Raw genomic sequence first — 70,940 nt, 5'->3', positions numbered from 1 at the left:
TGTGATTTACGTGGCTTGGTGTAATTTGTGTGGGATGGTGATTTATTTTGACTGCTGTAAAATGTTTCTATAAGTATATTTTTGTGAGGATGTTATATTTACAGTTACTTCTTTCTCCAGATTGTACACGAAGGAAATAACAATAATGCAAGAGAAAGGTCAGGAAACCCAGAGATTCGGTCTCAGGGCTCTGTCAAGTTTAGAGTTTATCTCAAATATTTCCTGGCCGGTGGTGGCTGGTGTGTACTTCTTCTGTTGACTCTGGCCAATATACTCGCCCAGGCACTCTTCTCTGGCATAGATTACTGGCTAGCATACTGGTAAGGACATGTGTACCTCTCTGGCTTCTTCCTTACTAACCATAACTAATCGTACCTGTATCGCAAAGATTGGTTTGATTTATAGATATGTGTCCAGAACCCCGAAAGAGTCAGATTTATTCAATATCCAAAATGTAAAGGTCTGAATTATGGAGAGTTTACTGTATATTGGAATATTAACCCTCTCGCGCACGATGACGCGTTTCGTTTCATCAGAGGGTAAAAGGTCCTGGCGCACGATGACGCGAAACGCGTCATAAAAGTTAAAAAAATTGATTAAAAATTAAGTTTTCGGTGAAAGTGCGTCTAATTTGGTAGCGTCATTTGTTGGGATAAGTTTCTTAATGGTAACATATGGCAACCTTTCTAAGGAGCGTAGATGAGGAGCTTTGAGTGATTTTTAGTTGTTAGCCCACTCTGACGGGAGATACAGTTTTCTCAGTGTAACTCAGGAACCAATAGGCTTATGAAGATTTTGAGGATACCAGTACAATACTCTATACTGACACTTGAAACAAGTTTGTATTGTTTATATATAAATTTTCCTCTATTTTTATTTGCGCATGTTCTAGTACAAGTCTTTATGAAGCCATTGATACCAAATTTATTGGTGTACGATATATCTGTGAGGGTAAAATACGTCCGGGAATGTAGAGTATTGCGGCTGCAAAAAAGGCTGGTCAGGCCTGAGAAATGCATGATGAGTGGAACAGAAACTTATCGGAAACTTATGGTGTGCGAGAGGGTTAATTGTTTCATTGTTACTTTCAGGGCAAATGGGGAACAGTTAAAAGCTCAGATTGTGCTGAATATTTCCTCCTGGGAAATAGGAAACTCTACCAACTTCTCCTACAGCGATATACCCGAACCCAGTGGTTATTTGGACACTACAACAAATATTTATATATATTCAGGTAAGAAACTGCAGTATAAATGTCAGTACATTCAATATTATTCACAGGAATCATCACAGTGGCTATTAAGATATTTCATTGATAAATATTAAACATGCCCTTTTAATTTCTTGTTAAATACTTCATTAATATATCATATTTTGATGCTTTAGGTGGTTCTCTATTATCTTTTGTCTCTTTTGTCTTTTCACCTCACATATTCTATAAAAGTGTAATTATTTGATTTATAAATAATTAATTTTCTTCCTCCCTACAGGCATGACAATAGGGCTGTTTGTGTTGGCTTTGGGCAGAACGATACTGTTTTTCATGGTCTGCATGAAGTCTTCCCAGACACTACACAACAACATGTTTGAGGCCATCATCAGGGTTCCCATCAAGTTTTTTGATACTCATCCTGTTGGTATGTAAAAAACTATCTTTCAAACTATTTCAATTTTTAAAAATTATACAGTATATATTTTTTTTACCATTTCAGTTATATAGAAAGAAATATAGATATTCCTGCTACAGTAGACCCTTTAGTTAGCTCTTAAGAAGTATGCTTGGGTATGACTTTTATTATTTTTGAAATTGATATTTTTTTCCTTCATTCATAGTATAGAGAGTAGTGTGAACTATAAAGTGGAGAAGTTTATTTCAGTGAAAAAAAAAAAAATGGTTACAGAAAAATTTCAATCTCCTGCTGTGATCCATCAGTCTCCTTCACCACTCCACATGGAATGGTTGAATGACGGCCAAAGATGGGCATTCCACAATTCAAGTCCACTAATCTGCTAATCGCTAATAGCGGCCTAACAAAAAATATGCGGAACAGCATTAGCATAAAATTTGAAAAATTAGTGGATTTCCAGTTAGCAAAATGCCAAAATTATAGTCCGCTAACACAAACTTTAAAAAAACGCAAACGTCGGTGTCACAGTATGGAAAGGGTTAAGAGGAATTGGAAGACGATTAATCCTCTTCCATTTCCTCTTAAGAGGTTTAGAAGAAGATTAAGAGGAAATGGAAAAGGATTAAGAGGTTTAGAAGAGGATTAACCCTTTCCATACGGTGACGCCGACGTCGGCATCACCGTACTGAAAGGGTTAATAGAATAATGTTAAACTAAGAGTCCACTTTTTTAGTTTTTCGTGAGTGGGTGTTTACTGTCAAAACTGCCACTAATAAAGTTTCTGAATCTATTGACTCCTTGCAGATGGTCAAGTTTACAGTAAAAAAATATTATCTTTATTTTCTATTTTTCTTTTCAGGTCAAATCCTTAACAGATTTACAAAGGACCTTGGTCAAATTGACGAGTTGCTGCCAATCACAATGTTTGATGTCATCACTGTGAGTATTTGGTTTTCAACTTCACCCCAACTTATCAGCTTAGTGTGATTGGATAAGTTTACATTCCACTAACCTGTACATCATCAGTCTGCTTTCTATAGGAAGATGCAGAAGACAAAAGAATGGTATGTTAATTAATTAGATGTTTTAATTTAGGCAAGTTGAAAATAATAAAATAAATATCATCTATTTTCCAGATATTTTGTACCTTTGTGGGGATTATAGCAATAATAGCTATGGTAAATGTATGGTTGCTGCTACCAACTGTATTCCTGGGCATAATCTTTATATACCTACGCCGATTTTACCTCTGCTCAGCGAGGGATGTAAAACGCCTGGAAGGAATTAGTAAGTTTTTGTGCCTTAACTTATTTATATAATTTCACAACATTGTCTTTTAACTGCACATTTCTGACTGGCAGAAACCACTGTATAAACCATTATATTACAAAGCAAACATGATAATTCATGGTATTTCTTCACTAGCTCGGAGTCCTGTGTTCACCCACCTGAGCACTTCTCTGCAAGGCCTGACAACCATCAGAGCATTTGAGATGCAGCAAGAATTTATGGATGAATTTGACAACCATCAGGTTAGACTAATTTAAAATCTGCATGTCTTCCTCTCTGCTTTCCAAAATATGAGGCACCGCGTGCAATATTGGGGTAAGCGCCAGTTTTGAAAAATCTCAGAAATCGCAGTTGAAGTTTTTGCAACTTCAAATTGCAATTTTTTTGTTGGTTTTAAAGCTTGAATCACCAAAATAAAGCTTATGTAAAGACAAAACTGCCGGTGTTATGTACTAAGTGCAAAAAGAAAAAAAGAAACACAAAAGAACGCAACATTAATAGCCTAATAAAGCGACTACCGCCCACTCTTCAGAGCCTACAGACTTAAACTGACGGCAAAACTCCCCTCAAGCAACTGATGGCAAAACTCCCCTCAAGCAGAGATGCCGTGAGTTGGAAGATAATGCAAATTGTTGTAATTAATGTAGCTAGTCATGTTCACTCAGAAAGAATTAGTTAAAAATTGTCACTAGTCAGTTATGAAAAGTACAACAAACAAAAGTTCAGTAAGTCAGCTATTGAATATCAAACAAATTTAGAAATTGTATGAAAAATTAATTAGATCAGCTAGACATGGCAACTGCATCACTTCCTCCCAGAACCCGCTGGGGACTTACACCATTACTCCATGCCAGCATGCCCACCCTACCTCGCACGGACCATACGTTTGAGCGAGATATGTTTTTCCCGAGACTTTTTACCCTATTTCCAGTGTTGATTTGGGGTAAACGACTTGCTCGGATAAAAGAGGAAGGGTCAAAATAGTAGTATATGATCGTAACTCCAAACCCACGTGGTTGGCACTTACCTCAATATTGCACGCGACACCTCATATACACTTATGCATGCACACAGAAGAGGAAGAAAAGGAAGGAGCTGCATAGAGAAGCTAACAAAAAAAATTTTTTGAGAACAGAGTCGTAGAAGACAAGATTCTACAGGAGTTGTATCAGAGGTTAAGGAAGTGGCATTTCAGGAAAAAAAGCTTATTTATCAAGGTAAATGGCTAAGGGAATGAGTTGAAAACAGCATATACAAATATGGATGGAATCCTATCAGTCAAATTGGAGATAATGATTATCTAAATTATTGTATTATGTAAATTGAACAAGGACATGAAATTTTTAGGACGGAAAAAATAAATTTAAAATATGGAGAAGAGGTAGAAATGGAAAGTAGGGAAGAAGAGTGATGATGGTGATAAACAACTTGATGGATGATGAAGTGGAAATAATAATAATAATATAATAATAGTTTTATTTTGTACATCGGCATATATAAAGAACAGGACAAGTAAACGAACGAGAACAAAATCGAGATACATATACACTTAAATAGATGACAGCTTTATAATTATACATATATCCGTGTGCACGGCACACTTATGCATAGCGGTGGCTGAGTGGATAACGTGACGGCGCCACGTTCAGGACGACGCGAGTTCAATCCCCACCCAGTGCCAGCAAGCTGGGATTTTTCAGCCACCGCCGAGTGGCTTAAAACTACCCGGACTCTAGATTCTAGGATTAAAGATGAGCTCCAGGAGGGCAGCATGAGCCAATGCAAGATGGCGCCACTATAAACACTGGCTTGCGCCACAACGGGCTGGGCCATACCATCAGGCCCCTCCAAAAAAACAAGCCTACTGGCGCCTCAGGTGAAGATGTAAAAAAAAAAAGAAAGCCCAGCCACTCCCGCCGCATAGATCCACATACATAGGCCGAGCTCTGTCTGACGGAGGTGATGATGGAGTTCCCAGATTGTTCCACTCTACTCCTCATACTGTACGTGGCGTGGCGACGCAGCACAGCCAGATAGATCATCCCGTGCCTGGTGAAGGCACTTGAGGATGTCGTAATGACAGACCCTAAGATGGTTCATTGAGGCACCCCTATACTGCGACCACAGCGAGTTGCAGTAGAGAGAGTAGCAGTGGCTCCTGAATAACTCTAACTTTACCTCCGTGCTGCAGAAGGAAAATTTCCTCAGCAGCGTGTTGCTGATGACTATGAGCTTGGTGGTCTGCTTCTTGATGTCATCATCATCGGTCCATTCCCTGTCGATGACATGGCCCAGGTATGTGAATCTATCCACAAATGTAACTGCATTCCCACTTAGCCATGCTGATGTCTGGTAGTCCACCCTGGAGTGTGGCAGCAGCACTACCATGCACTCTGTCTTGGTGGTGTTGTAGGCAATATCGTGCGTGGCAGCACATGCCTGACACACTCCAATAAGATCCTGCAGAGCCTCCACTGTGGGCACCATCAGTACCATGTCATCAGCATAACTCAGCGAGTTGATGCACCTATCACAGGGGTGGGCAACCTTTGCAGAGTGAGGGCCAGATGAGACTTTTGGGAGCAGGCCGCAGGCAGGAGTGACAAACGAAATCCCCAAAGTGACTACAGTAAACCCTCAGTTATCCGGGTGCACCGTATCCGACCTCTAAGCTCTGCCCAGGCGGCATACCACACCAACAACAAGTGCCCCGCCCACCATTGTATAATAAAAGCACTCTTCCCTTGCGGTCAGAGACGTGGTGCATGTATTAGCTTTAGAATTACCACAGTTATCCAAGTAAGTGTGGGTACAGATCCAATGAATCATAGCTGAATTAATGAGCCATTCGCGGTCTCCCCTTAAATCGGCTTGTACTTAGACATGCATGGTTTAATCTTTGAGACAAGCATATGACTACTGGCAGGATCAACCAGGTAGCTATGGCGTTAGCTGGGGCCAAGTGGCGAACGAGCACACCAACACCACGACCACCAGGAGGCAGAGGAGGAGGTGTGCCGCATGCTTGCTTGGCCGTAAGGTAGGAGATGGCAGATGCATGGGTTCGAAACTCTGCTGGCCACGTCGCTTGCGTGCACTCCAAACCCTCTTCGTGCACAAGTCAGTAGACTGGTGGGTGGGTTTTCCTCATGAGGCCATGTCAAGGTACGAACGCACCACAGACACCAGCCCCAGCTCACCGTCACCCGTTGTCGCCTGCGAGAGTGGAGTGCTTCATTCCAACCGACCGCTCGATAGAAGCTGTGTCAGTGTGAAGACTAGGGTTCTAACCGACGACATTGCATGCGGCGTCACTCTCGGGATGCGTTATCGCACGGAGAGTGGAGTTACCATCACCTAGAGAGAGAGGGGTCGCTGCATTGAAGGCTGATTGCATTGGCAAACACAGTAAGAATGTGAGCCGCCACGAGGAGCTGCAGCTAATGCCGTGAGGCTTCTCATGAAAGAGAGAGGGTTGTGCGGGCAAGACAAGGGTGTCAACATCAACATCGACCTGAGAATGAGGATTGCTAGGTGGAAGTGAGCGATGCCGAGTCTTAGCCCGCAGGAGGGTGGGCTCGAACTAGGATACAGTTCAACGGCGTGTTTAGGCTGCTGTAGTAGATCAGTGCGCGCAACACAAGAGACTAATCCCACCCAGGTTTGCTGGCCCTGGTCTGAGAGGTTGGCAAACGATTAGTCACTCTGGTGGATGCAGCATGCTCCGGCCCCAAACAGCGGGGAGGCTCAAGCAGTTGTGTATATGCATAGAAATATATATTTATTTATCATTTTTATTAAATGCGGTAGGCGAAAGTTGGGTTTTCGGGTCCGTAAACTTAACCTACTCCATATCTAGGTTTTTCCCATATTCTTTCCTATGGGACACTGGGAATCTAGGCACTGAATGACATCTAGCTCTTTGGTTAGCACTAAGTCTTGTCTTGTTGGGATGCCTGTGCCTCTAACTGGTTTCTTCTTTGACCCTCTGGGCCATCACATTGCTCATTGCTATGTCTAACAGTTAATTACCATACATGTCTTTTGTCCCACTCCTTTGTACACTTCTTTACAATTAGTCGCCCACCAAGATTGTTTTCACTTATTTTTACCACTCTTTTTAGGTGTCTAGTCATGTCTGACAGCATCTGATATTCAGCTTCACTTTGTGCCCATGTCTTTTTTGGGACATGCACTACTGAGATGCCTCTGTTGCTCCTCCTCTTAGTTACTGACTTTGTTTATTGTCTGTTCTGTTTATTGACTGTCTCTTTCTTCCTCATCTGCATCTTTGCCCAAATATTTTTGAACTTTTCTTTGTCAACATTTCTTGCTATCTCTTGTCTTAATGTCTTTATAATTATCCCATTTACTGTGACCTGTGACTGAAGCTTATCTTTTAGTGGTCTTGCCCCTCCTTTCACACACCTTCCTAGCCTAAACACCTCAACTTTATCCTAAGTTCCAGTTTTACATCCCTTTGATTGAAGATTAGTTAAATTAGAGATATAATATTCAGCTAAATTATGCTGCTAAGGATACTTACCAACCACTGCTTAATGCACATGTGTTGCTACAGGACCTTCATTCCTCGGCTTGGTTCCTGTTCCTCTGCACCACACGATGGTTTGGTATCTGTCTTGATTGGCTGTCTTGTATCTACATCTCTGTCGTCACTTACAGCTTTATGGCACTTCCTGGTAAGTCTTAGTATATTCAAAATCAGAAAATTGACAAAGACAACTTTTCCTCATTTTTTGTCCTGTGGATTTGATAATACATAGTCTCAGCAAGATGAATAAAAGTACATAAACTAAGTAAATTATATTCACAGATTCTCTTGGTGGAGACATTGGACTGGCTATCTCGTCAGCTATGCTCCTGTCAGGTATGTTCCAATGGGGGGTGCGGCAGTCGGCTGAGCTGGAGAACCAAATGACATCTGTTGAGCGTGTCTTGGAGTACTCATCTCTGGAACCAGAAGCTCCTTTGGAAACTGAAGGTAACTACTGTGTTATCATTAGAAGGGCTTATCATACATTTACTGTTTATTTATATGAATTATTTTGTTGGTGAAGTTTTAATATGAAGGTATTTTCATTAATTTTATGAGTGAAATAAATTCTGTATGAAGATAATCAGTGAACATATGCAGAATAATGCACAAAAATGATTCACCCATATTCTTTCATCAGATGGGAAAGCTTCAGAAGGCAAGTGGCCTGACCAGGGGGACGTTGTATTTAGGAACGTCTCACTGAAGTACAATGAAGATGAGTCACCAGTGCTGAAGAATCTCAATTTTTGCATTGAAGGAAAGGAAAAGGTAATGATGCTGTGTGCAGAATATCTCTGATCATTTGTGTAAGCCCTACTTTAGTGAGCAATTTATTATTCTTGTATATAGTATTAGCTGTTCTTTCCATATTTCCAGCTGTCACTAATGGGTTTGCTAAAAAAAAAAAAATATATATAAAAAAAAATAAAAAAATAAAAAAAAGCTACATGGATATGAGAGGAGCATACTAATGCACACCTTAGGTTGCTTTGCTACCCTTGTATTCATTCCATATTCAGCTGTTCTCACCCACGCATAGCTTCAAGTTAGCCAAACCAGACGGACTGAGGAGACAAAATTAAAATGGGAAAGATTGATGTGAGAAGGTAGTGGTGAGTTTCCTTGGGTTTCCCATAAAATTTCCCGAATGTCTGTATAAGAAATTTGCAAGTTATGTAATACTATATAGATGTTAACATCCCTGGATCCCTGAATGAATATTGCTTTATTTTATGTATTAATTTTTTTAGTCATATGCAGGCTGTAGTACCTTTTGGTTAATCCAGGTGACTTTATTAGTGATCTTATTGCTTATTTAACTTTTTGCTACTCGCTGATACTTCATATGAATTTCTTATTCGAAGTTACAGTTGTTAGAAAGTGCGTGGGTGATGTTTGCCACTCCCTGACAATTAATTATTGGGACATTGACCTGGGACCCTGCTTGTGCCACTCGTTGAATGGAAATGGAGGTATCTGGAATAGCCTCTTGAATGGGGTGTAGGAGACATGTCAATAAAATCTTATTTATTTTTTCAGAAAACTTTACAGGATCATTTGCTGCCGAGTTGAATGAAAACAGAAATAAAGTTTTTATTTGTTTCCATGGATTTGTTTTATATTTTCAGATTGGTATTGTTGGCAGGACAGGAGCTGGAAAGTCCTCCCTGATCACCTCCCTCTTCAGGCTCACTGAACCATCAGGGGTTATCTACATTGATAACATCAACATCCAGGAGCTTGGTCTTCATAGGGTCCGAGGCAGCATATCTATTATACCTCAGGATCCAACTCTCTTCTCTGGTACTATGAGGAAAAACTTGGATCCTTTCCATCAGTACACAGATGACCACATCTGGAAAGCTCTGGAAGAGGTAGAGTAACAGTTGAAGTACATGTACAATAGTAGTGTTATGGGTGCCTTGAAATTTATGATAACTGGCTACTGAAAAGCAATGTCTACTCAGAAACAAGAAAATAAAAGCAGCTTAGGATTCATTTGCAATGTAGAAATACTAATTTATGTAGTGTACCACTAATATAAACACCCATTTCAGGTCCAACTCAAGAGTGCAGTGTCAGACATGGAAGGTGGCCTAGAAACCTTTATGTCAGAGGGTGGCAACAACTTAAGTGTGGGGCAGCGACAGCTTGTTTGCTTGGCACGAGCTATACTCAGACACAATAAAATTCTTGTCCTAGATGAAGCAACTGCAAATGTTGATCCAAGGTTTGTAAAGATTGTTGACCATTTCGTTACTGACTCTGTGATCCCCTCACTTCCCACCCCCCCTCTCCCACACCGAGTTTTTCGCACGCTTCTCCTAATTTTGTGGGGGTAGTTTATATTTATCCTTACACCCATATCTAGTCATTTATGTATTTTTTATACGTGTTCTGATAGACTTTGTTCACGAGATGTATACTATTTAAATCAAAAGTCCAAAGCACTCATGTCATTCCTTGGTACATCAGGATGAACACCAGAAAAATCCTCAATTAGGGCAGGAACAGTGCCAGGGTGGTGATGATCAGCAAAGGGATCAGCCACGAGTGTAGGGGTGTGTGGAGTATGGGGCTGTGTGGTGTTTCTTCGTCTCCATTCACATCACTCATCACTACTCACCTCACTGTCATTCTCTGGCAAATAGTCTTCATCTGAGTCACTTATGAAGCCTTCTGATTGAGTTTCATTATCATCTGACCCTTGCAAGTCACCTTTAAGTCATATTGCGCTCAGAATCACTATTGGACGGAGAAAAAAACGCCATGATGAGACACGTGTCAATCACACATTGCCCACCACCCCCAGGCTTCACATCGTACCCCCAAAGCCCAGCGTCCCCAACGTCCTTGGAACACAAGGTGCCAACTAGTCAATTTGTCACTATGTCATAAAAACATACAAACCGAAAAAAAATTAAGTCCAGTGTATCGTCAATGAGCGATGACGTACACATGTACTTCATCGGTTCCTTACCCAAAATTTTATATTTAGTACAGAAGCCCGCTGCCGTTCACGGCCTCACTGTTCACGGATTCGCTTATACGCGACATGGGTAGGGTATTTGCGACACCCCCCGACGAATGCAGATGAAAACTTGTGTATACGCGGTCTGAGCCTTACTAAGTGCCGCTTTCACAGTTACTTTTGTTTGTTTTGATCATTACCTATGAGCAGTGATTGCCACTACAGTATTTCCACATGAAAGTGGCCGATGGGGTAGTGGTGGCTGCAGAGGAACCGAGAGGTGTTGAGTGTGTGTGGCAAGGTGCGGGGCGGGGCTATCCCCACAGCTGCCACAACCCCGTCGGCCAGTTTCACATGGAAATACTACAGTGGTGATCGCCGCTCATTGGTAATGATCAAAACAAAGAAAAGTGACCATGAAAACAACCCTAAATCCCAATATTTTACATATAAAATCCTTGATACTTACTGGGACCTGCCAGAACTGGTCCTTCTTAGAGACTTGAGGCTACTGCTTTGAGGAGTAAACAAACATGGCGGAGACTGCAACAGTGGCAGAGGGGTAACGGGTATAAAGTTTGTATGGGCGTACCGCCGGGAACAGCAACAAATGGACTCCAAGGGCCCAGCAAACACTCAAATTAATTAATAATATACTGGATGTATATGGATATACATATGAATATTAACACAAACGGGAGAGACAAGAATTCACTAATACTTGATGGCTAGGAGGAAGACGAGCAATGCGGCGTTCTTACCTTTCAAGGGCCCAGTAAACACTGATGCCATGGGCTGAGCGCAGTGTTGCCAAACCATCGTAATCATCGCATTGCATTTTTTCGTAGTTTCTGACCGATAACTACCACAAAAAAAACACTCACCTGTCAACCACCACTGCCAATGCACTCACACTCACCACAACCAACCACAGAGTGAGTGTTAAGTTATTACAGTCCATATTTAATTTGATTTATGTGTATGTAAAACTATATAACAATGCTTAGAAATCCATTTTTTTATCCGATTGAGATAGTTGAAAGAAACCCTATTTTCCCTATTTGATTATAGTCCCGTCAATCGCGGATCATGGGAATCTCGCGGAACCAAATACCCGTGAATGGCGGGGGGCTTCTTTACTATGTTACGCCATCGGTAATGAAGGGGTTAATCAAAATTGAATGAAAACGGGAAAATTCTTCTAAAAAGCTGACCAGATGTGACTCTTGACTTTCAGGACAGATGAATTAATCCAGCAAACAATCAGAACAAGGTTCAAAGACTGCACGGTGTTCACAATTGCTCACCGCCTGCACACCATCATGGACAGTGATCGTGTCATGGTTCTTCAGGCTGGCCAGCTCATGGTTTGTTTACTCATTTGTCATTATCTACTGTTTAAGTTAATTAACATCTTTGACTTTATAAGAAAATGTGAAGACATAGTTTAGCCATGTTTAGGAAAATGCACGAAAAAGTTATATTAGGTTTAAAACTGGTAAGTTCTTTAAATGGACAGAAAAAATGTGAAAATTCCTCAAACCTTGAAGTTTGTCTGGCATCTTGGAAAATGGCAGAGAGAGAGACTAAAAAATAGCTTACCACGAAATGAACAGACTCGAGTTGTTTTCTGGGTGAGAGAAAACGAGAGAATAGAAAAGAAAATATTACCGATGTAGCTTCATATCTTATGTAATATTTTGAAAATTAGCCGCTGTAGCTCAGTGATATAGTGTGCTCTGCCATGACATATGACTACCTGCTAACCACCTACACTGAACAGAAAGGGATCGAACTACGATCTTCCCAGGCGGAAATGAGCATTATACCAACTGAGCTACCACGGCTATGGGTTCAAGAAAGGTTGCAGTTTCATTAAATCTTACTCTCCTTTCAAATTCTCTCTCTCTCTCTGTCTCTCTCAAACACACACACACACACACACACACACACCTCCGGGAGGACGGCTTTTCAGCCTTTTACTACGTGAAATCTGTGTATATTGCCGGTGAATCAGTGGGATATTTTCCATGAATTTACGTTGTGTCCTTCCCTTCCCCCTCCTTCACTTTCCTCCACAAATCTATTTGTTTATTGCAACTTATATAAGGAAATACAATTCAGTAGATACACGTCATCTACACATAATGCAAATTTCTCTGTATATTTATGCATACATTTCAAAATTATCAATTAATTTATGTTTCTTTATGTGCACCATTTAATTTTGTATATTTTTATATATAATACATGATGATTATGTTGAGTTTATGGCTTAAAACTTATTATATTCAGTAGCGACGTTTGAAATTTGGCGCTCGCGGCCAGACCGGATACGGGGCAGGGCGCTGTTGTCGCCTGGCTGTAGTGAAGGGGTTAATGACAAAGACAGGGGAATACAAGTTACAACATTAAAGAGCATAAAAATCTCAAGTATCTTATCTTTGAAATGTTCACTCTAGGAGAAAAGAATTTGGGAACACTATGTAGAGATTTTTATGCTCTATAATATTGCACTGCACTGTCTTTGTCATCAGGCAAACTGTTCTTGAGTATATTGTGAAAAACAAAATTGACAGCCATTTTCCAGATGGCAGATAAAAAGCTCATGATGGATTGATGACTTTTGACATGTTTCTACAGGTTCAGAGTAAATACCAATTTTAAGCTTACTATAAATTTTTGCATTTTTATCACTACAATATACTAATTTGACTGGACTCTTCTCATCTGTTGTTTAGTGCATGATAAAATATTTGGATGTATGGCAACTTATAAATCCAAACACTAGTTGAAATATTTTCTAATCATGTCTTACTGCCTTTTACAGGAATTTGATGTGCCACATGTTCTACTCAATAATGAAAATTCCATCTTCTATTCTCTTGTTCAACAAACGGGAAAAACTGCTGCAAGGCAATTGCATCAAATTGCAGAAATGGTGAGAATAGCACAAAATATTAATATAGGTATAACACTGATGTACTAGCTCTTTGGGTTCCATAGCCTTGCTCAATTATTTTTCAGATTATTGGATTTTTACTGTAGTGCATATAATACTTTTTAATCACCGAGTTGTTAAATTTCTCTAGCTTATATTTTCCATTTAATTTTTTAATTAAATTATTAATAGGTCTGCAGAAACTAGGAAAAATGGCACCTTAGAATACATCTTCTCACGCAACTAATTCACTTTATCTCAAAACTTCTAGGCTCACTTAAGACGGCGAGGGACTGATGAGGAGTCATCAAGCAGCAACAAGTGAAACATTGGGAAATATAATTCATCTCCTAATTTGTCATGGTACATGTAGTTGAAGGTGAAAGGATTTTCTAATTAACCAAGCTACACCAAGTAGCCTTTGGCATTGTATCTTTGTATATGTCACTAGCATTGAGGATTAATGACTGTGATAAACTAAGTTAAAGCAAGAAGTATTCTGCATGCTTTGTCTTAGTTTAATAAGACATCTCAGAATTTTCACTACTTCCTGTGATATCTTTAGCAGGTTGGTTAAAGTGTTCAGCTACAAAAATTGCTAGAAATGTAAAAATAAGGGATTTTGGAATATTTGGGAACAAACAGTAGGCTAGAATAATGGCTGAATACAAGCAGGATCTCAAAAAAAAAAAGTAAATAAATACCTCGCCAAACCATTCATAAGCCACAGCTTTGTATCCAAGACTCTGGCATGATGAAATACTATTACTCAATCTCCTTCACAGTATTAAGAGCATCAGCACTCCATGAATGTGACCATGGCATAGGTACCAGGATACTAAAAACATGAATAATGGGAGTTTTGGTGCAAGAAACCATAGTTAAATGTCTTCGTTTGGTTTCCAGAAGAGCCATATTGTGAGAATGGCATATAATTTTAAGTATAGGGTAAATTCATTGAAATACACAAAAGACAAATTCTGGTCTTCTAATTCAAGGCATCATCACTTCTTTGCATTAGTTGGAACACTAATCTGAGCTCCATCTAACTTCATGGCACAACACCGTGCAGTAACATTACAGGACCATATATGATAGAACACATTAGCAAACCAGTACAGCTACAATAGAGCACCTAAGAAATGGGCAACCAGTAAGTAAAAAAGGTAAATGATTGTAGACTTATGAATAAAAGTAGCTGGAGATAACCTGTATGTCTAGCCAATTCTTGCACTTTCCATACACTATAGGCTGTGGGCCATTTGCCAAGGCTGGGATTTGAACCCAGGCCCTGCATTATAAGGAAAGACTAAACCTACAGCTACCATACCTACCTAAGAAATAAGAAGCAAACAAAAAAACATGACAAAGAGAATGAGGAATCAAGGTACACTAAATGGAGGATGAATCGGTTGCCCCTTTTAAAGCTCAATATCTTAAATAATTGTTTAATTAAGAACAAAGTAACAAAACAAAAGATAATAGCATCATACCTAATATACCATGTCCTCGAGCCTCTTTTTCAACACCTGGTGCACAACATAGATTGCCTCATTATCAGAGCCAGCAATCAGTGTTGTCCCTTCCACATCCACAGAGTTAATTGGAAGAGGTGATTGAAGGATGCAGGCAGTATCTGTCGCTCCACGTGACACTTCACTACTTAGCCAGACTGTCACACTTCCACCTGTCAAAATCAATAGATTGTCATGTCATGGAAAAAGGGAAGTGAATGGTGGGCAAATTATATAGAGGATGGTGTGGAGGATATAAGAACATTATACAAGAAACTGATTCAGGGAAAAGTCTCGGAGGAATCATAATTATCATCTTCAGTCACTACTAATCAACTACAGGGAAAGCTTTCCCAATATTCTCCACCTCTCTGTCTGATGGTAAATACTCAAGCTTTACATCTTCATCTGGTCCTATCTGTCCTGACTTACAATTTCTGGGTTCCCACTCCACTATCATGAAAGAACCTTATAAAATCAGCTACATACCTGGCAGCTCTTGGGCTCCCTTATAGGAAGTATGTGAGGCCCTCGCTGAGGCTGAGGCATCCCAGTGCAGGAGCTGACCATCCAGACCACAGGTAAAAAGGTGTTCAGGTGACACTGGGTGAAACTGGACCTTACAGACTGCAAGGAAAAGACTTTTGAACTTCAACAAATACATTTTTGCTAGGAATAATATACAGCAAAACTATTAGAGAAATCTCCAAATTGTATCTTTATATCATTATGTATACTTAATTGATACAGTTCTTACTTGGACCACTGTGGGCAGCAATGATGGTGAAAGGGTGGCCAGTGTTGCGCATATCCCAGAGGGCCAGTGTTCCATCCTCACCACCAGCTGCCACCAAGTGCTGTTGTGTAGGGTGGCCTGCCAAATGGCACACAGCCACCTGGCAAAAATTATGGATTTATACCTTTGTGTGGCTTCCAAATTATTTGCTGTATCTCATCTCTTGAAAATGAACTATTTCAAACCCTTCAGGAGGGTACTTTGAAAGCACAAGTAAATGATAGATTACCTGGTCTGGGCTGAAAAGAAGACCCTTGGCTGGCTGGGAGGCCCTCAGATCCCAAAGTTTGAGATGACCCTGCATACTGGACATCAAGACTTCATGAGTGCGAACAAACAACACTGCATAGAGGCTGCAACCACCCACTCCCTCTGACAAGAATGAGTTGTAATATAATAAAGGACTGACCTTATTAATGAACCTACTATTTTCAACATCTAGAAACCTAGAAACTGTAAATCTAAGTATACTGTCCACTCACCTTGTCTATGGCCTCTCTTACATCTGTATAACATAATATTCATTCCTCACACCCTGCTTTAGTCACTCAACACTACCTCTTTTTCTTAATTTATTTGCCAGTGTTCCTCTTCAATCTGAGTGCTTCCTCAAGTTTCTTATGTAATTAGTCTTTATCAGCTTAACTCTGTCCATAAAACTGGGGTCACAAGTCAGATCTGTAGACTGGTGGCAGCCTACTAAAAATAAAAATTCACCAATACTTATTCTGTCATTCATTACTCAAGTTGCTAATTACTTTATTAAAGCTAACAGTACCCTGGATTTTCATAAGTGAAAAATAAAGGCAAATCTTGTGCATTACACTGGTTTCGAAGTGGTGGAATTTACTATATATATTTTGTGCAGTACTGCACCACTTACCCAACACCCTGACTGGTTTCCTCTGGTTTGGATTGAGGATGACCAGCTTCCCATCCTCTCCAACTGAGGCAATCTGGTCACCACTGCATGCCAGGGATGTGCATCTAGCTCGGCCTATGGGAAAGAAAAGAAAACGTATCTTATAATTATGTACATGAAAACACTGATAAACATGGACAGGGTAATGAATTTGTTTATTTTAGAAAGCTATATATGTGCTTGCATGTATCAGCCTTATTCACATAATGGTGGCCCTCCATGATGCTCAATCTCAGGCAATCTCGATCAAAGCCAAGGTCTCATGGGTCATTCATCATAACCTCGTCCCATGCCTTTTTTGGTATATCCCGGGGCGATGGGCTCCTTCCTACCACAGGCTCAAGGGCCAATGCGACAGAGATGAGCACCGACGCCACACGTAGCTAAAGTGTATGCCCCCATCTTACTTTTACCTTATTGTACACACCAGACACCACAGGATAGTAAACAGTAAAGATCAGAATATTTAAATTTTGTGATGACGTTCAACAAAATAATACTTCTCCAAGACCAAGTTACTGCTAATGCCATTACGAATCTAAATACATCTATGTGTAAAGGATATGTTTAAATATGAACACAGCCTTTCAACTCCCATTCATCACCACAAGGCATGGGTTAGTAGAAAGTCTTACCTGTTGTGAAGAAGTGAACTCGGTCCCAGGAGCTTGCTACCTCCAGCTGACCCTCTGTTGTGTGTCTGTATAGGCTCACCGCCCCTAAGCTGCTGCCCACCATAAAAGAGTCTCGCGTCACGTACTGAAATAACTCGTGCAAATCATTCTCGGACAGATTATAGAGTAAAAAGATCAACACAGCTAATCCTTTTAGCTCTTAGTATCCATCATTTTGAAACTACAGTAAAATCTACTTAAACCAGTAGGATTGGGGAATCAGAAGTGCCAACTTACCCAAATTTCCAACCAATAAAAGTGGTCTCCCACCACCTTACTCCCCCCAAAAGAAGACACAAACCTTGTTTGTATACAAGAATAAGGTGTAATAAGAAGGATCTTTTGGTTGGATATAGATGTGCAAAGGAAGAACACCTCCCTACATAAATGAATGAGTTTTCAAGTCTACAGTCACTCAAAGGAATCACACTACTGTAAACTACTTACTAATGCATGCCTTCCTTTACAAAATCTGGATTATGAAAATTTCAAGTAGGTAATAAACACTATTACAAGCAGCTAATCTGCTGGTATATGTAAAGAGGATATGGAACATCGTTGTTGTTCTCTAGCTTTCAACGCCAGGCACTCAAACACAGAAAATGGTAAGGCATGGTGAGTGTAAGCTCTTCTCTTCTTTACCACTGCAATATTGCCCCCCTCTCAGATTCTGATATATGGCTCTATAACAGTAAACAAATGTGACCATATGAAAACACCACGTAGCTGGCATGAGCTACAACACACTCATAGCCCGAGGTGCATGAGCATCCAGCATGCTCACCTGTATGTCAGTGACGTCCCCCTGATGTGGCAGGTTGGACACAGGTGTTGGATCATCTTCAGAATCTGGGATGTGCCACACCCCAACAGAATTTTCCTGAAATAATAAGATATATTGGATGATACTGAAGAAAGGGTAGCCACCTCTTGCGAAGTTAATACTTACAAAATGGACAATAATATTCCATGCTGCAATGAAGAACAAAACTGTATACTATTTTGGCCTGTAGACAATTTGACCATTTGCAAGTTTGGACATTACAACCTAAATGGCTCACGGCCAAAACAACCAGGATCCTGCAACATGACTAACATTCAGGGTGGGTTGGATTCAAACCAAGTGATTTACATCGATTTAACTGAGTAAAAAAAATCATGATTTAAATCAAAATTAAATATATTCTATATTTAAAATAAAATAAAAAAAAGCACGCTACTCGCCGCTCCCATAATAGATAACAGTAAAGAGTAGCCAAAAGAGAGGTCAATTTCGGGTGGAGAGGTGTCTTGATACACTCTTCTTGAAAGAGGTTAAGTCATAGGCAGGAGGAAATACAGATGAAGGAAGGCCGTTCCAGAGTTTACCAGTGAAGGGGATGAAAGAATGGAGATGCTGGTTAACTCTTGCATAAGGGGTTTGGACAGTATAGGGATGAGCATGAGTAGAAAGTCGTGTGGAGTGGGGGAAGCATGCAGTTAGCAAGTTCAGAAGAGCAGTTAGCATGAAAATATTGATAGAAGACAGAAAGCGATGCAACATGGCAGCAGAATTTAAGAGGCAGAAGACTATCAGTAAGAGGAAGAGAGCTGATGAGACGAAGAGCCTTATGGCCGTAGTATTAATCTTCCCCGTTCCCTTTCCATCCCCATCCCCATACGCGGGTCTGGGGTATGTGTAAACCGCCCTATCCCCTTCCCGTTCCCGGCGGGCCAGACAAGACCAACCCGCAGGTCATAATAATGTTAGCAGCACCTTCAAACCAATAATTACAGAATACGAGATAAATAATGCATTTTTCACACACCATTGTATTCATATACATTATATATCATAAAACAGAACAATAGGGTAATTGATCTACATGTAAATAACAGGTAACACGGGTAAGTTAATTTATGAGACAGGTTGGTATCCACACACACCCGGGCAGCCACATAGGGGTTGCCAGGTCGTGTCATTGGTGGCATTTTTGTCTTAATTCAAGGGGTCACCAAGAAATGCCCTTTTTTATGGTATATGTTAAGTATTACTATAATAATGCCATATTTAGTCATCTATCTGCCATCTTTTGCAATTTTGGGGGCAATTATAAAGGAATCTTCAGGAATAACTGTATGTTTACAATCAAATGGAAACAAGAGTCTTTACAAACTAAAGGAAATATATTAACTTCAGCAAAGTTTGTGATACACTATCAGTCATAGAAATATTCTGATACTTTTCAATATATTTTCTTCTATAATAACAAATAGAGCACTATTTGTTCATGAAATATACGAAGGGGAACCTAAAGATGTCCTGCCTCGCACCCCGCGGAGTCAACACCTTTTCGACCCCATCTGGTCTCTCTCCAGGTAGGGTCAATCAACCCCAACCCCCTGGGGATGCTTAAAACTGCGGGTCACAGCCAAGGGAAAGAGAAGGGAAGGGAACAGGAATGGGGGAGATTAATACTACGGCCATTAGACTCCACTCTGTCCAGGAGAGCTGTGTGAGTGGAGCCCCCCCACACGTGAGATGCATACTCCATATGAGGGCGGACAAGGCCCCTATATTAAATGGAAAGGATCTGTGCAGGGGAGAAGAACTGGCGGAGATGATACAGAACGCCCAACCTCGAGGAAGCTGATTAGAAAGGAGATGTGAAGTTTCCAGTTGATATTTTGAGCTAAGGATAGACCGAGGATATTTAGTGTTGAAGAAGGTGACAGCTGAGTGTTATCGAAGAATAGGGGATAGGTGTTTGGAAGATTGTCGAGTTGATAGGTGGAGAAATTTGGTTTTTGAGGCATTAAAGGACACAAGGTTCCTTTTACCCAAATCGGAAATGACTGCAAGGTCTGAGGTTAAACGTTCTGCAGCCTCCAGTCTGGAGTCTTGTCATTTCTGTTGAGAAGGTCTTCTGTTGAGAGTAGTTGAATAGTGCAGAGTGGAGTCGTCAGCATTTGAATGGATAGGACAGTTTGTTATGGAAAGAAGATCGTTGATGAATAACAGAAAGAGAGTGGGTGATAGGACAGAGCCCTGTGGAACACCACTGTTGACAGGTTTTGGGGAAGAACAGTGACTGTCTACCACAGCGGAGATAGAATGGCCGGAAAGAAAGCTGGAGATAAAGGAACAGAGAGAAGGATAGAAACCGTAAGAGGGCAGTTTAGAGAGCAAAGACTTGTGCCAGACTCTATTGAAAGCATTTGATATGTCTAGTGCAACTACGAAAGTTTCACTGAAATGGCTGAGAGAATGACCAAGAGTCAGTTGAGAAGCAAGAAGATCACCAGTAGAACACCCCTTGCAGAACCCATACTGGTGATGAGATAGAAGGTCAGAAGTGGAAAGCTGCATTTGAATCTTCTGGTTAAGGACTGATTCAAAAGCTTTAGATAGACAGGAAATTAAAGCTATATGGCGGTAGTTTGAAGGATTGGAGCGGTCACCCTTCTTAAGCACAGGCTGTATGAAGGTGTACTTCCAGCAGGAAGGAAAAGTAGATGTTGATAGGCAGAGATGAAAGAATTTGACCAGGCAGGGTGTCAGCACAAAGGCACAGTTTTTAAGAACAATAGGAGGCACTCCATCAGGTCCATAAGCCTTCTGAGAGTTGAGGCCAGAGAGGGCATAGAAAACATCATTCTTAAGAATCTTAATAACAGGCATATAGGAGTCAGAGGGGAGTTGAGTAGGAGGAATATGCCCAGAATCGTCCAGAGTAGAGTTTTTACAGAAAGTTTGAGAGAAGAGTTCAGCCTTAGAGATAGATGAGTCGGCAGTGCTGCTGTCAGGGTTAAGGAGAGGAGGGAAAGAGGAAGAAGTGACCATCCAATGACACGCCCGACACTCGTCAACAGACCAGTTGCAGCGGCTGCTAGGTAATGTTATAATAGATTACAAGAGTATATGTTAGGAACTTTCCTTACTTTCAAGACCAGGGAATTTTCACTATTGTAGGGATTTTTTTCAGGGAAATTTTTGAAGCCCATTTTTCAGTGATTTTGCCTTTCCCCCCAAAACCCCAGTTCCCCAGGCTTGTTTTGGGGGGTAGGGGTGGTGGAGTGGTGGAGGAGTATCACAACTGGTTATCACAGTGTCTTCTAAATTAAGATTAAAGACTAGGGTTACATGATCACTTGCTGCAATTGGAGCTTTGTACTGTATATCTTCAATTTCTAATATTTTTTTTGTTATAATGAGATCCAATAGTTAGGGATGGTCAATGCCTCGAAGACGCGTAAATTCCTGTACATATTGGTAAAGTATGCATCTTGGCATGTCATAGAATCTAGCTTGGTCGCTCTCATTGCCTCCAATATCACAGTGATTCATCCAATTTATTTCCTTATAATTAAAGTCTTAACAAATCAAAAGTTGGTCATATGAAAGGTTTGCCATCCTAGATATTGTTTGTCTGATATTGTTGTTATACTCTGGGGTAGCTGCTGGTGGTCGATATGTACATCCTAGCAGAATTTTGTTATTGCCCAGTTTGAGTGTAGTGGCTACTGCTTTAACATGCTCCCAGGCTCCATCTTTCAGAGATGCTGACTCCATTTCTTTGCGCCCCAAAATGGCAACTCCTCCGCCAGGTGCTCCCCTGTCCCTTCTGTGCACTGTACAAGTGCTGGAGTCAAAAAATGGGTAAAACTAGAGAACAACTACTTCTCCCTCTCCACCACCCCAGTCCCCCCTACCCCCCAAGACAAGCCTGGGAAACTGTGGGGAACCGGGGTTTGGGGGGGGGGAAGCCAAAATCACTGAAAAATGGGCTTTCAAAATATCCCTAGAAAAATCCCTAAATTAGGGAAAATTCCCTGTTCTCGAAAGTAAGGAAAATCCCTACCGTATACTCACATGCGTGGGCTAATCGCTAACCAAGCATACCATCGCTAACCATCCCAAAACAGCCCTGAGCCATGACTCAAGGTCTTCCGGGACTCGGCCTGAACAGGCCCGGGCTATACCCGGCTCTCAGCATGGCAACCGTTGGGCTTCGTGTTCTAAAAAAAAAAAATAACCACGTGTGGTGGACCTGGTCTCACATGCATGGGCTAATCACTAACCAAGCATACTATCGCTAACCAAGAGTACCATCGCTAACCAAGCGTACCATCGCTAACCAAGCGTACCATCGCTAACCAAGCGTACCATCGCCAACTGTTGCACTCGCTAACCGTTGCACCATCGCTAACCAAGCATACCATCGCTAACCAAGCGTACCATCGCTAACCAAGCGTACCGTCGCTAACCAAACGTTTGTAGAAAAAATATATGAAGACCTAGTGATGTTTCATAAGGTAGGTAATGAATGCGAGTTATTTTGCAGCGGCGCCAGCGCCATGGCGGCAGCGTTAGCTCGATTTATCCCTTTAGGGAACTGTGGTTTTGGTGGTCGCTACAAAAATCCCCAAAATCGGGAAAAATCCCTAGTCTCTAAAGAAAGGAAATTCACTAACGTATACTCTTGTAATTTATTCCTATATAACGTAGCAGCCGCTGCAGCGGGTCTGTTGACGAGTGTGTAATCGTGCACTGTACAATATCCGTTTGTTTTCTGACACGTGCTTGTCACACCATATGCGACACGTGACACGCCCACGTCTTTGTTGGACCCAGTATTGAGATAGTAATCGGTCCTTTTGTTAACCTACATGCACACCAATAAAGAGGTTAAATACTCAGTTAACACTTACCGAAAGGTAAAGTAGACGGATATTTTGAGGGAGTGAGTGTCGGGCCTTCCATCCATTATGGTGGCTTGAAAACAACTGACTTCAGGAACCTGCCGTTAGGTGCCGCCACTGAAACACCCTCGCGTAGTAACATTTTACGAATGTATTCCTTTAAAATTAGAAAATACAAATAGCTGCGGCATTAGTTGCTTTAATATAGAGAAAAAAATAACGTAAAACTCTTAAAATACCGTTTTTTTGTCCGAAATCGTTATAATCCATGCACGTTTTGGATATTACTGACTTAGGAACTAGTTTCTGTGGTGTAGTATAAGGCAGCTAAGAGGCTCAGTCTGCCCACAGAGCCCTCGTGTCATACAACAACATAACATAATCAACCCGCTTACGCAGTAAATTGGTACGACCGGGAACTAAAACCTTTGCAAATGTGAAGCATAAGAAGTATCCTATGCAGTACCCATGCTATTTTTTCGGTATATTAGAAGCAGTTGTTAGCTAGATTAACCAAAAAATGTTGCTGTAAGATCATCTACACTCAGTTTGGTTTCTGTTAGGAAAATAATGTGTGGGTTCTCTTCCTTAATAGCTGTCTAGTTGGCTACACTTACATCATTTACAATATATATATATATATATATATATATATATATATATATATATATATATATATATATATATATATATATATATATATATATATATATATATATATATATATATATATATATATATATATATATATATATATATATATCTATATATATATATTTTTTTTTTTAAGTGAATTTATTCTCTCCCCCGACTGCCCCTGGGGTTGTCGGGATCTTCATCTCTCTCAATCTCTTGTCTCGTATGACAAACTTCCTGTCCAGTATTCCTTTCTCTGCTAGTCCCCTGTTTTTTGCATCTATTACTAGTCTAGACCATAGTGTCTGTGTGGTCTGAATATCCATTAATTATATGCGAATGATATAAAGCAGTTTCTAAGTGATCATGTTGACTGACTCGGCTCAACTCATATACATTGAGTTACCAAATGGCTGCTTACGACCCACATCACCCCCCACTATACAAGGCTGTGTGTCCACTGGTGTAATAGTGTAGCCGCGGTGCCGCCGGTGGATGCAGCGCCGCGGAAGGGTTAAAGGTCAGTGGTGTATGTTTACGCGTCGACGTGCTTATCAGGACCGTCTTCGCCCATATATTGGACCTACTAGGGTCAAAGGGTAATGCCTCCTAGGGTTAATGTAGGGTAACGTGGGGTTACGGGGTTAATGTGGTGGAGGCGGAGGCCATTACTCGAGGCTTGAGTGTCAACAGGGAACCGTCATCCCGATAGCGGGCTGAACGGAGGACAAGGTAGTAGCAGGCTGGCGTTCATACCGTTAACATGGCGTTGATGGAACTGGAAGGAGTCATCTGACTAACCCCGCATTGTGTACGTATCTCTTTCTCTGTTATCATCTAGCGTCTAAGTATCTCCTGATTTCACAATATTGTAATACGTTTCCTTAACGTCTAAGGTTATTCTGCCTCCCACAAGTGTACAAGTACATTCATGTTAACGACGAGTGGTAAGGGTTGTCCTGCCACGGAATATAAGGATAAGGTTTACATTCATGTTCATATGTCGGACTGTAGGGATTTGCCCCATCCCGGAAAATGTAGAGATAAGGTGTAGTGTACCTCACAGTAATGTTTCATGATATCGGCTTGCAGGTTTGACCACTGTACAATAAACGTGACGTGAGTTCGACACAGCGGTTTCAGTCATCCTTGGCACTCACTCAACAAGCGCTGGTCACCGCGCTTACAAATAGGCTATGATGGATACTGGCTTCATTCAAAGGAATCAACAAGTGGAAAGAGAATATTTATTTAGGAAGAGAAGAACCTAACTGTCTTGAACGAGTGGAGTGGGTGAATCTTGGAATATAATAAGACTAGTATCTACATTTGAACAAATATATTAAATGACAAAACAAAAAAAAGAATAATAGAACAATGGGATCACTCATTGTGGATTTAATGGAAAATAATTTAGAAAATTTTATTAGAGCAGGTGAGACAAAGTATTTATACATTTGAAAAGAGACTTGACTGCCACTGGGCAGCATCAAGAAGTGTTTTTACTGAGAAGCAGTTTGTCTGTTCTGCCACAGATGTATATAGTTTTTTTTTTTGTTACTGAAGATCTAAAACCTTGTAGTCGAATCTCACTGTTGACACCAGACTACACCAGCCAGTAAATCAACACAGCTCATAACTCACCACATCGTCCCAGGTGCCCGCCACAAAGGTGTCCGTCTCCCCGAAGTGTGTCTGGGGAGGCTTCCAGCGGACCACATTCACTTTCTGCCCCACGTAGCGCCGCACACTCCCTCCCGCCATGCTCGCCAAACAGCTGCTGGCTCAGGCTGGGCCGCGGCGGCGCTTGCGGTTGCTCTGCCTTTACCACGGGGACGTACTCTTTCTCCTACATATAGTGACTACTACAAAATTACAAAAGTTGTAGTTCTGCCACATTTCCTACACATAGTCGGTCATATATACTACACAATAGGCTACACAATACTAGTATCTAGAACATAAAAAAAAAAAAAAAAAAAAAAAAACGCAGTGGCTAACACCAAGAGGCTCGTTAAAATAGTTTTAAGCACTCGAGAATATTAGTTAATGTTTTTTTCTTTAACAGAATTGATAAATAAAACAACTCCTACGGTAAAACCACAGAGTTATATATACCTAGAGCGCGCGAGCCAGACACTCGGGTACGGCAACCGGAAGTACCTCGGCCGCCATCTTTGGGAGCCCAGTCCAGCCAACTCTGTGCTCCAGCCGACAGCTTCAAAGTGGAGGTAAGTGGTAGGTGGTGATGGTGGTGGTGGTGATGATAGTGGTGGTGGTGGTGGTGATGATGGTGGTGGTGCTGGTGGTGGTGATGGTGGTGGGTGGTGGAGTTGGTTGAAAGACTGACTGACGTGACAAATGACATAACTCAGGTTTTATACTCTCTCTCTCTCTCTCTCTCTCTCTCTTTTTATGAAAACGACCGTCGCCAAGACCACCATCACCGTCACCACCACTATCACGTGCCGCCACCACCAGCACCACCATCATCATCACCACCACCATCACCACCACCATCATCATCACCACCATCACCATCATCACCACCACCATCACCACCACCATCATCATCACCACCATCACCATCATCACCACCACCACCACCATCATCACCACCACCAGCACTACCACCACCATCACCACCACCACCACCACCACCATCATCACCATCACCACTACAATCACCACCTTCACCATCACCACCACCACCACCATCAAAACCACCACCACAGAGTGAGGGAAAGTGGGCTCCCCAAGATGGCTGCCGCGCCAGGGTAGCTTGCTTCACTCGCCACCAACCCCACAACACGGGAGCTCGCGCTCTAGGTATATAACTCTGTGGGTAAAACACTATATCACACAGTACGTACTGCCTGGGGGTTGGGATGGCATGCTCCTTCCTTCTCCTTTGTTGTTTGCTGCCAGGTGGTAATTTAGGTAATTGCATGTGTACCTACTCAGGAATATTATCAGTATTTACATTCTAATTCCTTTTTCTGCAAACTAACCTCAACATCTGTTTTTATTTTTGTACAATGAAGATTTTTATTTTTTGTAACTAGCCTAGTCAGGGGTTTGTCTGCAAGACCAGCCATTCCCCTTTGTTGTATTTTACAACAATAAATATTTCAGTTCAATTCAATTCCCACTGGACGTAGTCTATCTTGATTTCCAGAAAGCGTTTGATATTTTCCCGCATCATAAATTACTTTACAAATTAAAGCAAATAGGTATTGACGGTCAAGTAAACCAGTGGATCGCGAATTGGTTGAGCAACAGACAATAAAGAGTAGTGATTAACGGATTTAACTCAGAGTGGGCGTCGGTCACTAGTGGCGTCCCTCAGGGCTCAGTTCTTGGCCCAGTGCTCTTCATCATTTACATTAATGACGTGGATGTTGGACTCAATAATCGCATTGGTAAATTTGCAGATGACACAAAGATTGGTAACTCGGTTCTCACTGACGAAGACAGGCAAAGCCTCCAAGAGGATTTGCACAAAATTTCAGCTTGGTCTGATAGATGGGAGATGCCCTTTAACGTAGACAAGTGCCAGGTCCTTCAAGTTGGAACGAGGAATAAGAAGTTCGATTACGAAATGCGCAGCGTTAAACTCAAAAGCGTTCAATGCGTCAAGGACTTGGGGGTCAAAGTCACGTCAAACCTCAAATTCTCACAGCAATGCATCGATGCAGTAAATAAAGCGAACAGAATGTTGGGCTTCATTAAAAGAAACTTTTTATTCAAGAATAAAGATGTAATACTCCCGCTCTACAATAGTTTAGTCAGACCCCACTTGGAATATGCGGTACAGTTTTGGTCTCCCCACCATGCAAAGGATATTGCTAAATTAGAAGGTGTTCAGCGTCGGGCAACGAAAATGATCCCATCCTTGCACAACAAATCCTACGAAGAAAGGCCTTCTACCCTTAAAATGTTCTCTCTTGAGAAATGTCGCCTCCGAGGAAAACTGATCGAATGTTTTAAAATACTTAATGGTTTCACGAATGTAGACAGATCAACATTGTTTATGATCGATGACACTTTGCGCACGAGGAAAAATGGCATAAAACTCAGATGTAGACAAGTAAATTCAGACTGCACCAAATTTTTCTTCACCAACGTTGTAGTGCGAGAATGGAATAAGCTTCCACCATCAGTGGTCCAGTGTAAGACAATTGACTCCTTCAAAAATAAGCTCGACCGTCACTTCCTTCAACTTAATATCAACTAGAGTAGAAATGCAACATTTTGGAGCCTTCTGATTAATGTAAAATCACTTAGGTTTAAGGACAGACCACCAAGTCTGGACCATGGGGTCTGTGTGGTCTGATTTTCTATGTAATTCTATGTAATTCCTTTGTTGTTTACTTGCAACAATAAACTAGCAATCAATAAGTCACACACACACACACACACACACAGGAAGGGAAGATGCTCAAGAGACATAAAGAAATATAGCTTCCCACAAAGAAATATAGAGTTTTGGAAAAGATTAAGTGAAGAAATAGTATCAGCGAAGAGTGTGCAAAGTTTCAAGGAAAAGTTGGATAATTATAGATACGGAGATGGGACCACACGAGCGTAAGCCCAGGCCCTGTAAAATTACAACTAGGTAAATACACACGCTTTAAAACTGGATTTCATGAGCACATTAATTCATGTATTATTTCTCTGTAACAACATTTGTATTTAAAACAAAACTATAAAAATAAATTTTTCTCCCTATTTAGGATCGACTCCTGCTTCGAACCAAGACTCGGCCTAGCTGCCTCTGCTGCTTTTGTGGAAATATGCTTTTGTGGAAATATGAGTGAATCCCTGTAGGAGCTGTGATTGAAGAGATCTTTTGTGGGTAAAAGAAATGTTGTTTCCCTGAAGGTAATATAACCTTACTCTAAAAACTGTTAATGTTGCTGAGGTGGCGTGTAGAAAATGCACAGTTTACGAGACCCACACATATAACACACCATCACCTGTTGCAAATTTCCTTCTACTCCTTCTTCCCAGCACCATCATCATTACTCCCTTCCCTTATTGCAGATTTCCTTCTCCTTGACCTTCCCATCACCCACATCATATACCTATAGCGTAGATTTCCTCGGACGCTTTGCAGATCTCTCAGATTCCCCACTTTCCCTTCCATAAGCCTCCACACTACACTTCTCTTCACCTGCCTGCCTGACGTACCTTTCCTCACATCTCTTTACATCCTCCTCCTCCTTCCATGCATCATTTCCATGCATCTTACAAGTTCTCCCTTCCTGTCCCTCTCGATTTCTTGACCTAGTCACACACACAAGTGATCAACATTTCCTCATCTTTTCTATTATGGCCTCTCTTATTAACCATGCAGGATTACCTTTCATTCACTCCAGCACCCGGGAACCCTTTCTCAGACTTCCTTAAGCAACACATAATATTGTATTCCACCTATTATTCCTGAACCACCTTCCCATAAAATTCATAAGGAAACCTATCCCTGACTGCAGCTTTCCTGTCTGCATGATGGCTGTAAATCGCTGGGGCTTTGATGGCCAGACGTGCACATTATGGGGTGGGACTGACCATCAATTAAGCTCCATCAAGAAAGCCTACCAACACAAAAGACTGAACACATAAAAAAATCTAGTACTTTACTGAATCCAAAGGTGTCTCCAAGAAATGTTGCAGATCACTCTCCAACTCTGCTTCTGTGAGGAGCATCAGGTGTAAAGCATCAACTTTGGATAGTTTTGTTACAGAGACCACTTCTTGTGAAAAAGCAAGCCTTGATAAAGTCGCTAAAATGGTCTTTGTAATCTACTCTCCATTAGACCAGTAGAACATCCTCAGTTTTATAACATGGTTGGGAAGTTGTAGCTGGGATACACTTCTTCAACACAAACAAAAAATGCAGACAAGTACCTACCCATGATTTTTAAAGAATATGGATAATGTGCCAAAATTTAATGAATGAGAGAATGAGATGAATAAGCCAATTGTATTAGTTACCATCACAGCTTCAAATGGTCATGCATGTCAAGTGGATACAATAGACACAAGTGGCCAACCTCCTCCGACAGCTGAATATCTTTGAAGACATTACAAACTTGGCAATTCAGAAGTGTAAACAAGACATTGGCTGCCAGGTTGGTAGTGTTGTAACAGATAACACAATTAGAAGGAAATGAACTGAAACTGCTAATTTATGGTTACACCACGCACATTCTAAATCGTTAGGGTAATGATTTAGTAATTTAATTTAGTAACATAAAAGAACATGTGGTATAGGGCCTATATTGCAAAATACTTTCAAAACAATCACTATGATACCATCAGGAAGGTGGCCAAAGTCTTGTTATGCCCCAGTACTCTAGATGGAACACCATGTGTAACTGCCAGTCTAGAGTCTCAGTAGTATGATTTTGATATCGATAGGAAGTAGGTTTGAGAGGGCAAGACGGTGAATTGGATGAGATTTTTATTAGATGGTGTTTTCTTCTTTAGCTACAATGACCGAAAGAAAATGTACATATATATTGGTTTTTAAAAAATCGAAGGGAATTATATTGTTCAGAAGTGACAATGGAGTATTTGTAACTTGGTGTCCCAGAGAATGGCTCATGTAGATTTGTATTTGAACAAATGAAACAGCAGGCTTTGTGTCCCTTAAGTATTAGTTATTCAAATATTTTATGATATTTAATCTCATACATACACTTTATTTAAAGAATACAAGGTAGATGACTGTCAATGTACATTTAACAAGACCCAAGGTAAATCTTAAAAAAAAAAAAAAAAAAAAAAAAGTTCCTGATATAGAGGGTTACATAACGGAAAATTCTTCCATTACAAAAATGATATTGCAGGTAATAAGCATGAAGTCCTTGTAGTGTGTTATAATTAGTAGGTAACCTCACATGTGTATGTTTTCAAATGTCAGGTTTTCTAAGGATACGGCAGAGGCACTCTATCTGTTGCTTCACCTTCTCCATGCTCTGCAGTACCTGTACTGCTTTATTCAGCTCCTCGTCGCCATGCTGCCAAAGCTCTTGTGCCTCCTTCAACCGCTCCTCATCATCCCGTTTAATCGAAGCAGTTACCTCACTCAGCATTGTGTCAACCTGGGAGGAAAGCATCGGTTATCATTCGAACAGTTGAGTATTTGGGTGATAAGCTTTATGTTGGTGTTGTTTTCAGTTTAGTGTGAACATTTTTTTGAAAAGGAGAAAACATTCCTAGTATATTTTAGCTCATGAGGATGAAGAATTTGATGCTTTTTGTAATGACTGTCTGTTGCATATCTGTCAAGCGGTGACACGAACAAAGGTTCCACCTATGAGTTATATATATATATATATATATATATATATATATATATATATATATATATATATATATATATATATATATATATATATATATATATATATATATATATATACACCACACCTGCATACTGACCACTCAACCACTCCCACACAGAGAGAGAGAGAGAGAGAGAGAGAGAGAGAGAGAGAGAGAGAGAGAGAGAGAGAGAGAGAGCACACACACACAACAAAGAGAAGAGTGAAAGAGAAAAGAGATTGTGAAAAGTTGCACTGGGACTTAGAAAAGCTATATAAATGGAGTCAGAAGTGGGAAATGGAATTTAATTCAAAGCAATGTCATGTCTTGGAAAAGGGAAAAAAACAAATACAGGCCCTCATGGAACTGACTCATGCTGAAAAGAAAACATATAGATAATCAGGCATCTGGCTCATCTCATCTGTCATCCCTTGCTTGGTGGGTACCAACCCACAGGGAGAACACATGGCAGGTGAAACAAAATGTAATTGTTCTTCAATTTTCTATGGAGAAAGGGAGAATGAAATAACATGGAAACATGTAAATGGAAAACTTTTAGAATTTACAGCAACTGTTTGATCCCCTCACAAAAAAATGCAATACAAACTAAAAATGCAGATTAGTAATAAAACTGGTCCAAAGTTTGGCAGCCTTAATGTTTGAGGAAAGATGAATTGAAATGAATTTACAGTCATTAGTTTTGAAGAAGAGAAGGAGACTTAATAATGGTATATAAGCTGATGAATAATATGGAAGAGGTAGACAGAGGGGACCTGATTGTGCAGTCAGAAAGAGGACTAAGTAACACAACACAAGAAAAAACTAAAGAAAACGAGATGCATGAGTGATAATAAAATATACGGCTTTCCACTCAGAGGCATGGACGTTTGGAATGGATTAAACGAAGAAGGGTTTGTAGCAAAGTGCTCACAAATTCAGAAAAAGACTGGGCAAATGTGGATATGGAGTTATGGAACGGGAAATGAGTGGTTGTGAAGGAAAGAGAGGGCTCATTATGATGCGAACAATTATTAGTGTGCTCATAATTCTCTGCCTATGACATGATGATGTAAAATATATCTTTTCTAAGGAGGGAGGGGGGATAAATCTGTGATGTTCGTCATGCCCATTATGAAAGACATTGAGTAAGGTAAATGTGGCTGGCTTTGTCCATAGACTTTTACGCGTCACTGCCTAAATAACTCTGTCCGTAACACACTGTTTGTGTTGTAGACATTAGAAAGTGGTAGAAATTTGTCTGGTGAAACTTCTGCTGATAAGTCTGCTGGTGCTGAATGAGGAAGTAGATTTCACAATATTAAATGCTGAACTACATGTAAACATTTTCTGTAAACTCTGAATTTGTTGTGAAAACCCCTGAAACCTGTTGGAAATTTTGTGTAGCAAACTACGTATAATGTTGTTTTGTTACTAAATACGAATATCTAGAGAACCAGTGATGAGTTGATTATTGATCTGTCTGGAAAGCTGAATTTTCTTATATCCTTCTTTAATCTTTTTTCATACACATATATTTTTTGCTGTGCCTTCTAGAGTATGACTGTCCAGATAAAACACTGTAATTATTTTCAACCATTTCTTTTCCTCCAACACATTCATATAGCATGATCATACTGACTCTCTTATTCACTCTTCTAGTGTTTCACATAAATTTACATAAATATTCAGACCACACAGACTAGGTGATCTGTCCTTCAACTTAAGTAAAACTACACTGGATCAAATGGTCATCAGGACATTGAATTTCTTCCTTAGCAAATATTAAGATGAAGTGGCAGTTGAGCTTGTTATAAATGAGCCAATCGTGTTGCACTGGACCACTGAAGGAGTTTAGTCCATTCTTGTGCTACAATGTTGACAAAGAAAATCTTGGTACAGTGTGAATTTATTTGTTTAGGGGAGGCAGTGGCTGAGTGGTCAGTGTGGTGGCACAGTGCACTGGAAAACCCAGATTGAAGTTCCACCCGCCGCTACAAGCCAACAGTTTTCAGTCACTGCCAAATGGCCTAAAACTACCCACATGCTGTCCTGATAACCACCTATCAATCTGGACTCAAACAAAACTCTCTAAAGAGGATCAGGTGGAGGTCTTGGGGGCAGCATGTACCAAACAAGTTGGCACCACGATAAAATTGAACTTTGTGAAACTCTACTAGTCACCTCTTGCCAAGATGAGTGCTTTCCTCATAATATTGTCTTATTTACCCACAGTCTGATCACATATTGGACTTGTGGTTGCTAGCCAATATCCTCCTGAAAAGAGCTCTCTTTTGAGCTTGGAGGACCTATCTATGGGTAGCTACTACTGGGACCTAACACCAACAATCTCATTGCTCAAAGGAGGTCAGTTCTGATCCTATCAGCAAAAAGCATTTTGTGGCCTGAGAATAAGTTGAACCTTGGCCTGCCAGGCAAAGGTGGTATCCAGTAAGCTATGGACCAGACTGTGTGTGTGTGTCATATGACACACGTGGTATAATTGGGACATATTATTTATATTTCTATGTACATTTATATATGTATAACTACACTGTCCTATGGAAGCACGGATGGCAAACCTGCCCTCTGTCCCACAGTAATGGGCTTTTACCAACATAAGCTCAAGGATCACTGAGATAGAGATGATCACCAAGACCATGCACAGCTATAGTGTATGCCCCAAACATTACCTTTTTTATTACAGTCCCAGGATAGTCACCAGAGACTGGCTTCCTCCCTTGTGTTATTATCATTATAATACTAAATAATTACAATACAATGCACTTGATCAAGCCTTCAATGTTGTAACACAGTAAGTTAAACTTACCATCTGAGTGATGTTTTCAGCAAGGGTGGTGACGAGTCCACATGACTGTTCCTGCAGCTCACTAACTTGCATAACTATGTGCTCAGCCTCACTTGATACATTTTGGAGGTCTGTCATGCCTCCCCCATTTATCTATTAAAAATAATAAGTTAGCATATGAACAGATTAAATATACACTTTTTCAGACTTGGATTTTAAGAGATTTATTTTTTATAATAATACTGAGCTTCACTTAAAACCACAATGTTCCTACGAAGCTTACCATTACAGCGTCTTCCTGTGATGTGAAGGGTGGCTGGATGTCTTCGTTGCAGGCATGCAACAGCTGGAGTCTGAGGGCTGTGATGTCTGTGTGCACCATTGACGCTTGGTTGAGGCTCTCGTCCATATCCTTCAGGGTGGCATGCAAGTGCTCGTTTCTCATATCAAAATACTCTCCTACACTAGTCCGGAAGTTTTCTGAAACTTCTTTGATCTGTTAGAATGAAAACAGTGTTAGGCAGAAAATATCCATGTCATTCTTATATTGAAATACACACAAGAACAGGAACATATAGAGGAGGCACATATACGACAACAACCAGTGCAACATTATATGGCAATGAAGTACTAAGTAATAGTGAAAAAAATACACATCAATGATGATGTTTACAGGAACCTACCACAATTTCCATAATTGTATTTTGAAACTTTTGCATAAACTGCCATTTGTTTCTCTGCACATCCTGCAACATTACAAATGCATCCTTCAGTTGTTGCCTCAGCTCTTCCACCCTTTCCATTTTCCAACTGGAAAAGAAAATGTATTTAAATCTGAGAGTGATTCACTTAACTATTAATAAACTGTATTGGCTATACATACAGCACCACACTCTGCCATCCTGTATTGGTGGGCGTAATCAATTACTTCTATAGATTACATCAATTATATACAAGGCAAAATTTCTCAGTAATCGATTATAATTCCCAGTAAACGATTAGCAAACGATAACTAGATACTACTTATTAAAAGTTATGAGTTAGTGAGTTCCACTCTGATTTTTGTTCATTAAATTTTCAGCTATTTATACTTTCTTCATTTTTCCTGGATATTTTTTTTTAATATTTAATCATTTTTAATGTTTGGTTATGAGAGAGAGTAATTTAAAACAATAACATTATACTTTATACTCTACCAATATACCACTGTATAATTTTTTTAAGGTGAAAGTAATCAAGGAGAAATCGATTACTGACGACAAAAGTGATCAAGATACTCGGTTACAGAAAAAATTGAGTGTCGCCCACAACTACCATCAGGAGGAGTGACTAGAAGGCACTTGTCCTGGTGAACTTGGTTATTTTTTTTGTGTATTTCTGGATTCTGGACCACAAGGGACAATTTATAGTTTTACCCAACCAACGATTTTCTTACGAGGTTCATGTTTTTCTGGTGATAAATGTAGTGAATTGCATGATTTTGTACCTCATTTCCGTCGCAAGTGTCTACTTTTCGAGTTATGCCTATCCCCTGCCCTCAACGATCTTGAGGGGGGGGGGGCTTAGAGGGGTTTGGATCCTTGCACGGCACCGTGGGCAGCAGGAACCGTGCACAGTACAACAGACACGTGGGTCACAGGCACTGCACAAGGCGTTGGGAAAAGGGTCACAGATACAAAACACAGCAACGAGGTTTTCTTTCGCTTGTCGTTTCACTAAAGTTGCGCAGCACGAGAGGCAGAATACAGCACGCACGGATCAGGCAACAGAAGTCACATAACATGCACGCACATAGCCCCACAGTCACGTCAGCTGGAGGTGAACCCAGCTGGACCCCCAAGCACCGCTAACACACACACACACGTAACAGTGAATATAATCCATAATGGCGAATGTATGCGGGACCATCTCAAGAAGGCGCAACAACAGCTGTTTCGTATCCTGATAGTTCGCTCACATTTTGATATTTGCTGATTATTATTTCTAAAGGTATGGTTATCGAGACTTCTGGTGTTAAAAAGCAAGTGTTCTGTATACACGCGTGCTGCGGTAGACAACACCAACAAAACTAAAAAAAAAAAGTTGGTAAACAAAGCGTAATTAAAGCGTTGCCGTTGCCTTCTATAACACACAACACTATAGGCTACTCTCATAAACCTTTATGTTCTTGCATGAATCACATATAATTTTCTATCCTTTGTCTTGAAATTAATGAAGCTTTTGTGCCCTTTTTTCCCAGTATACTGTTAGGAACACCATACAGCTTTACACTCTCCCAAGACAAATTAACTTATATCTGAATAGTTCATGGCTGATATCATGTCGCCCTCCCCTATTCCAGCAACATTAGTACTACGCCACATTAAGTACTTGCCGTGCAATGCTAAGCTACTGAGGTGCTGAAAAATGTCAACTCTATGGGCAAGTGACAACGGAGAGCTATCAATGAAACAAAATATCTATCGTACGTAAACCTTGTGATTCTTGTATTACTGCAAGGATGGCATATATTCCTCCCTTCTCCTTTGGTGTGTACCTTTACAGCAATAAACCATCGATCAATCAATCACCAGCAGAGATAAATATGCCGTGTATCGTGTGGCGCGAACCTCCCGCCTCGAGCAGCTGTCATGTGACGGTATAAGGGAAGAAAGGCCGAGTTGCCGCCCCTCAGGAGAGATCCAACGCTCCTCACCGAGACAGCTTTGGGGCGATGATGAGAGATGACAAGTTATATTTAGCCTGCAGGAAATACTGGAATAATGTGATGATTACCGCACAACCAAAGTCAAGTGGCGTCCATTGACACGTACATTTAACAAGGCTTTCGTAGGATTTGCGGGCATTTCCATAGGTAGTTTTAAACCCTGGTGGTGGTAGTTTGACATACTTTCTGCACCATGAACGTAAAGAAAAATGCATGGGGACGCCTTTATAACCTCCATTTTGGCCTTGAGAAAAGACTGAAGTAGGAGATCGTCTAAAAGAGGTACACGCGCTTAATCCAACTTCCATGTCAACCATTTCCAAAGGCCAAAGGGGATATCAATCAGATTTCCATGAGTGTTTTTCACGTTCATGGCACAGAAGAAGGGTCAAATTACCACCAGGGTCATAAAAGTACCTCTGGAAATGCTAAAAACTGCCGAAAACCCTGTCGAATGTGGATACGTAATAAGCGGCGAATTAAGGGTTTGAGTGATGTACAGTATATAAGTATGCGCAAGAAAGTAACCGTAGTGAAGTATCCAAGGACCAAAGAGGACCAAAGAAGCGATACAAAGCGGAACAGCTAAAAAAGAAAAAGAAGAAGAGGAAGAGGATCCCGGGTCCCCGTGCGTCGAGGTGTCTATACCGAGGGAGGACAACATCAGCTGATCAGCCTCAAAGTTCCCTGGTGGCTCACGTCAAGCAGTGGGAATGGTGGGTTGAGCATACTTTTTAGAGGTTTATGTACTTGTTTCTGTGTCAGGAGTCTATTTACATCATACTTTATTGTTTGTAAAGCGCTGAAACCTTAATGACGTATTGTTTAACTCAAACCATCCGTGCATATCCAAGTTTGGTGTCTGGGTTTGTCACGTCAAGCAGTGGGAATGGTGGGTTGAGCATACTTTTTAGAGGTTTATGTACTTGTATCTGTGTCAGGAGTTCATTTACGTCATAATTCATTTGTTTGTAAAGCGCTGAAACCTTACAGTCATGTTGTGTTTAATATCTCCACCCAACCCCAGTGCTCATCCAAGTTTACTTACTGTTACTTGGGTTGATTATGCTTGTTACTGGCACTGCTGAGGGAGGGTTCCTCTAGCCTCAGGTCCCTCTCCATCCCCCACCACATGGGTTTGATTATATGAAAAATGGTAAAAATTTTCTTATTAAAAGTACAGCATAATTGTGATAATTTTAATGATTTGAATTAACTGACATTTGTTTTTCTTAGATATCACAACGTAGGGATTTAGTGAGGAGCAGTGGTTATGGTAAATGTCTATAAAATCACAAATCTTAACCCTTTCATGCACCAAAAGTTTAATAAGTTTCTCTTTCCACTGCAACATCCGTCTGGGGCTCCCTAGGGGGCCTCGCGGCCATGCGGTGAAATTTTTTATCATGTTATCGATTTCACCCACGAGTATTCTTTTTTCCTGGCATTATTATATATCATTGGTTTTGGAAGAGATTATTCTGCCATCTGAAAGAAAAAAAAAAAATCAAGAAATGCAAATAACATTTAAAGGGATGACCATCGCACTCACAGACTGCCTGCTGAGAGGCAACTAAACCACAGGCAATTATCACTTCAAATCCAATAGCACGAGAGAGTTGACAATTAGTTTAATTTATAAGTCTAGCTTGGATCTTTGATGTAAAAAAATTTGGCGTGATTCTGAAAGATACTTTATTTTTGGCAAAGTTTTTAAAGTTTTTGACGCGATTCGAGTCAAAAGCTCATGTAGACGATTCTATTTTGATGTGAATCGTGTCATGGTGTGTGAAAGGGTTAAGAACAGACAAAACCTTGGGTAAGTTTTGCTGTCTTTCTAATTAATCTAAATATTCTCCGTGGAAATCACTAGCTTCCCAGGTTGACTGATTATATGAACGCACCCAAATTTTCTTCCCTACCTTATGAAGTACTCTCATGTTGTCATACATGTCTTCTACTAACCTTCAGACTTTCCCGTAAACTGTAGGAAAGAATGTAATGATTAAATGTGTTAAAATAGGGATGAAATGTACGTGCAAACCTGCTTGGCATCAGGCAAGTGAGTAGCTCAAAGTAATAAAATGTGGAAACAGAGGAGATGAGAGGGCCAAAGCCCCCTGTTAGAGGGTTCATGCATATTCACCTGTCTTTTAGTGTTCCCAAAAGGGGGGTGAAGTGGGGTAAGTCCCCCCGCAGGTTAGAGCCTTTTTGATTTTAGCTGTGGTGAGTGTATGTGTGAGTGAGAGTGTAAAAGTATGCAGACTTTGGTTGCCACTGGACTGTGTGGGTTACTCTGCCGCCCACAGACATGATGGTTCTCATGCAGAGTTCATGGCTATTTTCACACTTGTTTTGATCTCTACACTCCTTTCTATTGTTTTCTGGGAGGTTTGAAGGTTAATAAAATGTGTACGTATATAAAAACAGAAAAGCAGTTAGTTAAGTAGGAAATGAGACATCAATGTGTTAAAAACAATACTGTTTCCCAGAATTATCCTCTTCTTCTTACAACTAGTGATTTCCACCAAAAAAATAATGCAAATTGATGACAAACACATGGAGGTTCACCAGCAATCAAAAACTGTTTCATCTCCATAATATATTACGTAAAAGAAGAAAATAAGTACGTACCTCAGCCCTCACAAGACCTCAAGTAATGTGAACTTGGCTGATGCTGAAGTGAGCCACCACCTCAACTGACATTTAACTATGTACTTCTCTTGGTTAAGATTTGTTGTATAAGTGCACCCATATCTCACTTCCTACCTTATAAACTAATATTTTGTTGCATATATTTCTTTTACTAAGTTTCAAATCTCTTGAAAACTGTAAAAAAGACTGAAAAGATCAAAACAAGTGTCAAAATAGTGATGAAATATGTTTGCAAATCTACACGGCCACAGGAGGCTGAATACCCCAATGCAACGGACTGTGGAAACGCAGGGGTCAAAGGTCTTTTGGTCTTCACCTTTCTTTTAATGACCCTAAGGGGCTTTGAGGGGGATGAAACCCTCTGATAGAAAAGAGCATGATCATTCCTGTTGGATTTTAGTTATAGTGAGCAGCGAGTTTTGGTTGCCGGAGGGAGGCGTCTTTGCCCCTCTTTAACTTCCCGTTTGTCTTAATGTTACCAAAGCCAACATTATTATTATTATTATTATTATTATTATTATTATTATTATTATCATTATTATTATTGTTATAATCTTACAGGTGATTTGTGTGAATTTTCATAGCCAAATTTCATTCAATATTGTAAGTTTGGAATGTCTTTGGATTTCAGGGTTCCTCAGGCGAGGGAGGAGGAGGGAGGGAAGAACGATGGTGGGAGAACCCCAAGCTGTCTCCAGCTGACCTGCGACAGCATTCAGAAACATGGAGCCTTGCTGATGATGCTGCCATGGCAACCCTCCTACAGAGCATTTCCCAGGTCAGACAAGGCAACCTGCTAACACCTCTATTGTGTGTTTGCAGATATAATTTCAGTTCCTTAAGCAGTCAATTCAAGTGATAAATTAGGTGTCCTTTTGAATTGTAACATTTGAGTAAAAGCATGCCTCATCTGTATTTCCTCCTGCCTACAGCTTGAACTCTTTCAAGATGAGGATATCAGGACACCTCTCCTTCCGAAGTTGACCTCCCTTTTGGCCACTCCTCTGAACGCTTTTTGTGGGAGCAGCGAATAGCAGGCTTTTTTTTTCCTAGAGTTGCTTCCTCTGCTGAAAAAAAAATGCAGATCAATGATACAATTGTGGAGAGAGAGAGAGAGAGAGAGAGAGAGAGAGAGAGAGAGAGAGAGAGAGAGAGAGAGAGAGAGAGAGAGAGAGAGAGAGAGAGAGAGAGATGGTTGTTCTGGAGGACCATCATGCCAAGTAGCTCATAGGGCGTTAAAACTGATAAAAAATGATATCAGTGCCCAAAGTGCCTGTCATGAATCTTGATGGAAGTCCATTCAATTTTGTGGAATATTTACTCTGTTCTACCCATAAATCTTTAAATAGTAATGTTCCACAGGCTCTGTTCTATCCTCCACTGGCTCTTTGTTATTCATTAATGGTTTTTCCATAACAAACTGTTCCAACCACTCTTATATTGATAACTTCTCTGCATTACTCCACATATTTTAACCAAAGACCCTTTCAGCAGCAATTACATAACTCAAGATTAAACGTTGCAAAATGCCTAGCCTTTACTATTATTTGTTAATGGGGCAGAAGGAACTTTGTGTCCTCCAATGCCTCAAAGACTCAAAGAATTAAACTGTGACTGTTATGTTTATCTCATTGTCAGCGTTTGGTGTCACGAACTCATGAGGTGGAGGAAGCTCTTGAGAGGGTTTTGGAGGACACGGATTGCATTGTCACTAATATTGCCAACACCAACAATGCCTTCCACATGCTAGCCAACACACAATTTATTGAGAACAGAACATATCAAGATGATGCAGATATTGCAAGAGAGAAGCAAGAGACTTCAGAGAAGGTCTGTGAATACACTTGCAGCTTGATTTTCCTTTGGTTACTTGAGTTGTACTGAAATATCCATGAGACAGAATTTTAGCTTATTATGGAGAGTCTGATGAAAATAAAATAATTCTATAAATTGACTGAATCATGATAATGACCTGTTATTCAGAAGTAAAATATTGAATTCATTCCTTTCCATTAGCCACCAGTAACTGAGGAAGACATCTTGGGAAAGTGTAGGACAGCCATAGAAGACGGCCTCAGTTTGGTAACCAAAAGTTATGAGCGTCATGAAATTCAAGACTCAGATTCAGATGATGACGACACCGCTGGCAGGTCAGTATTGAGTTTTGCCATTTCAGATTCATGACCTTCCCTCATCTTCCACTAACCTCTGTACCCTTCATTCTGCATTCATAGTTAGATCTACTTATGGCTGTTACAGGTAAAGTATTATAAATGCATCATTATCGCTGTACTGCTCTGCATTCATATTAGAATATAAACTTTGTAAAAAATCTCATCTGCACCTTGGTACTGAAGAAATTATTAAGATAGATGAGAATTTTTGCTCATGCGATGTCACCGTGGCGCCATGATCGGATACCTCGCCTCATGTGTTATCTTTGTTCTTGCAGCCCAGTACCTGTGTATGCTCTCATTGATCCCTATGAGAGCAAGCCACTGCCTCTCATCATAGGGACAGAGGGCTTCCTGGCAGATGATAAAGTGGGCCTGGAAATATCCTCTAGTGAAGAAAACTCTAGAATGACTTTCAGCCCTGATGACACTGAGAGTGAAGAAGAGTTGGAAGATGAGACAGACCGTGTAACTCTGCAGCAAAGGGCCATCCCAGCCAGCAGCTCCAGGGCATTGGTGGGTTAAGTGATCTAACTTGTTGAACCTTTGTTGAAATTTAGAGCAGAAACTGAAATAGACCGGATTCTTTACGTAATTTCAACTTGGAAGTAAAAGCAGGTGTTTGAAAAGGAGAAGATGAAAATGATGATAGCTTCAGAAGAGTATATCTATTTATAATGCTCTTGCTACATTATACTGCCTCTGTAGTGCAATGGTCAGCACACCTAGCTACGAATCCACAAGCCTGGGTTGAAATTCTATCCTGAGCAGTCATTTAGCAGCCCACCCAGCTGTTCATCTTCCCTATAAGCTGGTCTATAAATGGGTATCTGGGGGAACCTGGGGGAGTTAACTGTGGTAATGCAGATGTCACACTGGTCCTGTGTCCCTGGGTAATGGGTTATCATCTGCCACAGTCTCAGGGGCCAATATGATATAGATGACCACCGAGGCCATGCACAGCTTCTGCGTATGCCTCCAACCTTACCTTTAGCTCTTCATGCTACATTGTACATAAAGAACAGTAACAAAGTTCTTTGTTCATCAGTAGGTACTTAAGATTTCATTTTGATGATCCACATTTTGCTTCTAGTAGAATTTTTGTCTTTCCTACATGTATAATTTATCATAATGTGTAAAACATTTCCCTTGTGTACCAGTTTATAACTTGTCATGTTATGTAAAAAATTAAAAATATATAATAATGAGACAAGGGGAGTGGTACAAAGAGAAATCTGTATTTTCTTTTCTTCTTTTTTTATGGAATGTACTTGTAGCAACTTTTGAATTGGTGTTTGATATTGCTTCATGATGTTTTATCTCTTTCAAGGATGATGACAGTGACTCTGAGTGGTCAGGTGAAGACGGTCCCTTGCCAGAGAAAATCATATCTATTGTAGGGAAGCAAACACAACCACAGCTGTCCAGTGAGGAGGAAGATGATGAAATGTTTGTGCCTTCATCCAGGAACTCTAAAAAAGTGAGTTTAACAAATTTATTAGTATTCCTTACACTGTAGTTTTTCAGCATCTTGATTGATAATTTTACTTTGGTTCCTTCATTTAGCCTCCTTTCATTTCATAAACACCCCAATATGTTAGTAGTCAGGAGGAAGGCTGAATGATGATGATGATACAATAACTTTGCAGTAACACTTAAAATCAGTAGTTTTATCAGATCAGTCATTACTCCAGTCCATCTTTGTCTTCATCCTGGTACATCACACTCAATATAAACTGGATTTATCCAGAAGCTGTGTTACTCACAGGAGGTCCAGTTGAATCTCAGATTTTTTAAAGGAATATCAATGAGCATTCATCATCTTCCCCAGAGATTCTTGGCAATGCTACCGTGCCCTACTAAACTCATAATTAGGTCTTTCAGTTTCTTAGAATTATGGTCTGCCAGATTGAAGATAAGTTACACATCCTAAACTTTTGAGAAATTTCTTTAAAAATCTAATTTGTGCAGATTTTTCATGGTCAGTCACACAAATATGGCACACACTGGGAATTTTATGGTTTTATGCTGGAGTCATTTATGGATGACAGTGTATATAAAAATGAAGTTATATAATCTTGCCACTTAAATAGATAAAAAAAGACATTGAAGCTTCCTTAGGTCATTCAAGGGAATACACTTTTGTTTTTCTTGTGCTGATTGTCAATGGACTTTAGACTCATTGCTTGTGATAATGCATATTTTTATGGTGTGTTGGTGGGTTACATAAGAAATTAATATTTTTTATGGCAAGTTTATTGTGGAATATTGGGTGTGTGAAAGAATGTGTTAGTTGTCACACTTATCTGGACCAGCTAGAGGGGGAGTCTCTTATCTCAGTACTTCCTCTTGAAGGTGAGTTGCCACTTGTGTGTACATGATCTATTGTTTGATTGATGGTATATGTGCCAGCATGAAATAGGTTTCACAAGTGCACCATATCTAGATACAAGAAAAAATTATAAAAACAGAAGCATATAAAATTGGATATGGTGTTTGATAAAGTGGACATGAATAATTGTAGGAATTGATGGCAGCCTGCACATCCACTGTTAGGTGTGGGTGTGACTCAGTCTTTGAGGCACCATAAGTGACAGTTGGTAGCAGCAACACAACAGCATTGTTTGTAATACTTAAATTAATCTGTCAACATGAATTTGTTATCTGACCTTCTTCGCTCACTGTACAAGAAGTATCAACATCATCTGATTTCAAGTGGAGATATTTTATTAGATTTTGACATTGCTGTCGTTGTGATCTGCGTGTTGCTGGTTGCTTGGGGCTGGATTGGATCTTATTTTGTCAAGAAGAGCCACAATGATTAGTTATTTCATCCTCATTGCCATTGGGTTGCTGGTCCTCACCTGGTTCATTGTAAGTATTTTATGTCTTCTGTTAAATAAACTGATATGCAATTGATGACTAGCATGTGACTACAAGTTTATTGGCAGTTTTCTATAGAGAAGGAAGGTAGGTGAGAATCAGGTTTCCATGTCCATTCTTTGCCCTCCTGAAGGAGCAGATGAGGCTGCCTGTATCAGAAAAGTAACAGATGACAGTACGACTATTTTCTCTTGCCATCATGAATGTATTTCTCTTCCAGTTTATATATATATATATATATATATATATATATAGAGAGAGAGAGAGAGAGAGAGAGAGAGAGAGAGAGAGAGAGAGAGAGAGAGAGAGAGAGAGAGAGAGAGAGAGAGAGAGAGAGAGAGAGAGAGAGAGAGAGAGAGAGAGAGAGAGAGAGGTTGTTGTTGTTGTTGTTGTTGTTACTATTATTATTATTATTACCGTATTATTATTATTATTATTATTATTATTATTATTATTATTATTATTATTATTATTATTATTATTATTATTATTATTATTACTACTACTACTAGGCACCCACATAATTCTTTGTTTTATTACAGGTGGGCAACATCTTTTCCTCAGCTCACAATGCTGGGGCGACCATACCCACCGTTGATGCCAACAAAAGAACAGGTAAGGTCACATCTGCATTCATTCTCTTCATCTTCATGACTAGTGACTGTAGCCTGACTAGTAATTGCAGCTTGAGTTCCATAGGCATCTGAGGCAACTTTCCCTCTCCTGCCTTACCCCAACCTGGCTGGGCCAGCGCATGAGAACAGCGATGAGGTGGGGGATGGGTGGGAGGCATGGGAATGCTGTGTAAACAAATAGTTGTTCTACCTACAGTGGGATAAATGAAATATCTACTCCTTACTTAACCAAGTATTACCAATATTATTGGCCCGGTCATAAGTTTGAGCGGTCATGAGTTACATGCCATAACTTGAGGACTACCTGCAATGATAAAGATACGATCATAAATACAAGAAGAACATTTACTATGAGTAAATAATAATGGAGGGGAAGCAATATAGAAAAACTACATTGCATTTATATTATTTAATCCTGTTTTTTCTCTCTTCTTTTAACAGGTGTGGACTCTGACAGTGAAGATGAAGGGTTGTTTGGCAAAGAGCAAAAGTCATCAGGCTTGTTTATTAAACCCAAGTTACCACCACAGACCCGTGAAAATACCAAACCCAGCCTTAGTAGGGCCCCAGACACTCTACCCTCCTCAGGTATCTTTGTTCTGTCATTTGTATTTGGTTAATTGCCGTGATAGAAAATATATTTTCCTATTACAAAGTAAATATCTTTGCTAAAATAAATAAAATAAGATTCAATTGTTCTCATAGAGCTAATGACTGTATTACTTTTATATTTACTACACATGCAGATAATCAATCCTGGGTTCTAGTTCCCTTATTTTTTGATAATTGATTTGATGATGATGTAAATGGCAACGAGGAATATTAGTTATACCAATAACTACATTTAGATAATAGGAGTGCTGATGTAGAGAGGTGAAATGGAGTAAGACAGTAGGTTATGTTGATAGCCAACTCCTTGCTTACCCTTTGCATACTTGCCATATAATAAATGTCTAAAAACTATCCATATTCAAAAAATATTATTAATCTTTTAACTATTGATCACTACTTTTGACAGCACCATCCAACCCATTAGGAGTAGAGAATGTCAGGGCCATGCCACATGTAACCCCAACCAAAGTGCCTGTCCCAAGTAAGCCAAGGCAGGTTGAAAGCAATCTGTTTGATAGTGACTCGGATGATGGAGATCTCTTTTCCAAGAAGCCAGCACCTTCAGGTAAGTGCCTGACTTTTGAAGGCTTTACATCTTCCTGAAATGTAAATGTGTGCAATAGAAAGTATCTCTGGGATGTGTTTCCATGTAACAGTTGATCTATTGTGACCTTCAAAATTTTGAACATTTTATCTTTTAATTATTAATGTATCTGGCATAGATATGTAGAGGTTTGAGTATTGTTATTATCATTATCAATATTATTATTATTATTATTATTATTATTATTATTATTATTATTATTATTATTATTATTATTATTATTATTATTATTATTATTATTTTTATTATTATTATTATTATTATTATTACAGTCAAACCTCACCATTTGCGCACAATTAGGCGGTCTGAAGGTGTGCAAATTGCGAATGCGCAAATGGCGAAATTAATAACCTATGGGGAAAAACACATATGGGTCTGCTGGCAGGAAACACGTCATACTCACGGCCAATCTCTCGCTTTTTTCTTCCACTGTCCACCTTCTTAATCACTTCCACCTGTGCTATGGTCATTATCGGGTTCTTCCGGGGTTTAGGCTTCCATGACGCTGCGTGCAGCATGATGGTGGTGCAAAGGTGAGGCAGAAAATATCGAATAATCGCAGTCACCACGAGATGAGGCAAGGCGATCGGGTTATGGTGGGAAATGACATGTTGTGTATGTTGGCAGTGTTCTTCACTGACGGCAGAGGGCGCGCGGGTGGTAGACAGCTGTAGCTCGTCAGCAAAAGCCATTTTGCTGCCAGAATAGCTAGTAAACATCCTCAGAAGATTAGCGGATGCCATTTTGCTGCCAGAACAGCTAGTAAACGTCCTCAGAAGATCAGCAGACACCATTTTGCTGCCAGAACAGCTAGTAAACGTCCTCAAGATCAGTGGACGCCATTTTGCTGCCAGAACAGCTAATAAATGTCATTAGAAGATCAGCGGATGCCATTTTGCTGCCAGAACAGCTAGTAAATGTCCTCAGAAGATTAGCGGACGCCATTTTGCTGCCAGAACAGCTAGTAAACATCCTCAGAAGATTAGCGGATGCCATTTTGCTGCCAGAACAGCTAGTAAATGTCCTTAGAAGATCAGCGGATGCCATTTTGCTGCCAGAACGGCTAGTAAACGTTCTCAGAAGATCAACGAACGCCATTTTGCTGCCAGAACAGCTAGTAAATGTCCTTAGAAGATCAGTGGACGCCATTTTGCTGCCAGAACAGCTAGTAAACATCCTTAGAAGATCAGCAGATGCCATTTTGCTGCCAGAACAGCTAGTAAACATCCTTAGAAGATCAGCAGATGCCATTTTGCTGCCAGAACAGCTAGTAAACATCCTTAGAAGATCAGCAGATGCCATTTTGCTGCCAGAGCAGCTAGTAAACATTCTCAGAAGATCAACGGACGCCATTTTGCTGCCAAAACAGCTAGTAAATGTCCTCAGAAGATCAACGGACGCCAATTTGCTGCCAGTGAGACGCCGTTACCATAGCGGCGAGGTGCGCAAATGGTGGGATGATGGCCACAAATGGCGAGGGCGCAAATGGTGAGTGCGCAAATGGTGAGGTTTTACTGTATTATTATTATTTTTTATTTTTTTACTATTATTATTATTATTATTATTATTATTATTATTATTATTTTACATTATTGATCATGAGCCTTCAAATATAACTTAAAAGGAGAAAAAATGGTGGAAGAAATACGTATGTAGCAGCACTAAGGATTCCCCAACTGAGGGTTCTTTGATTATAAATACAGGAAATGCCCCCCCCACCCCCCCACCCCACCCCCCTTTTATCTAGACTGCCATTATCTGAACCACACCATTTTCTAAATGAGGGACTGTCACTTACATTTTTATAAATTATTTTCATCTTCTCAATTAAAGCCTTTCAAAACACCTTTTCTTGCACACTGAGTAAACTTTTCCCCTGAAACTGACACAGCCATTGCTCCTCCCCTCCCTGTATACAGTGTTACAATGATGGCTTACTCCAATATTCTGGAACCTCACTCAGCTTAATCTCTATATTTCAGCATTTCTGATGATATACCATCAGTGCCAGGGTTTTTTCCTACTCTTAAGGACTTCTTTGCCTCCACTATATCACCCAAGAGAAACTCAATCACTGAGAGGCTGATGCTGCCAATCAGTGGTCATGCGGCCCTTACCCTCAGCCAATGAGGCTTCAAGATTGACTTAGTCTCTTGTCTGTCATACCTTTGTTGGTGTCAGTCTATATGCCAGTTATGTTAACTGTCCATTTTTCAATACCAGAATAATTCCTTTTTGACTGATTGGCTTTACTGTTGCACAGAGCAGCTTATTAATTATTAGGCTTAAAACTGATTTGTACTGAATAGAAATACTGATAATGTGACCCTTAGACCCCCTTCAGACAGGGCCACTTAGCAGTGCTTCTCAGCAATACTACTGTTTGTAAATACTGGAGATAAATGGAGGCTTTCACACGCAGCCACTACCATAAAAGAGTAGCGCTGCAGATAGTTCGCTGCTGGTGGCGACAACAAAAAATGGCGCTGCTTGTCATAATACCTGGCATTCAGTCATAGCTTTCACTATCTTAGCCCTTTCACACACCAAAAGTTTAACAAGTTTCTCTTTACACTGCGACGTCCTGCCTGTGGCTCCCTAGGGGGCCTTGCAGAATGGCCTGACCATGTGGCAAAAATTTTATCAATTTCACCCACGAGTATTCTTTTTTCCTGGCATTATTATATATCATTGGTTTTGGAAGAGACTATTCTGCCTTATGAAAGAAAGAAAAGATCAAGAAATGCAAACAAATAGCGAAGTTTACTGACTCTGAAAAAAAAACAATTTAAAGGGGCAACAGTCCGTGCTCACAGACTGCCTACAGAGAGGCAACTTAACCACGGGCAATTATCACATCAAGTCCAACGGCACGAGAGAGTTGACAATTAGTTGATTTTATAGGTGATTTGAGTCAAAAGCTCATGTAGACAATTCTGTTTTGCCGCGAATGGCTTCATGGTGCGTGAAAAGGTTAGTAGTGCATACGTGACGCAACTGCAGTGTTGCTAACGTCAGACTCATTTCGACACTCAGCAACATTGCCAGAGTCAGATCTTCTTCCACATCCATGTTCTATAAAAGACCTTATCTAGAAAGGTAAGCAGAGCTTCAAATGCATGTTAGCAGCACCACCAATGCTGGTGTGTAGACAAGCGCCACGGAGCAGCACTGCTAAGTGGCCCTGCCTGAAAGGTCCTTATTCAGAATCTCATATTAAATTAATAATCTTAAATTGATGTGCATTAAATCAATGTTTAACTGTCCTTGGAAAGTAAAACTTTCTCACTAATGGGATAGTTATGACCAAAATAAGATTATTTGTACTATAGAATTTTTCCATATGAGATTCATTTTGCTTTTAGAAGATGAATTGATGATGGAAGTGGCTCAATTACCAAAATCACAGAATCACAAAAAATTCTCCATGCATTCCAGAAAAAGTATCAAAAGTCACAGAGCAAAATCTGGGTGAGACTCAAGCAACCAGTTCAGGTGGACTCTTCTCCAGTGATGAGGACTCACCACTCTTCTCAGGTCTCCCACAAACACAAGGTCAGTGTAATGTTGTTTAACCTTATTAGATTTTATTGTATTACTCATGGTGAATTTGGAGGTCTCTGAATACCTTTTACCCGCTTTTGGAACTTAATGTATTTGCTGCAAATTCAAAATAAAGTTGGCCCCTCTCTCTTTCTCCCTCCAACAACAGCAACAACAAAAGCATCACTAAAAAGCAAAATAATAAAGGGCTGAGTGACCTCTCTCTGTAAATGGATAACCAAGTTCTTTTACACTCCTCTTTTGCTCTCAAACTTATGCTCGTTAACTGTTTTGCTTTGCTTGAAGATTGCAACCCACAATATCTTCACCCATTGATAGAATTCAACTGTCAAGTTTCTGCACATCAGTGATCTAGATTAGGCACTAACATCCCTTTAATTCCTGATCCTAATTCATTCCTTGTTAGTTCACCCTCACACTTAGACTAAATATTATACTTGTCCACACAAACAGCATTGCACTCATCAGTTAACTATTGTAAAGATATTTAATAGGCGTACCTAACAGTCACCAAATGGGGGGGTACAAACTTGGCAGAGGGACTTTTTTGGCAGCCATAGCTGGTAACGGGCTAAAGAGTAGCTTATCCAGATATTTTGTTTTTATTTATTAATGATCCACGAGACATCCTAGAGTTTGGCCAATATTTGTATCTGAATGTTTGCTAAGGTGTTTTGACCCATCTATATATGATAAGATGCTTGGTCCAGAATTAATTTTTGTCATTCCTGTCTGTACCGATTCTAAGGTTGCTTTGCCATTCTGTAAGAAGGGAACTGAAACTGAAATGGGTGGTCTAGATAGGGTCTAACTAGTGCTAAATATAGTTTGAGAGTAAATGTAGTAAAATGTAGTATTTATGTTGCTTACCTACACTTCCCAAAATAAATCATAATGTATACTCTGTTGGTGCAGTCCTTAACAGTAATACAGTGATGCCTGAGTCATGGAACATACCAGCACAGCCAGTCCCTTTCACAGCTAGAATGACCCAAGGGAACTTCAGGGTCACTCATTCACTATTCAAGCCTGTAACTCCCCTCCCCCCATTGCTTACAACCACAAGAAATATCACCCTATGAATGTCTCTGAAGCTTTCAATTTCAAGAGAAGTAGAACCTTTGATATGCCTTTGTTATTCAAGTTCATTCTTCTGCCTCAGTATATCCACCACAGACATCATTCACAAATTTGTTTACTGCCTGAAAGTCATCCCATGCACACCTCATGTAGTACTTCCAGCTCACTGTGTTGTAATGATATATTTTTAGGACCTGGGAATACCAAAGAAGATAATGAGGAGCCTCCACCTAAGCCCAAGGAGTCAGGAAGGAAGGTAAGAGCACAGCTGCTGAGTTTACTATACATAGTTTGTAAAGGAGTACAGTAATACCACTCAGAGGATTTGATGCATTCAAAGTTACCCTTTTTCTCCTTGTGCCACTTGACTAGAAATGTAACACGATTGTCTGAAATATATTGCATTTTTATCATTATCTCATATGTTTATAACATTCTGAACTAACACTTCATTTTTTTTTTAAAGGTTCCCGTTGGAGGTGTTAACATCTTTGGGGCAGCCATCACTTCTGCCCTCCGAAGACAGCACTCCTCAGATGCAGAGTCTTCAGATAAAGAGGATGACACAGAACCTGATACAAACAGCAACAAAGAATACATGCCACCTCAATTAAAGCCAGATGACAAGCCCCCTCCAAAGGTTTCAAATTCCACAAAAGTGTCAGAAAAAGGTGGCTTATTTGAATCTGATGATGAAGATAACTTGTTTGAAACACCTGTCAAAAAACCTGTCTCTGGCTCAAAAGATGTTGCGAAAACCCTGGCGAACACTGTACCATCTCTTCTTGACAATAATACCAAGACTCAAGAAGAGAAGGATCCTTTAGACAATGAACCTCCTAGTCTGTCTTGGAAAAATGATAATTCAAAATCAACAATGGGGTTGTTTTCAGATGATGATGATGATCTTTTTGGCATACCTACTACAACAAAGAAGAATGATATCTCGGTACCAGGAACTGAAGCACCAATTACAAAGGAGAGCCCACCCAAAATTACTCCAGTGCCTTTCAAAAGTGAGGAGTCAGCAGCATCCAGGCCTACCTCAATATTTGCTTCACCACCTGAGTGTCCAAAACCTTCAGAGCCAGTCAATATTTCTGAGCCATTGAAGACTAGTCATTCTCTATTCAGCTCTCCAAGTGATGATGATGATGATTTATTTTCGTCTCTTCCAAAACCTATTGAAAAGAAGCCCCCTGCATCAGCCTTCATGAGAGACCCACCTCCTCTTCCACCACAGTCCAGTGCCAAGAAAGCAGAGTCATTTAGTAAAGGCCCAACACCGCCTGATATGTTTCCTAATTCAAATAACAATAAATCTATAAAAGTAAATCGTGAAGAGAAACCCAAAGAAACATCAAGTTTGTTTGGTTCTCTGTCTGATGAAGAAGACATCTTTTCTCCAGGTCCTCCATCTAAGAATTCACAAGCTGTTCCATCTCTGCCAAGCAAAGAGGAAACTGACCCCTTTGGAGAACCTCAGTTGGTTAAAAAGTCTACTGCAACAGAAAGCTGTGAAAGTGAAAATCAACTTGGGAAGGAGGCAACTGAAGGAGTATCTGTGTTTCCAGATGAGTCTCCAAATAGTGACTCAAATCAGAGTCCAAGGGTTGATCAGAGCAATAGCTTTTCTAAAGGATCTTCAAATTCATTCTCAGATACAAACAATGATATTGCTATAGTTAGCAAGGAAGATGATATATTTAACTCAACAGAGGATGATTTATTTGATGTCACTAAAAGATTACCAAAGACAAGTAGTTCCTCCTTAAAAGAAGATTCATCTAGTCCTTTGACAAATGATGCACAACTTCAAACTAATTCTAAAACTTCACCTGTAGTATCAGAAGATGCTGTTACCTCTTCTACTCCAAGATCACTTAAAGATGATCTTAGTGCATTAAGTGAAAAAACTTCAGATCCAGTGAGTGTATCATCCTCTCCTGTTGAGCCTGATGCTTCTGGGACAGAGAAGCCTAAAGAGAGTGTTGTTAAGCCACCAGTAGGTGGTGTTGCATTATTTATTGGGAAGGAACTGGATGCACAAATCAACAAACAGAAAACTTTACTTAAAACTGTGAAGAATAAAAACAAACAAAATATAGATGATATATTTGGTGACATGAATGATTTTGAGGATGAAGATGATGATCAAAATACACATCTTGTAGATGATGACAGTAGCGATGAGTTATTTGGTATCAGTAGTGGGCAAGGGAAAAGTCAACGTAGCTCTAGTGTACTTCTCAGGCAGAGTCCCCCATTACTTCCTGAAGAAATTCAGGATAATTCGAAAGCTGAAAATGATTTGTTTTCCATAAAGCAAAAACCACCAGAAGTTCAAGAAGAAATTTCTCAAAGAATACCAATAAAATCAGATGACGAGCCTGACAGATCCCCAGACAGCACCACCACTCAACAAGATTTAAAGTCTGACAAACCAGAAAATCTTGAAGAAGGAAAGGAAACTAAAGAGATTAGTCCTAGAAAGAAGCCTCCTGTCGGTGGAGTATCAGTATTTGGTGGCAGTGCAATGAGAAACAATGAGTTATTTGCTAAGGTGCTACAGAGAAAAAGTATGTTGGCTTGTGAGAGTGATAGCAGTGAAGAAGATGCACCCACTGAACCAGCAGACACAGCCAAACCCCTAATATTGCCAACAGAAAAGGGTACAACAGTCAAACCCCTAATTTTGCCAACAGAAAAGGGTACAACAGTGTCTAAGTCAGAGAAACCTGTTAGTCCAGTTTCTCCACATTCCATCTACCCTCCTGTCTTTTCTCCTGATCGTCCAGCATCAAGATCTGGTGGGGATGAAGATGCTGTCAGTTTTGATGATCCTGCAACACAAAGTAATGTTTTACAGAGTCTGAACAAGGTGAGGTATCAGATATATACTTTTTTCCCAAAGTTCATATATTGTAAACATATATAGGTCATTGTTGTGTTTGCCTTTCTTGTTCAATATACTTTCTCTTTGCTTTAGCTATGGTTGCAGTCATTATGTAATTTTCATATATCCAGAATGAAAATGCATTCCATACCATTACATTTCCCAGTTTTGTAGATTACATATTGATACTTATAATGAATGAAAGTACCATTGGATAACTGGGAAATGGCTCCGATAATGTTCGGGCTCACATCCTTGTTTTATTAAATAATGAAAAAGAGGTGCATTTTCTGATGTTTTTCTCTTTTTTTATTTATTTCCAGTTCCTACATCTAGCCATAATGTTAGTATCAGGAGGTATTGTGCAGTATATAGTTCAACAATATGTGAGGAAGGAGATGTAATTGATTCTTTGCTACCTGCAGACTCGAGCAAGAGGGAGCCTGAAGCGGCGACCTCCTAGTAGAGCCCACAGGAAAAAGGCTTCCGATGATCCTGATCCGTCTGATGCCCCACAAACATCTATGTCTCCAGCCATGTCAAGTAATCATGAACATCACACCATAACTGTTGATACCAGCAAAACAGAACCTAATCAGCCTGCTGAGAGACTACAAGATCCACTGGTGGAGAAAGATCAGAGAACGGTACCTGTGAGTGCTGAACAAAAAGAAGTAAATAATTCTACCATCAATGTAAAGACCAGTACCTCAAGTAAAGCTTCTGACTCTGCTAAGGGTCCTCTCGAGCCAGTTGGTGCCTCAACTGAAAAGAAAAAGAAAAATGTGACAGCTGTTGATAGCAAGGATTTTCTTGAAGCTCCAAACCCAACTAAGAGTGGCAGTAAAGTAAAAGGCCACTCACTATTTGATGGAAGTGATAGTGACGAGGACTTGTTTGGGGAGAAAAAGCAGAAGAAAGCTGCGAAGAACCCCACATCAGCAGGATCAACGACAGTTCCAAAGATGAGAGGAACAAAGTCTAAATCTCACTCTCTATTTGAAGATGATGATGATGGTAAGTTGTATATGCTGAATATAAAGAATGTTTATCTGAATTCTCAGTCCTGTGCATCTTAATCATAGTGTGTTTACAACAGCAGTTAGCATAAGTGTAAGTCTGTAAGCCCTGTACCAAGAGTCATGAAGGTTTAGCGACGAGGATCAAAGGGAAGCATGATGCGTACTGAGTCACTAGCATTTTTGGAATGAAGGTTTGCGGGAGAGACGAAGGGAAGGCAAGGTCTACCCCGTGTCTACCCTTATACCTTCGAGGAAAAATATGTTTATTTTCTAAATTTGGCGTGGCAGATAGTTGTGGTTCAGTTAAAACAACCTGAGAAAATATTTTCCCTAATTGGAAAGTCATTTACAGTCGTCCCTCGCCATATCGTGGTTCACTTTTCGCGGTCTCACTGTATTGCAGATATTTAAACTGTATATATCTAATTTTGTATCGCGCTTTTTTCGCTATATTGTGGGATTTTGCAGTATATAGGTATATATATATATATATATATATATATATATATATATATATATATATATATATATATATATATATATATATATATATATCTATATATATATATATATATATAGATATATATATATATATATATATATATATATATATATATATATATATATATATATATATATATATTATTTTAATTATTTTTGTTGTAAAATAAGCATTTTCTAGCCTAAAATATTGAAAAATATATAAAAAAAATTAAAATATTAATTAGAACATATTAACCCTCTCGCGCACGATGACGCGTTTCTCGTCATCAAAGGGTAAAAGGTCCTGGCGCACAATGACGCGAAACGTGTCATAAAAGTTAAAAATATTGATTAAAAATTAAGTTTTCAGTGAAAGTGCGTCAAATTTGTGAGCATCATTTGTTGGGATAAGTTTCTTAATGGTAACATATGGCAACCTTTCAAGGAGTGTAGATGAGGAGCTTTGAGCGATTTTTAGTTGTTAGCATACTCTGACAGGAAAGGAAAATAATACAGTTTTCTCAGTGTAACTCGGGAACTAATAGGCATATGAGGATTTTGAGGATACCATAAGAATCCTCACTAAATTCCGCTTTGAAACATATATTCGGCTAAAAAAGTTGGCCCACAAAATTTCGAGCTAGCGAGTGGGGAAGAGTTGATACTTCGGATTTATTGTCTATAATACTCTATATGGAGATTTGAAACAAGTTTGTATTGCTTATATATATACTTTCCTCTATTTTTATTTGTGCATGTTCTAGTACAAGTCTTTATGAAGCCACTGATACCAAATTTATTGGGGTACGATATATCTGTGAGGGTAAAATACGTCCGGGAATGTAGAGTATCGCGGCAGAAAAATAAGGCCGGTCGGGCCTGAGAAATGTATGATGAGTGGAACAGAAACTTATTGGAAACTTATGGTGCGCAAGAGGGTTAAAAGAATATTAAATCGAACTAAAATATGTAGCATACAGCAGATGAGTAGACATGTATGGAAAACGCAGCAACAGCCACTTCTGTTTGAGCTAGTTTGCCCACATGAGATTGTACACGGCACACTATTGGCTGATGGAGGGGGGCGACCAACCAGAGCACTATGTTCTGTATCCTAGGCGCTGATTGGCTCAGCATCAGTCTCCTCCATCTCCCATGTAGAGCATGCGTTTAGCATCTCGCCTTGTCCATTTCACATCGAAGTCTGGTTGCTGTGCATAGGGGCTGCGCCTGCAAGCAGGCGAGTTCCACGCTAAAGGATTCAGGACTGCGCATGCTCGAGGAAGCCACATCTCGTAATTGGTGGAGCGTTGCCCCGCCCCTCCTCTTCTGCTGGCAAATACAAACAAATTATCTTGCAAACAATAAAGTAAATATAAGGTCGCTACTTCACAGATTTTCGCCTATCGTGGAGGGTTCTGGAACCTAACCCCCGCGATAGACGAGGGATCGCTGTATTATAGTTGCAACAAATTTTTTTTTTTTTATTTATTTATTTTTTTTTTTTCCCAACAACAACATCAAACACCTTCAAAGCACAGAGGAACCAGCCAGGCGGGAACCTTCATAGCTCACTACCTACTTTTTTCTACGACTTTATTTTCTTTTCATGGGTAAATAACACTTGAGAATTTACCATTATGATAATTGTTTTCTTTACTGAGCACGTTATGTAAACATGCAAAGAGTGAGATAGATGCAAGGTAGGGAGGGTGTGATTAGGGCGTAATTATTGTCTACCCAGTGGGCACAGGTGTAGATTTCCACTTGGTAATATGGCTGTAATAGCATTGTGTGTGTGTGTGTGTGTGTGTGTGTGTGTGTGTGTGTGTGTGCGTGCATTATATCTGGTAGGTGGAAAGTAGGCTGCACTGTGTGTATGTGTATTATATCCTACTTTACCTTCTCCCCCGAGGTGGAAGGTTTTAATTTCAGAATGCTCCTGGTAACATTTTCTTACCTTTTCCAGTAGACATCTTCAGCTCAAAAAGTCAAGTAACCAAGACATCAACTGGTGCAGCAAGAAGCATTTCAGTAACGAAACCAAAGGGGAACTTAAAGCAATCAAGTGAGCCATTTGAAGACCCTCTCTTTGGCAATCTCAAGAAATAATCCAGTATTCCTAGCTTTTTGCTTATGAATATTCGCAATGCTCAAAGTTCTACAGGTATTTTTTGCAAATATTTTCTGAATAGGTTGACTCAGCACACACACACACACACACACACACACACACATGAGATGTGAAAAAGTTTAGCGAGATGTGAAAAAGTTTAGCTACCCAAACAGAAGCATTGAGCTGTGGAATGGACTGGAGGAGGAGGTGGTTTGTGCAAGAAACATTCATGATTTTAAGGAAAAGTTGGATAAGAGAGGATATGGAGATGGGACAGCGCGGCCTTAGCTCTTTTCCTGGATGTCACAACTAGGTAAATACAACTAGATAAATACACACACATGCACATTTCTATATACAGTAAAATTTTGCATTCCCTGAATCATGGTCATTAAGAGTGCAACACTAACTCCTGTCCAGTGAAAAATAAACAATCCAACCAGAAGTGCCGAAATGGCAATGGCTGCCATTCCCTCTAGAGTTCCCTCTTTTTTCCCATGTATTAAGATTTTATCATACATAAACATATTTCAGACATTACCCAATGTATTGTGTTAACGTTAGAGAATACACAAAAATTGACGAGTTGATAAATATTCATTTAACGAAAATATAGTTTTTGCTGATTACCTGACTATGGGATGTATTATTACAGGCTCTGCTATCAGGGGCAGAACATTGTGTTTCCACAGTTTGTCTTTCCTTCTGTACAGTGTTTTTATTTTACATTGCAGGTAATGAATTACATAGTTCTTAGTACTCAAATTATTCCTGCTTTGATTTCCACAGAATAAGTAATATTATTTATGTATTTTAATGGGGTAATCTTATTATTTTTCAAAGATAATATGACCTAATATGGTCCAGTGCCTTAATAGAAATTTAGAGATCTGAAGGTTTTATCTATACAAAGTATGGAATCAAAATTATTTTTTAATGATAGTTTTTCAACCTTCATATGAATATTGATTGAATGAACAGTATTTGTATGGGCTTGCTAATCAATACAAATGAATGTAATCGCCTGAAATAGGGGAATGGATGTTATATACATTTATCAAATAAAAAAATAAATGATTCCCACTAATTTTTCCTGTGTACTGATTCATGGACGTAACAAACAATATGCACACACTTCTTCCACTTGCTGGTCATTTAGAATACTACTACTCAGGGACCACTCCTATTAGTGAATAACATTAATGTTAATGGTGTCCAATATATATATATATATATATATATATATATATATATATATATATATATATATATATATATATATATATATATATATATATATATATATATTTTTTTTTTTTTTACAACAAAGGAGGCATCTCAAGGGCACAAAAAAAAAGGAAGCAATAATAAAAAAGAAGCCCGCTACTCGCTGCTCCTAAAAAAGAATCAGAAGAGGTGGCCGAAAGAGAGGTCAATTTCGGGAGGTGTCCTGATACCCTTCTCTTGAAAGAGTTCAAGTCATAGGCAGGAAGAAATACAGATGAAGGAAGATTGTTCCAGAGTTTACCAGCGTGAGGGATGAAAGAGTGAAGATGCTGGTTAACTCTTGCAAAAGGGGTTTGGACAGTTATATAGGGATGAGCATGAGTAGAAAGTCGTGTGCAGCGGGGCCGCGGGAGGGGGGGAGGCATGCAGTTAGCAAGTTCAGAAGAGCAGTCAGTGTGGAAATATCGATAGAAGATAGAAAGAGAGGCAACATTGCGACGGAATTTAAGAGGTAGAAGACTATCAGTAGGAGGAGGAGAGCTGATGAGACGAAGAGCCTTAGACTCCACTCTGTCCAGAAGAGCTGTGTGAGTGGAGCCCCCCCACATGTGAGATGCATACTCCATACGAGGGCAGACAAGGCCCCTGTATATGGATAGCAACTGCGCGGGGGAGAAGAACTGGCGGAGACAATACAGAACGCCCAACCTCGAGGAAGCTGATTTAGTGAGAGAGGAGATGTGAAGTTTCCAGTTGAGATTTTGAGTAAAGGATAGACCGAGGATGTTTAGTGTTGAAGATGGTGATAGCTGAGTGTTGTTGAAGAATAGGGGATAGGTGTTTGGAAGATTGTGTCGAGTTGATAGGTGGAGAAATTGAGTTTTTGAGGCACTGAAGGACACAAGGTTCCTTTTGCCCCAATCGGAAATGATAGCAAGGTTAAGCGTTCTGCAGGCTCCAGTCTGGAGTCATGTACTTCCTGGTGAGAGGGTCTTCTATTGAAAGAAGTTGAATAATGCAGAGTGGAGTCGTCGGCGTATGAGTGGACAGGACAGTTTGTTATGGAAAGAAGATCATTAATGAATAACAGGAAGAGAGTGGGTGATAGGACAGAGCCCTGTGGAACACCACTGTTGATAGGTTTAGGGGAAGAACAGAGACCGTCTACCACCGCAGAGATAGAACGGCCGGAAAGGAAACTGGAGATAAAGGAACAGAGAGAGGGATAGAATCCGAAAGAGGGCAGCTTAGAAAGCAAAGACTTGTTCCAGATTCTATCGAAGGCTTTCGATATGTCTAGCGCAACAGAGAAAGTTTCACCGAAACGGCTAAGAGAGGATGACCAAGAGTCAATTAAGAGAGCAAGAAGATCGCCAGTAGAACGCCCCTTGCGGAACCCATACTGGCGATCAGATAGAAGGTTAGAAGTGGAAAGGTACTTTTGAATCTTCCGGTTAAGGATTGATTCAAAAGCTTTAGATAGACAGGAAAGTAAAGCTATAGGGCGGTAGTTTGAGGGATTGGAACGGTCACCCTTCTTAGGCACAGGCTGTACAAAGGCATACTTCCAGCAGGAAGGAAAGGTAGAAGTTGATAGGCAGAGACGAAAGAGTTTGACCAGGCAGGGTGTCAGCACGGAAGCACAGTTTTAAAGGACAATAGGAGGCACTCCATCAGGTCCATAAGCCTTCTGAGAGTTGAGGCCAGAGAGGGCATAGAAAACATCATTTGGAAGAATCTTAATAACAGGCATAAAGGAGTCAGAGGGGGGATGAGTAGGAGGAATATGCTCAGAATCGTCCAAGGTGGAGTTCTTACAGAATTAAATATATATATATATATATATATATATATATATATATATATATATATATATATATATATATATATATATATATATATATATAATGGAATACAGAATTAAGTGATCTGTGCGGTATGTAATTCAATCGACATTGTCTATATTTTTATTTTTCATTAGTAGGTTATTAAGGAGCAAGGGGACTGAGCTGGGCACCGAGGCCACGCGCCCCAGCTACAGCGTGTGTGCCCCCATTGCACATGTGATAAGACCACTCACGTACGGCATGAATTAATTTGGAGAGCTATGAAAAGCTCGTATAGATTTTTTTATGGTCTGTAGACGAAAAGAAATGTAAAGTCTGAGTAGAATGGTTAATTATGAAGAATTAATTATGGTCAGCCCCAGTAACTCAGAGCGAGTGGCAACAGGCCCTCCAGCTGGCACCTGGGCTGGCGGCAGCGGGGACGTTGCATATTTGGGCCACAAGTAGCGGAAGGATACTGTTGTTGCTCTTCCGCTATTATATTTTGAGTTAGGCACCCGCGCTACTTTTTTTGGGGATTATCTTGGGCTAACGTTCACTGTATTAGGATAATAAAGAGAAAAACCTATCATTTCATTTATTTAGATGTGGAAATGCGCTTTCTCTCTCTCTCTCTGTGTGTGTTTAATAATTAAATCTCTCTCTCTGGCTAGTTGATCTCTCTATCTCTCTCTACTCTCTCTCTCTCTCTCTCTCTCTCTCTCTCTCTCTCTCTCTCTCTCTCTCTCTCTCTCTCTCTCTCTCTCTCTCTCTCTCTCTCTCTCTCTCTCTCTCTCTCTCTCTCTCTCTCTCCTGACCCTGCGTCGTTATGTTCTTCTTTTGACCTGTATCGCTTTCTATCGTTTCGTAGGTCCTCCTCCTCTTGATCCTTCCTCTCTTCTGCTTATTCACACACTCAGTGGCACTATAATACGTGGCAGGTGAACTTGTCGCTACTTTCGGTCCGGGTGTGCGTGGGGTGGCGGCGGTGGCGGGACAGCAGCTGGCCGGCCAGTGTGCTGCATACCACTACGCAATGGCGAGGGTGCTCATCAACGGCGTGCGATCTTATGCTCCAAGGCTCTTCCCTCAGCTCCAGAAGACCACCTGCGCCTGGGAAACCAATGCCAAGCCCTTCAGCACCACACACCATTCTTTGTCAAGTGAGGTCACGGTGACAGAGATGTGCTGGGCGAGTTACTATGTTTGGTGAAGGTCGCGGACTGCATTGTTAACCGTCGTGCTAATGAAAAGTCATTGTGTCGCAAAGTTTGCAGTATTTGATGCATTCCATAACCAGTTCATGGGTTGCCTAGTGCATGGTGCGACTTGCCAAAGTCAAATCAAGACATGGTCAAAGGTTTAATTAATTATGCATCCAGCAGGCCACCGAGGCGACGGTGATCGCCGAGCATTGCAGCCTTGCTCCCCGGCGTGGGGTTTGGGGTCATGCCCAAGGTCAGGTCTTCTCTGCCTTATCTCGTTACGTCATACCGTAGAGACGGGACCTGCCTAAGGAATTTTCCATTTAGAAGGGCTATCTTATGGATTGTGAACCAGATTACATAAAAACATTTAAGGATCACAGCATTATTGCTTGGACAGTCATTGTAAACTAGCAGTGTTCCTTGAGTGTATTACTAGTTCTTGTGAGTTTTTTTGTGCATAAGGAAGATGCTCCACCAGATTACCAAACTGGACCAATCTTTACTGTGCTGGTAGTAACTAGACTTGGCTGTGGGCCTGGTATGGATTGCTTATAAATGTATTGTATGCTAATGAATGCAATTCAAGAAACGAATGTTATTGTGAATGACAATCTAGAATTAATTACATTAACTAACTAGGCTCACTCCAGCATACTCCACTGTACATCCTTTACATGATGGCAAATAGTATTGCATCCAGTGGTGGGATTCAAATTTTTTAAGAACAGGTTCTCTCAATGAGGGATTTACCAAGATAAGTTATAAGCAAAAGGTGTTCATGGGGGAAAATTGAGAACCCCTGATTTAAGCTAACAGTAACAACCGGTTCTCAGGATTAAAGAAATTCCAAGAACAGGTTCTTGCGAACCGGTGCGAACTGGTTGAATCCCATCACTTATTGCATCTAAATTTGAATACTTTCTATTCCATGATATTAACCACAGGTAGGAAGGATTTGTCACTGGGATTTATAAGGAATATCAAGGTGTTCACAATGTAGATTAGGGCATTCCCTTACTTTATGCAGGGAAGATAAGTATTTACTATGTAATTAGCCTTTATTTCATCATCCCACTCCACTATTTGGTTTATGCTTACGTGTATGTGAATACAAGGATTATTACAGCTCATCAGTAGCAAAATTCTTCCATGTTTCTCATTTCCCCATATCATTCCTTTTCAGGTCGAAAATATACAGAGAAGCATGAGTGGGTGGCTGTAGATGGCAATATTGGGACCATTGGAATCACAAATTATGCACAGGTGTGTAGGCCTACTTACTCTTACTACTCTTACTCGTTGATGAGGTTTCAGGCCCCGGTCCGCCGCCGTAGCAGCACTCCACAGGGCCACTAACATTATAACAGTAATATTAGCACCTAAAGTTGTCCTCAATCCTCATATTTGTTTAGTCGTAGGATTTAGTGAATAAGTGAGTCTTCAGCGTTTTCTTGAAGATTGCCAGACTGTCACTGTTCTTAACGTCCCCAGGTAACTCATTATAGAGCCGCGGGGCACTCTTCTCAAATGCTCTGAAACCCAGTTCCAGGTTGACCCTGGGCTCATAGAATCTATACCGTTCTGTACTGTGTCTTGCTGACATGATGGTGTCCAAATGAAAATCCTGTAGAATATTTCTCAAATATCCAGGTTTACCAAGTCCCGTTGCTTGATCAGTCAAGACACATATTTTGTAGACTATTCGTGCCTTAATGGGTAGCCAATGCAAGGCTCTAAGTGCAGGTGTTATTCTCTCACGGGGAGGGCAGACCCTTTATTAGCCTTACAGCTCTGTTCATAACCAGTTGTAGTTTCTTCAGCAGATATTTAGGAAGGCCATAATAAAGTGAGTTACAATAATCCAGCTTACTAGTTACATGATTATATATAAGCATCTTCATAGTCTTATCATCCAGGTATTTCTTGACAAATGCAATATTTCTCAGATGGTAGCGCCGTTCTCAGCACCTGATTGATCTGTTCTTTGAATGATAGAGTGCAGTCAAGTATCGCACCTAAATCTTTGACCGACTTTTTTACAGTCATTATGTCATCTTTTATCTGAAGAGTGGAAATATCTAGCCTCCTGAGATCCTTGTTCTTCCCGACAATCAAACATTCAGTTTTATCCTCATTCAGCTTCAGTTGCTTAGAATTCATCCATTTCCCAACATCATCCATAATTCTGCTCAGCTTATCTTCAGTGTTTTCCACATCACTCAGCGACAAATAGAACTGTGTATCATCAGCATACAGTTTAAAGTCAACTTCATGCCTTCTTAGCAAATGTGAAAGACCGATAGTATAAACACAGAATAAAATTAGACCCAGTACACTTCCCTGGGGGACTTCTCTTTGCAGAAGTTTATGAGTGGAGAATGATTTACCTATTTGTGCACAGTAAGTTCTGTTCTCAAGGTAACTCCTCAGATAATCCAGCGCGCCACCCTCAATTTCAATATTTTTGCAATCCTGAAGCAATAGACTGTGCTCCACCATGTCAAACGCAGCACTCAAGTCTAACAAAATCAGAACACCACACTTCCCTTCATCCATAAGCACAAGCAAGTTGTTTACCACCGAACAGAGAGTAGTTTCAGTTGAGTAAAGCCTCTTGTAGGCAGATTGATTATCCGGTGAAGCCTGCACCACTAGCAAATGCTCCATTAGCTGATTTAAGATCACATTTTCAAGTATCTTAGATAGAAACGTCAAGTTGGATACTGGTCTAAAGGAACTTAAACACTGTGGGTCCAGTTTACCTTTAACGATAGGTATAAACTCTCAGGGAAAGTCTTGTTTTCGATACTAGTGTTAACCATCATAGAAATCACTAAAGTTTTCACTCTTAATGATGTCACTTATCGGCAAGGGATCGTTATCACAGTACGTCAGTTTCACCTTGTGTATGATAGTTTTCACCACAGCCACATCCACTTGTTGAAAGCTTGTTAACTTTATTTCAGGGACTGGAGTTTCCACAGCGGATCCATGGTAACCGCGGTCGCCTCTAAAGTTCATGATAACTCTCAATTTTCTTGTCAAAAAAGTCTAAAAACTTATTTGCCAGCACTTCATCCGAGAAACCATCCAGAAGCTTCTTAACCTTTCTGTTTCCAGTCAAACTGTCAAGCACCTTATATAATTTATTGATGTTAGGCCCTGCCTCCATAACCTTATTCCGATAGTATTCTCTTTTCCGTTTTATCACAAGCCGATTTTCTTTGTTTCTCGCCTCCTGGTATGCTCTTCTTGCCTCATCTGTTTTTTGCCTACGCCATAGTCTTTCTTTTTTCTTCTTTTCTCTTTTTGCCCACAGTATTTCCGCATTAAACCAAGGTGCATGATCTCTCAACACTATCTCCTTTTCAATCAGAGGACAGAGGCTGTTATACTCATCTTTAGCTAAACCATTATATAGCTTAACCAGGCAGGTAGCACAATTTCCACGTAACACCGAGCCATGTTCACAGATTTCACGACAATTAATAGTAATTTCCTGTATTACAGAGTTAATCAATATTTCTGGTTGAAAATTCTTTCGCAATCTGAACGTAATATTTTTTCTCTGCACTGCTTCCCTCACGTATGAAATTTCAAAGGTCACCAATTTATGCACCGAGGATATACAACCTATTTCATCAACACACACCCCTTGCACTAGATCACCGTCTATATCGCTGAAAACCAAGTCTAGCACATGACCCCCTAAAGAAGTCATCTCGTTCACTTTATTAATCAGGTTGAAACTGTCCATCATCTCAATGAAGGCCATGGCAGAAGAATTTTCAGGATCATCAATCCATAGATTAAAGTCACCACAGATGAACACATTTGCACTCACTATATCCACAGACTCCAAAAATGTGCGAAATTCATCAATAAAGACCTCTGTTCTTGTATCCGAAGGTCGATACACCACAATAAAGGTGAATTTCCTTAATTAACAATTAACATTAACTTAACCCGATAGCAGCAGGGATCATGTTTCTTAATGGTCCCTCTAAGTGAGAAAAATGAGAAAAAATCATCACTCACACGAACCATTTCATAATATATATCAAAGCATTTGTGATCAGTTTGCATCATTTATTTTGGGGGGTTTATATCATGGCACAAATTTGGCCCGTCACTGCTACACGGTAAAGCCACAAATTTGGCCCGTCGCTGCTACCGGGTTAAATACTATTTGTGTGTCAGCAACCTGAACTGACCCTTTCATGTGTGCACTAATCGGTTTGAGTTGTGGCTCACAGTTTATGGGTTAATGAATAGAGTATTGAGACTGTATTTTATTACAGGAAGCTCTGGGAGACATTGTTTATGCCCAGCTACCTGAAGTGGACACACAATATGAGCAGATGGGTAAGTTTGTATAATATTTGCTATACAGGATTGTTTAGGGACCATGAGGGTTTCCACCTGCCCACAGTGAAAGATCTGTATTTAAAAAAATAAATAATAATAATAATCCACTAATTCAAAGTCAAAACTAACATTATTAGTTCAAAGCCTGTACCTTATTTTAAAGGAATCAGGCCTTTTGTTTAGAATGAATTGATGTGGTGCCATCATGGGCATGTATATCACTGTTGATAGCATGTAAGAACTGGGTTTTGAACATGGTTAAAAGAGTAAGTGATCAGACCCGTTATGTTGTTTAGACACTCAACATCACCCTCGTGAGAAGACCAGTTTTGTGTCGGTGCCTTTCTAACATCTTTTGAATCTTATGGTTTAACATGGTGACTCAGATGGAGCCGACCAAACAAGGCAGCTGCACATAACCTGATGGGGTGGTGTTGACAGAGGAGTGTGGTGCCCTGGAAAGTGTTAAGGCTGCCAGTGAGCTCTACAGTCCTGTCTCTGGCAAGGTGACCGAGATCAACACAGCGGTGGAGGATCAGCCGTCACTCATTAATAAGAGCTGCTATGAAGAAGGTAATTATTCATTTATATTTGTGCAGTCATGTATTTGTTTAATTCTAATGTACTGAATTGATATATCAGTTTACATATTTTTTTTTCACTTGCATCATAATGAATTTATAAGTTGCTACATTGACTGCATTAATACCTGCAGTGAAGTAAATGGCAATGGGCAACTCTGTGTAGATAAATAAAAGAACTGGGGAGTTGAGAGCCTAATTTTTATGGGAGCAACATGTCATTAATATTCATTCAATGGGTGAGCTATAACAATATTTTTGTAATTTTTAGCTTAATCAATTTTGGATTTGAAATTGATTTTCTTTGCAGGTTGGTTATTTAAATTGGAATTGACAGTCCCATCAGAAATAGACGAGCTGATGAATGAAGAAACCTATGAAAAGTTTTTAAAGGAAAGTGAAGAGTAACGACGACAACATTTACTACCTGGCTGATGGGCACTGGTTACTATGGTAGGAAAAATGTGTGCAAGTACTTAAAGAATTCACTTGTTTATAATAGAGGAACTCTGTGAAATATGACTATAATCAGTTGCAATCAGATGTAAATACAAATGCATAATTTTAATTATGTTATGGAAAGCATGCTATTAGAACCTTCAACCCTGTCATATTCAGGGAATTCACGAGGGACTTACCAAACTCTGTGTAAGTAAATAAGTAAGGGACAGCACCATACCATCCAGCCCCTGAGTGTGAAGGACACAAATCCAATACCTTTCATTAGTTTCTTAAGTCAGGAAGAAAGATTCCCCTCTGACCTTGGCCACATTTACCAATTATAAATGTTAGTCATATATCCCTGTCTCATATCTTGGCACCTATGAATACCACATAGCCCCTGGCATTATAAGTTTCTACTGGCCATTGAAGAAAATATAGTGCAATCAAGTTTCTGTAGGAGTGTTTTGCTGTTTTATGCATTCTCCCTTACAAATATTTATTTTCCTGCTTGTTTCTTGTCATTTTTTTCAAAAGTTGTTTCCTCCACTTTCAGAGTGGAGATCAGTTACTTAGAAGTGCAAGTGGGCTAACAAGATGGGATGATGACAGCAATGAAAATGTGTTTAAGAAGTGTACTGATGAGTGAGCAAAAGATGCTGACTGTAGAGTGGTTAAAGTGTTAAACATGATACCTCAAGGTGGTTCAGACAAGTGTTGAGGATGTAGAATGGCAAGTTCATCAAGTTGAAGGATGAACAACAGGTAAAGGGAACCTGAGATTGTTAGAATGCCTCCATTTATATGTATTGATAAAACTGGAGAATACATAGATAGGTTAGAGTGAATGTAATATTGAAAGAATATGTAAAGGCAGAACTGAAAATCAGGTCGTGGTCACCCCTGTGTGGGACATCTCTGAAAAGGCTGCAGCATGAGGTATATATAGTGTCCATACTGCTTCAGTTCACCATCCTCTGTCTGTTTGTCACATCATTTCCCTATAAAACACCCCTCCTACACTCCCTCACAAATGCTTTTTATGGAAATAAAATTCACAATTTCAGTTCTGCATTTTGGTTCTGTTAAAAGCTTCAGGTGTGAGAAATCTAATTTGCTGGTTTAGTTAACATGAGCCACTGAAACATAAGTCAACAAAGATTAATCACCATTGAAAAAGCATGGTGGATGACACTGCAATGAACAGACACTGATTGGCCTTCATCAAGTTAGTGGTGTAACTCAGGTCATTGCTTTATAGGAATTAAGGGATTTTAACCACTACAGCCTAAAAACTATAGGAGGTTCAAAATTATGTCGTTAGTTGCAGCTCAAGATGATCACAGGAAGGGTCTTCATGCAGTAGTGCACCCCTGTCTCATTGATTGATCTATGGGGTAAGACTCACCTTTGTGTTGTTAGTAGTGTTTGTTTAATTTTATTGGAATTGGATCATTGCAAAATTTGTAAATACTGACTTAATACGTGAACAGGAAGCCCCTTTATTTTGTCAATTTGTATATAATGTATGTATTAGTTTCTGTTACTTGAACAGCATTATTTTTTCATTATAGCTCTTTTGTATTCTTGAAAATGACATAAGAGTTTAAAGATTTGTTACCTTTTTTTTTTATTTGTTCCGTGTAATATATCATTTATTTTACTTCTCCAGTGTTGCAGAATGATATAAACTATTTCTAGCTGTATCTTCTGTGTAGATCTCTGTTGGTAGAAATCAGAATTGCTCAAACCAGTGTTGTACCAGCGTCACATTCCTCCTTTGTTGTGTCCTAACTTTTATGTCAGCCAGGTTGTAATGATAGAATATGACAGCTATGCATCAACTGCGTTCTCAATTTTTGTTGTTTAAATGCTTAACTAACAAAAGAAATTTCACTTTGAGGTGGGTCAAATTTGGTTGGCTCATTGCAGTGGGGCAATGTCAACATCCACCTTTTGTGGTCTTGCACAGTATTCACGAGTGATACGACATGATTTTTTTCTTCTTCATTTTCTTTCAGTTTTCTCAATGAATGTCAGAATATTTCTTTCATCACTTTGCAAGTAAACAAAATATATTTGATGTGGTATACAATGATTATATTTCCTATATCTTTTTTGGAAAGAATCAATATAGATGATTGGAAAAACACCCTTCTCCATTATGGTTCACACCTTAATTTTTCAAACAACATATATATCTCTGACACCCTGTACCCTCATGGGAACTTCCCTCTAGGGGGTGGTTGTGTCAGAAGTGTCCATAACTCCCTGTTCTGGCACTCCCTCTTAGCAAACTCAGTCCTGCTACTTCCAACTTTCTCACTCCAATACTTACTCACAATATTGATCCACTTAACAGACCGTGGTCTTCCCCTGACACCCCCTCCCTCAATCCTTCCCTCATACACTCTTCACAAAATCATTCTCCTTCATTCTCATCAAGTGTCCAAACTCTCTCAGCGCTCCATGCTTCACCCATTCAACAACTCCACAGTCTGCTCCCATTGCTGTCACACCCATACCAAAGCTCTGATACATATTTTCACTACTTTATCCATCCCATCCTGCAACACCACATTCACCTCTTATATAACTCATTTCCACTGCATGTATTCTAGATTGCTGTGCTACATTCCATGTCCATGTCTCTGACACATATGACAGAGTTGGCAGGATAATACTGTTCCTTATGCCCCTCTTTACCCCCATGCTCACATTTCCTCTCATAACTCCAATGCACCTACTACCTGTCTGTCCTTCACTGCTCTTTCCCTCACCTCACCTTCTATACTTCCATTCTTTCATAAACCTGTCCCTAAATATTTAAATTCAGTCATCTCCATTCTCTCTTCCCCCAGCCATATTCTACACTTCGTTGTGCTTTCTGCTCTAACTCTGTATAGCTTTGCAAAATCAATGGTCTGTTCTCTTGCCCTCTCCTTACTCTTTCCAGAATTTACTTTCAGTTTTCTCCTTTTACACACCCTGTCAAACTCATCCACTATACTCTGCAGTGTCCCTTCATTCTCTGCCAACAATACTGTATCATCTGCAAACAGACCTCCCACCAATGACTCCTCTGTACCTCTCTTTTCAGCCTTGGCCCTAGTTCCCCCACTCTGGCTTTCATTTTTCTCATATATCCATTCATGTACACATTTAAAAGCCATGGAGACCTCTTATACCCACACCAACTCCAAAACTCGCTTAACTCACCATTCACGTGCACAGAGGCACTCACATCATTATAGGACCTGATCGCCTCTAGCAAATTCCCTCGCACACCATTTATCCTTAGAACATCCCATAAACTTTTCCTGTAAACCCTGTCATATGCCTTCTCTAGGTTCATGAAAGCAGCAAACAGCCTCCTATCCTTCTCTAGGTACTTTTCAACTAGCATTTTTAGTGCAAATATTTCATCTACATAACCCCTCCCTATCCTAAAGCCTACACTTTTTTTTCAGCTATTTTCTTCATCCTCATTTAAAACCCTTCCATACACTTTTCCTGCCACACTGAGTAGACTTATTCCCCTGTAACTATTACAATCACCTCTGGTTCCTTTCCCTTTGTACAGTGGCACAACACTAATGCTCCTCCAGACCACTAGCACCTCACCCTGTCCCCATGCTAGGTTACATATCCATAACATCCATTCTGAAACTACATCTCCTCCATACTTCCCCAACATGTGGTCAGATAGCCCTGCCTACACCACAGCTGTACACATGGGTTGCCAGCCCTGAGAAAGAGACAATTGGCCATCAGGACACCTCTTCACTGCTTGAGGCTCCTCACAAGTGTCTCCATGGCAGCGACAATGGTTTACCCTTTGTTTACCAATTTTTTTTTACAGTTTGTGTACGTACTGTACCACTGTATATGTAAAGCACTTATTTTAAGACCAAAAGTCATAATAATTACACTTCCATAAATAATACCATTCTAGCATCAAATTAAATTATACTAGAGATGCTAGAAAGCAAAATACACTCACGAGCAAAAGATTCAGATCATAAATCTCATGTTACCTTTGCCGTTCATGAGGTAGATATGGACCCACATACATTACGCATTCGGTGATCATCTATACCATAGGTAG

General features: G+C 40.0%; 6 protein-coding genes across 12 annotated transcripts in view; 3 read left to right on the top strand and 3 right to left on the bottom strand.

Annotated features, from left to right (window-relative positions):
- The window catches only part of LOC127007428 (ATP-binding cassette sub-family C member 4-like), a 70,503-nt gene extending 55,907 nt beyond the window's left edge, over positions 1 to 14,596 (top strand). For all 4 annotated transcript variants that reach the window (XM_050878430.1, XM_050878431.1, XM_050878429.1 and 1 more), the window contains 14 exons: positions 121 to 320; positions 1,092 to 1,234; positions 1,491 to 1,637; positions 2,488 to 2,567; positions 2,765 to 2,915; positions 3,054 to 3,160; positions 7,498 to 7,618; positions 7,753 to 7,920; positions 8,114 to 8,244; positions 9,105 to 9,350; positions 9,534 to 9,706; positions 11,685 to 11,814; positions 13,278 to 13,388; positions 13,660 to 14,596. In XM_050878430.1, the coding sequence (XP_050734387.1) occupies positions 121 to 320; positions 1,092 to 1,234; positions 1,491 to 1,637; positions 2,488 to 2,567; positions 2,765 to 2,915; positions 3,054 to 3,160; positions 7,498 to 7,618; positions 7,753 to 7,920; positions 8,114 to 8,244; positions 9,105 to 9,350; positions 9,534 to 9,706; positions 11,685 to 11,814; positions 13,278 to 13,388; positions 13,660 to 13,713 (1,962 nt within the window). In that variant the 3' untranslated portion in view covers positions 13,714 to 14,596. The remainder of the gene's footprint in view (positions 1 to 120; positions 321 to 1,091; positions 1,235 to 1,490; positions 1,638 to 2,487; positions 2,568 to 2,764; positions 2,916 to 3,053; positions 3,161 to 7,497; positions 7,619 to 7,752; positions 7,921 to 8,113; positions 8,245 to 9,104; positions 9,351 to 9,533; positions 9,707 to 11,684; positions 11,815 to 13,277; positions 13,389 to 13,659) is intronic.
- Positions 9,195 to 25,413, bottom strand: LOC127007430 (nucleoporin Nup43-like). The gene is made up of 9 exons (XM_050878433.1): positions 25,257 to 25,413; positions 18,079 to 18,174; positions 17,256 to 17,379; positions 16,582 to 16,695; positions 15,928 to 16,070; positions 15,660 to 15,798; positions 15,392 to 15,529; positions 14,882 to 15,075; positions 9,195 to 9,341 (listed from the first exon to the last, which is right to left on the bottom strand). The coding sequence occupies exons 1-8, from the start codon at positions 25,374 to 25,376 to the stop codon at positions 14,882 to 14,884; spliced, it is 1,068 nt and encodes a 355-aa protein (XP_050734390.1). The 5' UTR covers positions 25,377 to 25,413; the 3' UTR covers positions 9,195 to 9,341.
- Positions 25,414 to 30,284: 4,871 nt separating this feature from the next.
- On the bottom strand, positions 30,285 to 37,006 carry LOC127007433 (uncharacterized). Its single transcript, XM_050878439.1, has 5 exons — positions 36,986 to 37,006; positions 34,434 to 34,560; positions 34,034 to 34,246; positions 33,772 to 33,903; positions 30,285 to 30,721 (listed from the first exon to the last, which is right to left on the bottom strand). The coding sequence occupies exons 2-5, from the start codon at positions 34,551 to 34,553 to the stop codon at positions 30,530 to 30,532; spliced, it is 657 nt and encodes a 218-aa protein (XP_050734396.1). The 5' UTR covers positions 34,554 to 34,560; positions 36,986 to 37,006; the 3' UTR covers positions 30,285 to 30,529.
- A 29-nt stretch (positions 37,007 to 37,035) lies between these two features.
- LOC127007427 (WASH complex subunit 2-like) lies at positions 37,036 to 58,259 on the top strand. Of its 4 annotated transcripts, none has more exons than XM_050878427.1 (14): positions 37,036 to 37,173; positions 39,744 to 39,890; positions 40,751 to 40,942; positions 41,129 to 41,262; positions 41,565 to 41,802; positions 42,617 to 42,766; positions 44,712 to 44,784; positions 45,246 to 45,392; positions 45,823 to 45,981; positions 49,459 to 49,575; positions 50,856 to 50,920; positions 51,131 to 53,545; positions 53,986 to 54,577; positions 57,038 to 58,259. In XM_050878427.1, the coding sequence occupies exons 1-14, from the start codon at positions 37,171 to 37,173 to the stop codon at positions 57,175 to 57,177; spliced, it is 4,572 nt and encodes a 1,523-aa protein (XP_050734384.1). In that variant the 5' UTR covers positions 37,036 to 37,170; the 3' UTR covers positions 57,178 to 58,259. The 4 variants fall into 4 exon arrangements, with proteins under 4 accessions (XP_050734384.1, XP_050734382.1, XP_050734383.1 ...); XM_050878425.1 differs by having other exon boundaries at positions 57,035 to 58,259; XM_050878426.1 differs by lacking the exon at positions 37,036 to 37,173 and adding an exon at positions 37,331 to 37,349 and having other exon boundaries at positions 57,035 to 58,259.
- Positions 58,260 to 61,215: 2,956 nt separating this feature from the next.
- LOC127007426 (glycine cleavage system H protein, mitochondrial-like) lies at positions 61,216 to 66,336 on the top strand. The gene is made up of 4 exons (XM_050878424.1): positions 61,216 to 61,397; positions 62,626 to 62,705; positions 65,744 to 65,807; positions 66,197 to 66,336. Exons 1-4 carry the CDS (start codon positions 61,271 to 61,273, stop codon positions 66,232 to 66,234), a joined length of 309 nt encoding a protein of 102 aa, XP_050734381.1. The 5' UTR covers positions 61,216 to 61,270; the 3' UTR covers positions 66,235 to 66,336.
- A 2,101-nt stretch (positions 66,337 to 68,437) lies between these two features.
- The window catches only part of LOC127007425 (serine protease 33-like), a 20,759-nt gene continuing 18,256 nt past the window's right edge, over positions 68,438 to 70,940 (bottom strand). Inside the window, exon 7 of the mRNA XM_050878422.1 lies at positions 68,438 to 70,940. This exon is cut by the window's right edge and continues 3,101 nt beyond it. The gene's annotated coding sequence lies outside the window, so the exon portion shown is untranslated.

This window comes from Eriocheir sinensis, chromosome 35 (assembly GCF_024679095.1).
Source record: "Eriocheir sinensis breed Jianghai 21 chromosome 35, ASM2467909v1, whole genome shotgun sequence".
NCBI lineage: Eukaryota > Metazoa > Arthropoda > Malacostraca > Decapoda > Varunidae > Eriocheir > Eriocheir sinensis.
Note: the sequence above shows the minus strand (reverse complement) of the source record. Positions and strands in the feature narration are given on the sequence as shown.

What these genes read in the sequence shown, in the direction of transcription:
- LOC127007433 (XM_050878439.1), bottom strand. Translation starts at nt 34,553, where the DNA reads ATGGAAAGGGTGGAAGAGCTGAGGCAACAACTGAAGGATGCATTTGTA. An exon ending in CACAGGAAGACGCTGTAATG is followed by an intron (nt 33,904 to 34,033) that starts GTAAGCTTCGTA and finishes TATTTTTAATAG; the next exon opens with ATAAATGGGGGAGGCATGAC. An exon ending in CTGAAAACATCACTCAGATG is followed by an intron (nt 30,722 to 33,771) that starts GTAAGTTTAACT and finishes CTTTCCTCCCAG; the next exon opens with GTTGACACAATGCTGAGTGA.
- LOC127007427 (XM_050878425.1), top strand. An exon ending in TGATGCCAACAAAAGAACAG is followed by an intron (nt 44,785 to 45,245) that starts GTAAGGTCACAT and finishes TTCTTTTAACAG; the next exon opens with GTGTGGACTCTGACAGTGAA. An exon ending in TTTTACAGAGTCTGAACAAG is followed by an intron (nt 53,546 to 53,985) that starts GTGAGGTATCAG and finishes TGCTACCTGCAG; the next exon opens with ACTCGAGCAAGAGGGAGCCT.
- LOC127007426 (XM_050878424.1), top strand. Translation starts at nt 61,271, where the DNA reads ATGGCGAGGGTGCTCATCAACGGCGTGCGATCTTATGCTCCAAGGCTC. An exon ending in CACACACCATTCTTTGTCAA is followed by an intron (nt 61,398 to 62,625) that starts GTGAGGTCACGG and finishes ATTCCTTTTCAG; the next exon opens with GTCGAAAATATACAGAGAAG. An exon ending in GAATCACAAATTATGCACAG is followed by an intron (nt 62,706 to 65,743) that starts GTGTGTAGGCCT and finishes ATTTTATTACAG; the next exon opens with GAAGCTCTGGGAGACATTGT.
- LOC127007430 (XM_050878433.1), bottom strand. Translation starts at nt 25,376, where the DNA reads ATGGCGGGAGGGAGTGTGCGGCGCTACGTGGGGCAGAAAGTGAATGTG. An exon ending in TTCTTTTCAGCCCAGACCAG is followed by an intron (nt 15,799 to 15,927) that starts GTAATCTATCAT and finishes AATTTTTGCCAG; the next exon opens with GTGGCTGTGTGCCATTTGGC. An exon ending in GGGAGCCCAAGAGCTGCCAG is followed by an intron (nt 15,076 to 15,391) that starts GTATGTAGCTGA and finishes TGATTTTGACAG; the next exon opens with GTGGAAGTGTGACAGTCTGG.